The sequence below is a fragment of the Hemicordylus capensis genome, chromosome 2 (genome assembly GCF_027244095.1).
Source record: "Hemicordylus capensis ecotype Gifberg chromosome 2, rHemCap1.1.pri, whole genome shotgun sequence".
Classification (NCBI taxonomy): domain Eukaryota; kingdom Metazoa; phylum Chordata; class Lepidosauria; order Squamata; family Cordylidae; genus Hemicordylus; species Hemicordylus capensis.
Window position 1 is genome coordinate 286,053,590 of NC_069658.1, and position 72,089 is coordinate 286,125,678.

At 43.0% G+C, this 72,089-nt stretch overlaps 1 long non-coding RNA gene and 1 pseudogene across 1 annotated transcript; both read left to right on the forward strand.

Annotated features, from left to right (window-relative positions):
• The first annotated feature begins 7,548 nt into the window (after positions 1–7,548).
• Positions 7,549–17,811, forward strand: LOC128343177 (uncharacterized). The gene is made up of 3 exons (XR_008315364.1): positions 7,549–7,677; positions 16,905–17,106; positions 17,599–17,811. It is a non-coding gene; the product is annotated as an uncharacterized LOC128343177 (long non-coding RNA).
• Positions 17,812–62,197: 44,386 nt separating this feature from the next.
• Positions 62,198–64,236, forward strand: LOC128343982 (elongation factor 1-alpha 1-like; annotated as a pseudogene).
• The last annotated feature ends 7,853 nt before the right edge of the window (positions 64,237–72,089 follow it).

Sequence of the window (72,089 nt, forward strand, 5' to 3'; positions counted from 1 at the left end):
ATAATTAGAATTAAACAATGGCATGGATGCTAACATCAGCAGCTTGCCACCAACATAAATACAAGCTAAAATGTCTTTGCCAATGAGCTTTCTTTAAGCCTGAGCCCTTTAATCCCATAAGCCCAAACAATTCTTGTGATAAATAAAACCTTTCGACCATCATGACCTGATCCCATGACTTCTATTGCTCAAATACAAACAGAGGTAGATGTTCTCACAAGGTAAATGTCAAGGAGCCAGTTTCCCTAGCAACATGAAGGAACTTTCTCCTTTTAATCATGTGAAAGTTTTGTACAAACTCATGGCAAACTCCAGACGCGAGTCCTTCTTGCATTAGGCCTCTTGTATTAGACCTATTATGTAAGTTTGAGGAAGGTACTTTAACAATCAGATTGTGAGCCCTTTGGGGACAGGGTTCCATCTTAGTTGTTATTTCTCTGTGTAAACCGCCCTGAGCCATTTTTGGAAGGGCGGTATAGAAATTGAATAAATCATCATCATCATAGCCTACTGCATGCCGATTTGGTCAATAATAGTATTCATTGGCTGACATCCAGCCTAAATTACTCTTGAGCACTCCTATTGAAATTAAATAGTCCTTTAGTGTAACTTCTGAGTATTACTGTTGAGTAACTTACTCTTAGTCTGTGGTCAGAGGATGTACAATTTTACAGTAGCACAACACAGTTTGGGATATTGCCCTAAAACAAGAATTCCCTCAACAGATCAGAACATTGGGCGGCTTCCAGAATACTTTTGCTGTTGTGCTAGCATGAGGTTGTAATGCATGGTCACTGTGGGGGAAAAAGTAACATCTTGCAGACAGGGGCAGCTTACTAAGCATGTGACTACCTCAGTGGCACTCATGTCTTCGGGCAGTGAGTTGGGCGCCCTGCCCCACCCCCACTGCCTGAAGGAATTGCCTCACTTGCCTGCTGCTACCCATGCTTCCCACAGCCTCCTCAGTGCACTGCCTCTTCCTCCCTCCTCCTCCTCTTGCCACTTCTCGGTTTCTGGATGCATGGGTTAGGACTTCCAATCCCCACATGCCCAGAAGCCAGTGAGCACTGAGAGGAGAGAGAAGGGGGAGGTGGGGTGGAGTTTGCCCACCTGGCCCATCCCCTTGGTGCTGATGTCTGCAGCAGGGAACACGGCCAGTGTAAGGGGCTGAATGGTGGTGGTGTGATGTCACTTCAGGTGGCACCAGTACTTAAGCCAATACTGGTTCTAGGCTAATTCCTGCACTATTCCTGCTGAAGATTAGAGTAGCTAGTTGTGCAACAGGTTGCACTACTTCTTATACTGTTTCTGTGTGTGTGTGTGTGTGTGTGTGTGTGTGTGTGTGTGTGTGTGTGTGTACAGGTGGAGGTTCCATTCCTCACCTACTACAGTGAGTAATGAAACCTCGAGCAACAAAGCATTGTGCTGTTGTTCCCTGATGTCATCACTGTTCCCTGATGTCTGCTCAGTTCAATTTAGATCCCGCTCAGGTTGAATCAGGAAGGCCCCATTCTGAATGCAGGTGCACACACACTGCCTTGATACTGCTGCCCAGAACAAAACTCATTGCACACACAAAAAAATTAGAGAGACCACTGGTGCCTATGAAAAACAGGGGGTTAGGTTCCTGGATGGGGGGGGCATTAAAACATTTTACAATGGCAAAAATGGTGAAAAAAACCCTGAAGGGAGGATACTATAATGCTCCTTGTGCCCAGCAATGCCCCCCAAACCACAAAATGTCCCCCTAAACTGAGAAAAATCATGGGTAAATGTTTTTTAAAATGAAATGAGCCACAAAATGGCTCCTGCTGACAGAATGGTGGCCAGAAGTGACCTCTGTGGTCACTTTTGGCCCTCCAGGAAACACGGATACATGGATTTTAACCCTTTAGTATCCACAGATAGTAAAATCAGGTGTCAATTAGACACCCGCAAATATGTGGAACTGCGAATAGCGGTTCCGCGAGTAATGCAGCTTGCCTGTACTTCTTCTCATCATATATGTCCCTGATAAGTCTCCCCTTCCACTAGTGATAGTGCACACTACTACTGCAAGAAGTTATTTACAAACATTACTGTGTCTGCTATGCATTTTCTGGCTGGCAAAGGACAGTCATGTTTTAGAAAAAAGATTTTCTAAGCTCACGTGTACAGGAAAATTACCAGCAACATCCAGACCACATTACAGTACCATGTTTAACTGAATTCAATACCAGCCCCCATGGGTTCTTTGAAGAGGGTTATCTTCAATTCAGAGTCCTCTTCCTTTCATGTAAATAATACAGGTAAAACTTTTTTTAGAGTCATCTTCTATTCAGGTAAATACAGTACTGTTTTGATATGTTAAACAGAATTTCTACGCAGAGATTTAGAGGCTTAAACTACAGGTTTGCTATTATAATTCATTATATATTCCACCACTCGGTTTTTTACTGGTGCTTTTTAGTTGAGAAAAAAGGTGACGAAGGGGGGATATGGTAGAGGTATACAAAATTATAAAATTATGCATGATGTAGAGAGAGTGGATAGAGCAAAAATGTCCTCATCTCCCAGTGCTAGAACCAGGGGTCATCCCATGAAACTCATTGCCAGAAAGTTTAGGACTGACAAAAGGAAATACATTTTCACACAGTGCATATGGAATTGACATGGGATGTGGTGATGGCTACCAGCTATGATGGCTTTAAAAGAGGCTTATACTTCAAGGACAGGTCTATCAATGGTTACTAGTCAATTCAATTCAATTCAATTAATTCCTTTATTATAAGCACAGACCAGCACAAGGCAACTAGTCTTGATAGCTATAGGCTGTCTCCAGGCTCAGAGGCAGAATGCCTCTAAATGCTCGTTGTAGGGGAGCATCAGTAGGACAGAGGGTATGCCTTCACCATCTCCCGCTTGTGGGCTTCCTGGAGGCATCTGGTGGGCAACTGTGAAACAGGATGCTGGACTAGCTAGGCCTTGGGCCTGATCCAGCAAAGCAGTTCTTATAATGTAGTCATGATACTTCATCATCTAATGATATAGTCATTATAATTTACCGTTTTGCTGCCAAATATATCAAATATTGTTATATTATACTGATTAGTGAATGAATATTGATGGATATTGCTTTTGATTGTTTATGTTTTAAATAACAGAATAAAGGGGTTTTTTAAATATCCTGCATTCTGCCAAACATTTTAACTCCAAACACTATTTCACTATGACTAAACTGCCTGAGATTCTAAAACTGTGCACACTTACTTGTGTATATGTCACAATGAGAACCGTAGGAGATCTTAAAAAGTCAATGTGTGTATTTATTTATTTATTTATTAAACTTCTATACTGCCCAAACTTTCATCTCTAGGCGGGTAACATAAAACAATTAAAACACATATAAAAAGTTAAAACAATGCAAAACTTTAAGATCAGCCATGAAATTAAAAAGCTTTTAAAAGCTGGGAAAGTGTGAGTGAAAAAATGGGTTTTCAGATTTTTTTTAAAAAATTGCCAGAGATATGGCATATGATTTGGCTATAAGTCTCATTAGCATTCTGCCTCTCAATACACTGTTACTAGTTTCCAGGTTATTCTTACATGAATTCACAGACTCATCTCTGATGGGGAGAAACTTACTACAAGGTATGGGGACAAGCAGAAATATCTTCACTATGGGGAAATTCTTTACCAAGGGAAAATTAAAGTCATGTCCTCAATATTTGTATTCTGCTTTACAGCATCAATGCTTGAGTTATATAGCTGTATATTACAAAATATATTCCTTTTCCTATGAGCATTTTAGGGACCTCATTCATCTCTGCTTTTGACAGCTGATATCCTGAATGTTACTACTGGGATAGATGGACCAATGGTCTGACTCAGGCAGCTTCATATATCTTCATATATTTATACTTTAAACTAATATGTTATTTTGATAGGTTGGATATGAATGATTTTCATCTCGACAGATTTGGAATGTTTAACAGATTCCCTGAACCTCCCCCACCTTAATGCTAAGCCCCTCAGACTAGCAAGCAAGATTTGGTCCATGTAAGTACTCAGTATTCACTAAATTTGCAGAATTAATAGATTAGGAAGGGCAACAAGTTGTGTTGTCCAAGCAGATTTTCTATGAATATAGTAACTCATAATGCTCACCTCAGATATAAAGTGAGCATTACACTGCAATTGTCCTTTGGTTTTTATTTTAATGAAGTCAGAGAAGATTCTGATTCCTTTCCTAGACTGTTAATTTTCCTATTTTGTCTGTGGCCTTGAGGAAAACTACATTTCCCAGATGCATCAGATTACTACAAGGTGCAAGTACTATGCTGTGTAAAAGCAAGAGAGATGAGAGAGAGATTACCCTCTCCTCTTTACTTCCTCCAACTTACCTCCATCACCAGAGTATCAGCAAGTGCCAGTAAGTATTTAGGAATGAAGAGTTTGGAGGATCATTGTTGGGGTGCAGGGGGAATACCTTTGCATTTGTTTTTTTGTTTTTGTTTTTCAGCTTTCTCAGAAAAATCTCAGATAAAAATCTGACCCCTGCCCTCAAGATTCTCAAGAAACTTTAAGAAAAAAGCTTTTATCTGAACCAAGAATAATTTAATGCTTCTCACGTTAAGCTCACCCATCACCCCCTTCTATCAAAGTTTTCTTTTTGCAGTATTCATGCTAGGAGAGGCATTTTTAAGCTCAGAATTGCCTGATGAACAAGTGTGTCAGTTTTTTAATGAATCCACAGAAAAAATCTCTAAGTTATGAGGAACAGAGCTGAAAAACATACATTAAACCCCAGCACCATGATCAGGTATATTTACAATTGGATATTTGCTAACAAAAAGTGAAGACTACACTGACCCATTTTCTTCAGGAAAGGCCTCTTTCAGTTGTCTACCTTCTGTATGAGGTCCTAACATGAGTTTGTAGAAATAAAAATGTTCTGAATTTCTACAAATTAAGAAAATTGCTCTAATTAGGTTCTATGGTAATATCAAATTTGCATGTGCTCAGGTACAGCCATCCAAAAGTATTCTATAGCACTCCTGTTTGCTTCTTTGTTATACCTAGGTATGCTAAAACAGTATTTTCACTTTCCTAGCACTGAATACACTGAACACACTTTACTTGCACTGAACTCACTGGGGCTATTCTGACGACCGGCAAAAATTGGGCTAGGAGAGCCTAGCCCAATTTTTGCCGATCGTAAGAACCACCGGGCTCGCAGCTGAGCCCGGTGGTTCTTGAGCGTTTAACCCGCTCAAGTACCCCTCCCCTTAGCCCAGGTTTGCGGAGCGAGCTCTCCGCAAACCTGGGCTATCCAATCGTGAGTAGCCATGGCGTGGCTCCATGCAGCGGCTACTCACAAGGAGACCCCCAGAAGGGAGGTGAAAAGCTGCCTCCTGGCTCCGGGGGTCTCGCCAGCATGCCCTGCGTGCTCACGCAGGGCATGCTGGAGCTTGTGAGGGCCGATTGGCCCCCACTCCCCCCAGCCCCTGCCGGCTCCATGACGGAGCCAGCAATCATGTGGGCGGCTGATCTGGCTGCCCAGGACTCCCTCCCCAATCGTGAGTGGGGAGAGCGGGCTTAGCCCACTCTCCACGCTCACTCAAAGAAACTAGGTCTCACCGATCATGAGACCCGGCTCACTGTGTGAACACAGCACGGCCATGGGGCCCCATTTGGGAGCTAAACCACGCCCTGCATCTGACGTTAGAAGCAGGGCCGTGGTGAAATGCTTCCTGCATCTGACATCTGACACAGGGTCAGGGCTAGGGGGCCATGACAACAGCAGAACTGGGGCCACCACTGGCCTCCCTCCATGCTCACAGGGAACCAGCTAATTTATTTATGTATTTATTTTTCTATGTAAACCACTTTGAGAACTCTCGTTGAAGGGCGGTGTACAAATATCCCTCACAGTAGTAGTATTAGTAGTAGAAAGCAGCTTACAAAATGTTGTGGCTATTCTCACGATGGAGGAAAACCGGGCTAAAGGAACCAGGCCCAGTTTTCCTCCATTGTGAGAACCACTGGGCTCGCGGGCAAGCCCGGTGGTTCTCTGGCACCTAGCCTGACAAAGAAACCCTCCCCTTAAATGAGGTTAGCTGAGCAAGTGCTCTGTTAACCCCATTTCCTCAGGGCTCTGTGCCGTGACGACCCGTGAGGAGACCCTCACTGGGAGGCTAAAACAAGCCTCCCGGTGTTGGGGATCTCCCTAGGATGCCCCACACATTTTCATGGGGCATCCTGGGAATTGGGGGGGCAGGGTGGCCCCCAATCCCTGCAGCCCCTACCGGCTCCGTGACAGAGTCAGTAGTTGTGTGGGTGGCTGATCCGGATCCCCAGAAACGGGTGGCTGCTCATCTGCGGGGAGAGCGGGCTAAATCATTGTAAACCGCTTAGAGAGCTCTGGCTATAGAGCGGTATATAAATGTAAGTGCTATTGCTATTGCTATTGCTAAGTGTCTGATCTCATGAGCAACCAAGACCGGGCTAGGGCAGCTAAGACCAGACTTGTCTGCCTGTGGGAACCGCCAGAAGTTGCAAGGCTTCTGGCAGCACCTTGGCAGGCTTACCCTGGGCTAACTACTTGTGTGTCAGCACTGGCTGCTCCCAACCAGTGCTGGCACAGGAGCTGTTGCTCGGGGGGATCCCCACAATGCACCATGCACTGAGACAGTGGATTGTGGGATTTCCAGGGGCTGGGATGACACGTCCCTCGCCCCACACCTCCATGGCAGTCTTAGAATTGTCTGAGGGGAAGGCGGGCTTCTGCTGCCTTCGTTGCCGCCCTAGCCCGGTCTTGGTTGCTCATGAGAACAGCCTCACTTTGTGCCAAATAAAAAATAAAAATAAACATTTTATATCTGATATATCTCTTCATGTGCCTTGGAAATTTGGGGGCCAGCAAAAGCCATAGAACATGGTCCCTAGAATCGTGGATGATATCTTCTGTGCCCATTTCTAGCCATTCATTCAGGCCATCCATCCATCCCTTTCTCCTCCTTCCTCTTGATCTTTTTCCTGCTGGCTTTCCTTTTAGCACTAGGTGTGGTATTTGATATTTTATTCCTCTGAGGCTATGTTCACAATACTTCAGTTTACGTCTCTTGATTGACTGTATTATTTAGGTGTTTTCAGTGGAGGCGCTTCACTTAGGGCAAAGTGGGCGGCACTCTCCCAAAATTTCAATGCCACCATCATTTTAGATAACTCACTGCCTCCCTGTGTGTGGCTGCTCTCTACACTTCCCTGCCTGTAGCTTGCCTGCCCAGCAGTGTTTACATAGAGTGGGCACAGGTAGCAGGCTCCAACTGAAAAGGCAGAACAGTGTTCCCCCCTTTATTTAAATAGTAACAAGGCAGCAGCCAATGAAAAGTCCTGCCTTTGTTTTCATAAAGTGGGCAGAAACTGAAACAACCTTGAAATGACCTGATAGGAAGCATCATGTGGATTGACTACACTATCAGCTAATCAGAGTGGCCAGAGGGGAGGGCCATCTATTTTGAGAGAAGCAAGACAAAAATAGCAGGAATCGCCATTTTGTTTAGCACTGCAGTGTTTGTAGGAACAGTTCCTCCTGCATTATGTGAGGAATGGACTTGAAAATAAGATGTTCAGTTCAGCAAAGAAACAAACTCCATTGTTAATATAGGACTGGACAACATTTGAGTGGTGGTGGTGGTGAGTATATTTCTTGTACCCTTGAAATTTGTCTCCCTGTCTGCCCTGAATGAATGTGCTTCAACTTGTTTGTATTTGAGAGGCTTTTTTATGTTCAGAAACCAAGCTACCCCCTCAAGGCAGTTGCTGTGTTTGCAATATGTTCCTAAAGTAAATATCAATTGCATGAACCCTTTTCAAAATCTCCTTCTATCCTGATGAATAAATATGCCAGCTTTGCTCCCCCCCACTCAAAATGATTCATTTCCATTTGCTTAAAATGGTGAATGGCTAGCTTTGCTTTGTAGTTTTTATAACTGCAAATACAGTATTTAACATTAAGCAACTGTTGGTCTTGAGGATTCCTACTTTTCCTAATTAATTTGTAGTACATCTTTCAACCTGTTAGCCCAAATTTGATAGTTCCCTTCTGAAGACTAGAGGAAAGTTTCCCCCCTTTGAGTTGCATATTGTTCTCTTCTGCCTCCTTAACAGCTCTGTTCTGTTTATTCAGACATCATTAAGGTCTTCTGCACTTGCATTAAAAAAGGGATCACTCACCTATTTTGTCTACAGTCCCCAGTAGATATCAAATGAATGGAGGCTTGTTAAACAGAGATGGGGAGTAATTTGGCTCATTCCTCTTTTAATGTCTATCCAATCTGTTTCTTCTCCTCCAATCTTTATTTTTGTTTTTTGGTTCCAATATGCATCCTTAATAATGTTAATATATCTCTTATTTCAAGACCTATTCTATATTACATCTCTATTAGTTTATGTTTGACTCTATTAAATGCTTTTTCATATACAATGAAGCACAGAAAAATGGGTATATTCATCTCAAGGACATTTCCAGCAATTTTTGCTAGTGAAAAGATTGCCTCCGTGTGCCTACCCCTGATCTGTATCCAAAGGATATTAATAATAAAATAATAATCATCTCGTTTTTACAAAATCATATTGAACACTGCAAATGCTTGTGTTAAAAGGAATATACCATGTGGTGGTCTTGATGTCACTTCGCAGACTGGTATGTCATGTAATTCTTCTGATTGCAAAATGGAAAGTGTTAAAATAGTGTTGTCTTCATTTTCACCAATTAGTGGAAAGGAACTGGGTGGTAGGTGTAATCTTCAGTGGGATGATTGTCCAGAACATCGTCTTCGGGAACAATAAATATTTCTAGATTTGGCTGATTTGTGTTTTGAATATGACATTGACATGCAGAATCAGTTGAAGAGATGGGTATTGCATATGAGGAAGCCAGTGAAATCTATTTAGGTTTGGGCTATCTTCCATGGCAGTCATCAGGAAAAAGACAATTTCCTTGTGCCTGATGTTTCATATGATCTCTTTGAATGCTTAGAAAGTGAATAAGCTGTTCCATAAATGGATATTGGCTTTCGTTCCTGAATCAGATGTGGTATTATGAATTTTTATTTCTTTATAGCCCCTTTTAGGTTCTTTGGCATGATCTCAACATTGCTGCATATCGTGATTGTAACCCCTTTCTCACATTCTATCAGACAGCCATTGAAATTCTGCCTTATTCCTATAAGCTTATTTCAGTCTTTGTTGGACTTCAACTGAGCCCCACAAGTCTATGAAGTTCCCCATGGATAATAAGTCTTAGGAGGAACTGATGGAGCAATCAGAGGAAAATTCAGGAAAATTTGACCATCTTCCAAATTCAGACATAGTTATTTAATGTTGTCTTGTCTGTACTGTGTAAGGGTGTTGACATCAAATAACAAATCTGTAAGTTGAAAACAAAGAAAAACAAAAGCTTTGGTTCCTAATACCTATGATGTGTATAATTATATCAGAGAGGTTTCATACTTTCTAATTTCAAGGAACGTTAGATGGGAGGAGATCTGGTCTTGTGATAGGAAGCATGAATTGCCCCTTTGCTAAGTAGGGTCCACATTGGTTTATATTTGAATGGGAGACTATGTGTGTAAGCCCTGTAAGAGGGGATCGGGCCACAGGTTAATGGAAGAGCATCTTCATGCTTGTATGCAGAAGGTCCCAGGTTCAGTCCCTGCCAGCTCACTGGAACATAGGAAGCTGCCTTATACGAAATCAGATCAGTGCTCCAGATAGCTCAGTATTGTTTACACAGACTGGCAACGGCTTTCCCCAGGTTGCAGGCAGGAGTCTCTCCCAGCCCTATTTTGGAGATGCCAGAGAGGGAACTTGAAACCTTCTGCATGCAGGCATGCGGATGCTCTTCCCAAAGCGGCCCAATCCCCTAAGGGGAATATCTTGCATTGCTCACACATGTAGTCTCCAATTCAAAGGCAAACCAGGACAGACCCTGCTTAGCAAAGGGGACAATTCATGCTTGCTACCACAAAACCAGTAGGGGTGGGGAGAGACTTCTGCCTGAAACCTTGGAGAGTCACTGACAGTTAGTGTAGATAGCACTGAGCTAGATGGACCACTGGTCTGATTTGGTCTAAGGCCGCTTCATCCATATATATATATATATATATATATATATATATATATATATATATATATATATATATATGATAGATAGAGAGGGGGTGCCCTTGTAATGTGCAAGCATTCCTCCAGATATCAACCTCTTATCTCTCTTTCTGTGACTCTAGTCTTTTCCTATCTCTATGAGGTTTCATTCCCTATGCTTTCCAATGGGAGTGTTTTCCTGCACTTACTAGAAAAGTAACATTTCCCAGGGTTTGGGATTTCTGGGGGAGTCTGGACAATGTTTGGAACCAACCTGTGAAAACAGCATGTTTCATGTTTCTATCTTTTGTAGTTTGGTCTCAGACATTTATGTCAGTGAGGCCAAAGTAGCTTTAGATGACAGAGAAACGTGAGTAATATAGTGAGTTCCAAACTACTGGGGGGGGGGTAGAGAGTGATTGAAGGTCTCTGGAAAGTTGGGGAGAGAAGACAATGGACCAGGGGTGAACCCTATGCCATAAGGGACCTGCCTGATGGTCTGGCTTCCCCCCTCACAAATACACCTTGGGCTCTTTCCTCTAACAATGTCACCCACCATCTGACTAGGATCTTCCTGGGCAAAATGCTCTGTCATATCCTAGCAGGGAGAAATGAGTGTGTGTGTTTGTGGGGGTGGGGGTGTTACTGAAGAGGCTGTTAGTGGGGCACTGGAAGGTGGGGCAGAGAAGACCATGGAGCAGAGGTGACCCTCATGGCTTAAGGCTTTTCCTTGGTGGATAGAACTGCCACTTTTTCCTGTCATAGCAAAACAAAAACAACAAAAAAACGAACACACCCATTTATGTTTGAAACCCAAAACATTCACACACATAGAGGTCATTCACACAATCGAAAACTGTGTTCTACCCAGGTTTGGGAGCTGTGTGTACTCCCAATTTTTGATTGTGTGGAAGCAAGGTTAGAGGGAAACCTGGGTAGAAGTGCTTGTGTGGAAGCAAGGTAGGAGACAAAGCTACCCAGGTTTTCCTCTAACCTTGCTTGTCCCCAGACCCCAGCCCAAGAAGACACGTAGACTTAGTATGGTTGAAAAGGGCCACAACTTTATTAACTATTACACAAGGCATGGCGGACTGGAACACCAGGTGATTAATCACCCTTAGAGAACAGTGCGGGCCAATAGAAGCAGGTCAGAACTCTGAAGTCCTACCCAGCACCCTACTGGGTGACACACCCTGGCTCGGGAATGGGCAGGTATGCCCCACCGAATTCCTTCAAAGCCAACCCCCCCTTCTGTAAGAGAGGATCTGGATACTTCTAGGCATTCGCCCACCCCGGACCGCGCAGCCCAAAGGTTGGGGAAGTCCTGAAGCAGGTTTCATGGCAATCATTCTCCCCGTGCTGCACAGGCCACAAAGGAGCAATTGACCAATGACCCTTTAACATATCCAAGGGTGCTCACCGATGTTCTAACCCTCAAATTACCACCCCACCCGCACTGTTACTGCCATTGTGGCTGACCTAACTCTAACTACGCACCCGGAACACAGAACGGAGTAGGCGAAAAAACTCCCAACAGTGGCCAATGCGTTGGGAGCAAAAAATTCCTACTCGGCCCCCTCAGGCGACCAATCGCTAGACCCGCTCTGTACCGGGGAGGGAGGGAGGGGAGAGCTCCTTCTCCTGTGACTGCCTGGCCCCAGCTGAAAGAGAATGGGGTGGGGATCAGCTGATCCTGGCTGAAACCCCGCCCCTTGACCCAAAGGGCCAAACGGAACCCTTCTTGGGCTTTGTGCAGAGCAGGCTGGGACAAACTCCCTCCCCTCTGCACGAGGCCAAGGGGAGGGGGATTCTACACAATCACTTCTACCCAGGTTTTCCTCTAACCTTGCTTCCACACAATCAAAAATTGGGAATGCACACAGTTCCCAAACCTGGGTAGAACACAGTTTTCTATTGTGTGAATGACCTCACAGTTTTTCACATTTATTGATCCCAAAAATGGGTGAACCTTGTAAGCAGCACAGTTCCCACCTGAGTCAGTGTGTCAGAGATTAAAAGAGCTCTTCACAACTCTCCACTTCAGGCAGTGAGAAAAAAAGTGCCTCAAGTAAGTCCCACTACACAACTGGATGATCCAGTTCTGGGCTCTGTCCTGTTTACCATTCAAACTCTATGGTTGGGGGGCAGGGGTGGGACACCATATTAGATCATCATCTAATTACATGATAATGACTACCCCACAGTCTAAATCTTACATTACATCTAGTATTTATACTAGATGTGGTTTTCCATTAGGATGATAATTTGTACACAGGTAGAGGACTCTAATCACACATTGAAAGTATCATCGGAACTGGCCCTCAGTGTCACTAAAGTTTTGCCTGGGATAATTCATACATTATTAATGTGGCATGATTATTGCTACCCAGTGGTCCAGTCCCATATACCTTCATAACGTTTTGAAGCTTCTCTTATGTGAGAAGTTACTTTCCATGTAAGAATCCCCAGCCGTGATTGGTGGCCAGCAGTAGCACTGGTAAGATGGTCAGCAAAAGTTCAGAGTTTAGCAAATGACAGAAATAGACTAGCAGATTCTTCTGGTCCATTTTGAAATAATATATTTGGTTTTATGTTTGGTTCATGAATACATGAATTTAGCTATTCCAACTGAATAGTAAGCAGCTCAAAAATGTGAGCAACATTTCAGGAACTTTTACCAAAAAACAAAAACAAAAAATCTTAAATGGAAAACCTAAGCCAGGGTTCACAATACTTTGGACCACCTTTTAGGAATATGTGCTTCACCACACATCATTAATTATAATAAGGTGAGATGTGATGTAAGTTGCCATGACAGATGTGACATGACCAAGGGAAATGAGATATAGCCCTTCCTGAGGAACTTTTCCAGATGGATTTGTCTCAAATACCCACAGAACATGTCAAAATGTGAAGAGTGGGATTGTAATAATGACAAGTTACACTGCTGATATATGGATGGAGCCACAATCATGCTCACAGCTGACACCTTATTTTAATTTTAATTCAGTTTTATTCTATGTGGAGCACAACTGTAATGATGCACTCATGGAATATTATCTCCTTTCCCTAACAATCATGAAACTTCTCTAAGTTTTTGGAATAAACTCCCTTCTCCAGGTGCTTTGGAAAGCAGTATTGTATACAAAAAGGTACCCGATTGCCAATGGCCATTCAAACAGAACAGTTTCTGTAGAATGATTTGATCCCACAGTGATTTAAGAGGTGTCTGGCAAACTGAGAAAGAAAACACTCGAGTTTAAAGTTTGGCCAATGTAACAAATTAAATATGCTAGAGTTACATGAAATGCCAGAAGGCATTTAATGGTTAGTAATAATGGATAGAGAAAAGGCAGCCTTCCCTTATTGTATTTGGCAGATTTGGGCTTAATTGCTGCTTGCAGGAGACCTCTTTTTTGCACTTTTGCCAGCTGCGTATGCACTTCCTGACATGGCGATCTCTGAAACTGGAAAGAACACACAAGATGCCTGAGTAAATTTAACTGAGCCCACAGTTTTATTAGGAACAGCAATATGGGAAATGACCACCAATCGCCTGCCAGTAAGGAATAAGCTGCGGGGAGAAAGCAACCTTCTGGCTGCAACTGCTCTCATGTATCTTCCCAGTCCAAAAATAAGTAAGACTCCTTTAAGAGATGGCTAGAAGGGACAATTAGAAAGGTATTATTACATGAAGAGAGTGACCAAACTCAGCAGAGGAGATCCAGAGAACAAGCTAGCCGGTTCTTTGAGATGGAGCCATCATATTAAACCGTTATAATAATAAAGTGGTTAATATTAGCATACAATGTTAAAGCAACACAGGAGTGTCTCTTTAGTTGAGAAGGGGGAAATGTTCTGTCATTATAAGCCTCAAAATCATCAAATTATCAATGGCTGCTAGCAAGCTGTTTTATGGCTACTCCTCCTTCATAGGAGAGCTGCTCTTGTGGTAGCAAGTATGAATTGTCCCTTTGCTAAGCAGGGTCCACCTTGGTTTGCATTTGAATGGGAGATTACACGTGTGTGAGCACCATAAGATGCTCACACATCCTTAGGGGATGGGGTCCCTCTGGGAAGAGCATCTGAAGGTTCCAAGGTCTAACCCTGAGAACTTTGGAGAAGTTGCTTCCAGTCTGTGCAGACAATACTAAGCTATATGGACCAATGGTCTGACTCAATACAAGGTGGCTTCCTATGTTCCTACTAGAGAGCCAGCATAGCATAGTGGTTAGAGTGTTGGACTAGGGCCAGGAAGACCTGAGTTCAAATCCCCATTCAACCATGAAACTCACTGGGTGACTCTGGGTCAGTCATGCATCTCTCAGCCTAACCTACCTCACAGGGTTGTTGTGAGGATAAAAATAAGCATTCACACTGCTCTGAGCTTTTTGGAGGAAGAGCGGGATATAAATGTAATAAATAAATAATAAATAGTTTACACCAAGTCAATCAATGGCCATTAGTGTTGATGGCTATAGGTTACTTCCAGGTCCAGAGCACAAGCTGGAGAGGGGGCATGCCTTCTCGGAGGCAATTGGTGGGCCACTGAGGGAAACAGGCAGCTGGACTAGATGGGCCCTGGGCCTGACCCAGTAGGGCTTTTCTTATGCAAGGAAAAGACTGAGCCTGAAGACTTTTTGCTTTATGTTGACTGCTACAGAAAGTCTAAGTTTGCTCCTATAGAACAGCAAGCGAAAACTAGACAGTGCAAGAGCATGCATGTATCAGAACAATGTCAGGTTTCCAGGGGAAAAAATGTGAAACAAATGCCAAGTTTGATGGAGTTTTTTCAGACAACAGCACAATGGAAACAAAAGCCGATGATGTGTATGTATAACACATGAGTTCTTATGGGCCCAAACAGTAACTGAATTTGCAAGGACTTTAAGATGTAAAACAAGTATATTTATGTATTAGCAGAAATATTGCAACAACACTTAACTTAACATACTCTCACACATTTCTCCCCCCACCCCACCCATGTTGTCTTTGGAGAGCCCACTTTTAACTTATTCAAGCAGTTTTGGAACGATGAAACTATCCAAGACCCTTTCCCCCCGCCCTCAGAAAGGATGCATTCGACCACAAAACTCCTGCCTTCAACACTGCAGAGTTAATCCAACTCCTCTGTTCTTTTTGCAGCTTTTCAATAATGCCCACAAGAGAAACTCAAGTTTTGCAGTGTCTTGTGATTAAATAATACATACATATAATAAACAGCAAAACAAAATAAATCCCCAGGCTGCACTTATAATTAAATGCATAACTGTTCACCTAATCAAGATGTTAAGGCTTATTCCATTTTTGTCTCATCAAGACAGAGACGTCCTTCCATTCCTTACCTCTGGTCTCTTGCTCCACTCATAGCAGAGCATGGCTTTCCTTGACCACACCCACAGCCTGAACTAACTACCGCACTTTTATGGGGTAGAGAAGGGGGGTTACTGTGTTTTAGAAAGAAGGCAGCTCTCCCTCTCATGAAGAGACTTCTACAGTAATGATTTATAGCAATCATTGTCATCAAGGGATTGGAATAAGACAATAGAGTCCAGTGAATAATAATTGTGCACTGGAACACACATGGATGTTATCCCCAAAAGTGTGATAGGTGAGTTCAAAGAAAATGTAACTATAGTGACAAAATAAAAATTAGATAAATCTTGTATGGTAAAGTGGAATAATACTGGCTGTAGGTACCTATGAATTGGAAGTAAAATGGGAAGTAAAATTTGTCTTTTTTCTTTTCTTTTCTCTTTCTTTCTTTTTGCCATTGTGCCTGATGATGATGAGCCACCTATATTAGGGCTTAAAACATGTGGGGCATGTATGCTATTATGGAGCAAATCTGTGATAATGTAGGGAATCATTTCAGTTAGTTATCTGAGGAAATGGGTAAACTAAACATGAAATACAATTTAGAACTGATTGCACCAAACAGACAAATTATACATTCTCACAGAACTGTACCTTTGGCATTAAGCTGAAGAGCCTAATGAGCGGATTCACTCATGGTGGCTGTGGGGGAAAATGTTGGTTCTCTTTACCCATGTCTCGATTCCAAACACTTTGAGGCTCTTCACACAAGCAGTGTGAAGAGCCTAAAGGGGGTTTATAGGGGGTTTATAGGGAGTGCGGGTTTGACCCACTCGCACCACAGACGATCGCTAAGTCATCCCTGGGCAGCCGCATCAGCTGCCCAGATGATTACTGGCTCCGTCACGGAGCCGGTGTGAGTGGCGTGGTTTGGGGGCCTCCCAGTCCCCTGAAGTCCCCCGGGAGTGCACCAGTGCCTTTTTGGGTGTCTTCCAATGTGGGAGACTTGTTCTAGCCTCCCTGTAGGGGGGCAACTCATGAGTCAATGCAATGCGAAGGCACACCACATCGACACACAATCACTTAATCTGCTTTTCGGGAACCCTCGCACCTGAAACCCAGGTTAAGAGGCGGGCTACTCAAGAGGGTTTGCTGCTGAGCACTGCCGGAGCCACGTGGCTCCTGTTGGTTCTCACACATGGGTAAAATCGGGCTGGGCTTCCCTAGCCTGATTTTAGTCGTGCATGAGAATAGCCTCTTCAATGTATATGTAACCCCTGCTCTTTAAGGGTTACAACATTGGGTGATATAGGCTTGACCTGTAGGTGGCTGCATGTTGAATAGGGACTACCATATATGGTTAAAAAAGCACAATCCTCAGAATATCCAGAGACCTGCAGAAGAAAGTCCTTGCCTAGAGAGCTTCTGTTGTTTGCTAAGCCTATATTTATTACTTTCAGACTTCAAGAAGAGGGAACAGCAACAACAGACTGTATCTCAATCCCACAGCAAAGAAAGAACTCTCAAGCAAACAATGCAGCCTGCCTGGTCCATCCGGGACCCTCCTGTTTCGAGCAACAGCAAAGACAGCACGAACTGGACACCCTTTGATTGGAGTCTGTGTCCTCGTCCAACAGCAGCGAGCGTCCTGGAGGCTCAAAGGTGAAACTGCTGACTGAGTGGAAATCTGGACAGAGGGAGGACAGACAGGGACCTTCTTGGAATTTGATATAGAGCCTGTTCATACAACCCAAAACTGGTTAGGACAAGTGTCCTACCCAGGTTTGGAAACTTTGAGCACTCCCAATTTTCAGTTGTGTGGAAGCAAACAACTATGTAGGAGGAGGGAGAAGTGATTGTCTAGAAGACAGGAGCTGGGTAGGACAACGCCGTCCAACCAAGCTTTCATAACCAGCATCTGACCAACCGAAAATTGGGAGTGTGCACAGCTCCCAAACCTCAGTAGGGCACTTGTTCTAACCAGTTTTTGGTTGTGTGAACAGCCTCAAGGTGTTCCAAGTATATCCTACAAATACAAGCTATTACAAACATGCCTACACCCAAAGACAAAGCAGGGTTCAAATTATTCTGCAATGATGAATTTTGTGGGAAGATTTATTCCCAAACTAACTGAATTAATTTCACCCATTTAAGGTCACTGATGCTGGAAACTCTGCAATAGTATTCAACGGATGGAGTTTCAAAGCTAAAAGAGCCAATATAAATGGCTCCAACACTTCATTGTTTTGACAGCACATGAGAAAAACTTTCTACAGATGCATCTAGAGAGTGCATTGAGGCAACTGAAAGGCAAGAATATGAACCTTGTAGGCTTATAGCTTATGAATCTAGTGCCAGGGGTGGCAGAGGGGGTTAATTCACAAACACTGTGAAAATAATGAATGTCCTTGAATTTCCCTCAGACTATTGTTTTGAAATGAATTCCCTCAGATTATTGTTTTAAATATACCTTTGTGTCTAGAAGGAAAGAAAGCACGCATTCAAGCTGCATCTTTTCCTCAACATAAAAGGTTCACACAAAGCCGTAAGTGTGTGTGTGTGTGTGTGTGTGTGTGTGTGTGGTGTTTTGTTTTGTTTTTGCACAAACCATCTGCATCAGGATAAAAACTACTCATGTTTTTAAAAGAAAAATCCATTATGCATAAAACACAGAGATCTGAAGATACACATACATTTGGTTTCTATAAACAAAATGTGCTTTAGCTCCATTGGCATTTGCATCCACAAAAGAGCATTAATAAAACCATAATGATATATTTGGTGATTTCCTTTTTTTAAACAATCCCTTGTAGCAGGTGGTAGGATTTGTTTTCTTTGGTCATCTAGTTTCACCCCCCACCCCCATTAATCTCTGCTGGACAGACAACACTGGCAGGGTAGGCTTCCTTCCTTCCAGGAACACATAAAATGTAATGGTGGGGTGGCCAACTGGACAGGAAAATACAACCGGACTTTAACTAAATTTTAATATATAAAATCCACTGATGAATCTCTTCATGACATGGAACTAAACATCATTTCCTGCTGAAAATGAAGCTGCTATCACAGGGACAGACACAAGGCTAATGTTAAAGCTGTCTGAATGCTATTTTGTTGCATAGATATAACTCGGTGCTCATAAACTAATCTTGCTTTCTAAAGCAGTTAATCCCTCTATGCTTTGGATTTTATGGGGCTGGGTGAGATCCCTCAGTTTCTATCATTCATGACCCGGGTATATCTCCAGCAATATTAACAGTTTTAATATTAAATTTTTAATATTAAAATTTGATGGTTGTAACTAGACATTTACAGCCATAAGAGCAGCTCAGGAAGGTTTGGGAACCTGCAGTTGGATGCAGGGGGGAAGCTTATGCTCAGCCATCTAGCTGGAAAGTCATGAGAAGTGTAATTAAGTAGTTTTCTAATGGGACACACTTGATGCTGAGTCATGGAAGGACTTCGCAGAGATTATGTTGGTTAGACGAGGTTGTAAGAAATGTCAGGACCTTGGCTCTCTCTCAAACTTGATATCAAAGATATTTTGTAGTATTCATGATTGATCTGAGCCAGTATTCCAGAAGCTACAAATAGTTACAGGCTAGTCTATGGCAGAATTTCTGCTATCTCTGGGAGAAAGAGATATGTTGATGTATACACAGATAGAATCTATATAGTTCAGTCTATATTAGTTTGGTTTTCTTTCCTTAGCTTCCAGAGCTAATAGGTTATCAGAACATCTTCATGTGTAAAGGAGACCCAAAGAGTTAATGTCTATATTTTCATGTAGATTATGAGATTTTACCCCCTTAGGATAAAAATTGCTGAAGCCTTAAATGGAGCTAAACGGGAAAAGTGGGTTTGTATTATTCCAGAGTTACATAGGGACATAGGAAACTGCCATATACTGAGTCAGACCATTGGTCTATCGAGCTCAGTGTTGTCTTCACAGACTGGCAGCAGCTTCTCCAAGGTTGCAGGCAGGAATCTCTCTGAGCCCTATCTTGGAGAAGCCAGGGAGGAAACTTGAAACCTTCTGCTCTTCCCAGAGTGGCTTCATCCCCTGAGGGGAATATCTTGCAGTGCTCACACATCAAGTCTCCCATTCAGATGCAACCAGGGCAGACCCTGCTTAGCTATGGGGACAAGTCATGCTTGCTACCACAAGACAAGCTCTCCTCTCCTTGTTGTTATGGTCTTCCTCATTCCTTCATTCCACTTTCCTGTCATACAAATACAGCTGGAACTAAAATGTCAATCTGATTGAAAGCACCACATAGGAGACTAGACATCTCTCTGCAATGGTACAACTTGAAATCTGCTTATTCCATTATGTATATGCCCCAGCTGTTACCAGATCTCAGCTACACACACTTTATCCACCAAAATCTTCTACCAGGTTTGCTCTGAAGCAGGCGCAGTGCCACCATTGTGCAAATGGGTTCAAAGAACCCAGGCCACCAATGCAAAAGGCCGCTGAAGCCTGCAGGGGGATGTGGCTCGGGCTCCGGAAGAGCCCCGAGCGAGCTCTCCCCCACCCACGCCCAGACTCTGGAGAGCCTCGAGCGAGCTCTCCTACATCCATATAAGGCAGTGTTTGATGCCTGACAGCCTTTACTTCCCTTTCTTCCCCTCGAGAGAGGAAGAGAAAGAGAAATAAATGCTGTCAGGCAGCAAGCATAGCCTGAAATGGAAGGGGGAGAGCTTGCTCGGGCTATCCCAAGCCCCCTTTGCGCGAGAGGTCACATACATGGGGGCATGGCTCGGGCCCCCGAGATCCCAATTGAGCTCTTCCCTGTCCATTTCAAGCAGCGCTTGCTGCATGAAAGCATTTGTTTCTCTTTCTCTCCCTTGCTGGAGGGAAAGAAAGGGAAATGAAGGCTATCAGTTAGCAAATGCTGCCTGAAATGGACGGGGAAGTGCTCACTCGGGATCTCTGGAGCCCGAGCCATGCCCCCATGCACATGACATCACGTGCATAGGACGTCACTAGTGGGGCCACCCGGCTGGGCCAGACACAGGCTACCATTCAGCTGGCTCCATGCCTGCTCTGAAATCTGGTGGTTACCACCCTTCGTGACTACATTTTGGCTTAAATTGAATTTAACTTAGTTTAACACAAACCTGCATACAGCCAAAATGTACATTGGTGTACTGGGAAGCTGACCGTGGATAGGATACACTCGTGTTAGAAGAGTACAATAGAGTACCCAGATGTTCCTTGAAAGCAAGGTTAGGTTTTATTGAAGAGCAAAGATTTACAGTAAAGGCAATGGTTAGCACCACATTAAGATTGCTAGTAATGATCTTCCCTTAAGAGGTTAATGCTCTGAGAAGGGAACTGAATGGCCACCAAAGCACATTTACAGGTTAGAAGCCTTTCGTTACTGGGGGCTGAGTGGGAGAAACTCTGGGTCACAAGGCAAAGCAAGCTCTGGTCACCCAGCAGGGGTTTCAAAAGATCTCCCCCAGGGAAGGGAAACAAAAGAAAAAGCAAAAAAAATGCCGCAGTGCAAGAGATGAATCTCTATGTGTACTGGCAAAAAGGTGAGATGCCTTTAGGACAGTGGGAATAGCAAAGCAAGCAGAGTGCTGTTCACCAAAACCTTCAGTATTGTTTCCATCACCTCCACCATTGGCTCTATCATCACCTTATACATTGGTAAGCTGGCAATGCAATACACATATTTAAAAGGACTCCCAAGTTTTTCTTTAAGACTTTCAAATTTATTATGTAAAAACAGATGATAAAACCTTGTAAAAATGCTGTTAATGTTAAGAGCATAATAAAAACCAGATGTTTCATCGTCAAAACGCCAGTCTCGGTGTTATTCCTACTTCTTCTGTGGATCACCTGCTTATATGATTCACAGTTTTAATTACACATACAGTAATTCTATCATCATCTCCAACATGGGGTGGCAAGAAGGGGTCTTTTATAACTTCAAAATAGCTGGAGGTCATGATGCTTGCTGAGTTCTTTATTCTATGGATGGGGAGATACTTTGACCAAAATTGGTGAGGATGGCTGGACTGTTTGCTCTCTTACACATTTCTCTTAAAACAAAAGGCTGAATAGGCACTATCCTAAGATAGGCAATTGTACGGGAAGAGGGCGCTGATTTTCAGCATGACTCACTTGACTGAATCTAAAAAACCTGTATCTATAGGAAGGAGGATGTCCTTGATTCCATTTCTCATCCGAGTGTCCTTAAGAGAGGGAACCTGCAGTCCAATCTCAGTCCTCCAAAGCTTTGTCTATTCTGGGACTGTCTGTGCGTGCTCAGGGCAGTGGCTATCCTAGTAGTATTTTCACATTACTGCAATTCTACTAATGACCCGAGGCACTATGGAAAGCCTTGCCGAATGATCCATTTCTTTCCTTGAACCAAAGGAATGCTCTTATTTGGAGGCTTCCTCATCAGTAGGGTGATACAGCCAAGATTCAATCTGGGGTGCAATGGGAACAGACAGGTATGGCAACACAGCCTCATGGGAAGGGCAGCTTTGCCTTATCTGAGAGTCTGAGGGGCATGAGGCAGCTTCCATTAGATGACATGTTGGCTGGGGGTGGGGCTTATTAGCACATTACATGGTGCCTTCATGCTAGTGTCTCATTCATTGATAACATGGTTTCCTTTCCATCCATCCGAGGCTCAGAATGGGCTTCATCATCCTATTGGGAGTGAAGTGGAAAGTTTTTTGGTTTCTGGCAAACTGACCTGAGGCAGGTTTCCCCACCACCACCTACTTAATTCTATGCCTTCTTTAGAGTGGTTAGGTCACAATTAGGAAGGCTAAGGACAGGAATAGGGTGAATTCTTTGATGAGCACCCTTGGGTTGTTTTTATTAATGTGGGGAAGTGGGCAACTATGCCTTTGAGTCAAGATGCTTAAGACTGAGACTCCTACTATGTGGTTGATCTCATGAGCAGCCAAGACCAGGTAAGGGCAGCTAGAGCAAATGCAGCTAAGAAGCCAGGCCCCTATATTTACTATTTATTTATTTATGTATTTATTCAGTTTTTATACCACCCTTCCAAAATGGCTCAGGGCGGTTTACAATTAAAACAAAACTATTAAAATCAGTTAACAATTAAAACAGAAATTAACAATTAAAACATCATAAAACAGCAATGAAACAAACAGAACAATTTAAAAACCCTGAAAACCAGGTTACAACATTAAAACCAATCACAACTATTTAAAAACCCTGAAAGGCCAGGCCAGGAAGCGAGTTCTTACTTGACTATGTATCAGCGCTGGCTGCTTTCAGCTGGCACTGAAACACTGACAGGCACCCACCCATCTCTGGGGAGATCCCCACAATGCACCACACACTCAGTGCATTGTGGGATTTCCATGGGCCAGGACAATGTGTCCCAACTCATACACCTCTGTGGTGCCTAGGGCAGCAGCGGAACATCTGGGCACATGATCCGTGCTCCCAGACTGAGCAGCAGGATCATCTGAGGGAAAGGCAAATTTCTGCAGACTTCCATGCCCCCCTTGCAAGTGTGCTCATGCAGTCATGAGAAAGGGCTCTTGGTGTACTTCACTAGCCTCCAAGGCTGAACAGCTTGGGATGGCTGAAGTTCCAAAATGACCCTGACCCCTTGGAACCGGCTAGGAAGGGCAGAAAGCCACCTTTCTCTCTGTGCTCTGAGCCAGGGTGTGGTCAACCTCCAGGCTTGGGAGAAGGACAGACTTACAGTTTCTGACCTCCAGGCAAAGTCTAATAACAGTTATCTCTCCTCTCCTCAAGGTAGCAGGTATGATCTTTCCCCCCTTTCATTGGTTGTTCATAACAGTGAGACCCTGTACTAGCCAAATATTCATCTTCAACTTATTCAACTAAATTAACCCAATAAGTTTTAATCAACTCTGCATCAAAGAAAAATTGATTTTGCAAAAATTGTAATAGTGTAGTTGCTCTAGTAGTAGTAGTGTTTTTGTTATAATTAAAATTAACCTCAGTGCTGGTTGGGTAAATTATTTCTCTGTTTTTTTTATCATAAAACCACACCTGCAACCCACTTCATATCATGTTTCCTTCTTCCTATTATGATGTAGTGAATAAATAATGTACAATATCAAAGCAAATTGCTTCTTCGATGTGGTAAGTTTAATGACTCATCAAGTTGAGACACTCTTATGATTAATTTACTCAAACAAGCATGCTTGACAGTGAAGGTCAAAGAGTCATCATTTTCAGAATTTCTGCATACACTGCCATTTAAAAGACAGGACTGGTATTGAAAATATATTTTTATTTGGAAGTTTCTTAATGTATAGCAGCTGGGATTGTGTAAAATAGTAGGATTATTTGAAAAAGCTCAATGTAGATCTATTTTCTAGACCAATCTTCCAATAAGAAGAGAGAGAACAAAGTATGAAAAGAAGTCATCGTGTTTGTTTCTTTATGGCATTTCTATTATTCTATTTCAGATACATATTCTACACATATGAAGGCCAGCTGCTCTGAAAATTAAATTGGCATCTCTTGGGAAATTTTATAATTTCATAATCAGATTCCATTTGGAAGCAAAACAAAGAATCAATATCAACTTGTTTAAAAAAGGTCTGAAAAACAAACAAATTCACAATACTGCATTTCTGAAAAGATCAATGTTAGAAGTAAATGTTCCTGTGTATAAGTATTTAACCCTGTATGGAGTTGATCTGCTGTCCCCCACCCATCCAGCCAACAAACTTGGTGGATGATTGCCACTATGCCCACAGGATGGATTGATATGATATCAACTGAGCAATTCTTTTTCTCTCCCCCTTCTTCTTTGGCCCTCAGTGCATGCACAGCACTATGCCCATTGTAGTATGCAGCACACTGTGTAGCTGGGAGGCATGGGCATCTGCAACAGTTTTTCTGGAAGGCAAAATATATACATACAAATAAAATATGTCAACTGCTCCATATTGATCTAGCCATAAATCTAGGGGCAACTACAGATGTGCATGCTAAGAGGCCACCACCTGTATATTCATAGACCTACCACTCTGTGCCCTGGGGTCCTAACTCTAAATGACTGATGCTCAGCCACAGCCAGAGAAGTAAGCAAGAGTATCTCTCATGACATGGGGATAGAATGTGTCCAGGTATGTCAAGCCACCTAATGGCGCAGCGGGAAATGACTTGCCTAGCAAGCATAAGGTTGCTGGTTCGCATCCCCGCTGGTATGTTCCCCAAACTATGGGAAACATCTACATTGGGCAGCAGCAATATAGGAAGATGCTTAAAGGCATCATCTCATACTACATGGGAGATGGCCATGGTAAACCCCTCCTGTATTCTACCAAAGAGAAAACACAGGGCTCTGTGGTCTCCAGGAGTCGACACCGACTCGACGGCACACTTTATCTTTTGTGTCATATTAGAACAAGTGGTGTAACGATGTTGTGGTAGCCTGTGTTCCAAATGTAGCCACAACCACACCACCAGCCCCCTTTCTTCCACACTAATCCAGACCCTATAGCTGCCTCCTTATAGTGCCAGCAGCCAAGCCAAGCTTAGGAGCCATTGCTGCTGCTTTTCAAGCATTAGGAGTCGCCGCCACTATCACAGTGTCACCTAACGCAATTAACTGCTCCTAAGCTTTGCCGGGCCACTGCATGCTAGAAAAGTGTCATTGCTAGGTGAAAGGCCGATCATGTATATGATGCAGGAGGCTAGCAGGCTCTGCTCCCTCCCATACATGCAGCATGTTGCCACACCTGCACAGTTTGTATGCATATACGCACCAGTCCACATGAATAGGCACTCTGACTTTGATATGTGTGAATGCATGTTTCAGCCCTGCTGATAGAGGGGCATAGGGCAGGCTTGACACCTGCTGTTACAACAACAGCCCTGGCCCCCATCCTATTTATTGAATGTGGGGAAGCGGCTACATTTCTGAAAAGTGCTTACACTTACACACTGAGGCTATTCACATGAGCATGCAAAACCGGGCTGGGCTCCCTTAGCCTGATTAACCGCCGGAATCATGCATGATCCCAGTGGCTACATGGCAGCAAACCCGCCTAACTAGCCACCCTCTACAATGAGGTTATGGGAGCACTCGCTCCCTTAACCGCATTTTTATAATTGTGTGTGGCCGACACACTCGAGGGAGATCCCAGTAATGCACTGTGCACTCATGTGGTGCACTATCGGGGCTCAGGGGGGCAAGGCAATGAGCTACGGTGTGTCCCAGCACCCCGACCCCTGGAGCTGCCGAGAGCACAGCCAGTTGTCTGGGCAAGTAATCTGCCCGCCCAGAGAAGAGAGCTGGGACGTCTGTAGGGAGGATAAGTCAAACCTGCTCTCCCCGCAGACTGCCCTGGAGCTCTTCTCACTGATCATGAGAAGAGCTCCACTGTCTTAATAGTAATTTGTTGCTAACCTGATAACTAGACATCTCAAGCAAAAGATGCCCTGGGTTATTTCAAATTTCTATGAAGTTATTCTCCAGAGAGGACTCTTAATCAGGCTCCTGATTAAGTGAAGTTTCCTCTTTCACTCTTTTCTCTTTCTCTGTGTTTTTCTTGTCCACACAGTCTTCTTCCTTGGAGATTCTCTTTCCTGCATTCCTCTCAAGCATGCCCTCTCCAGATTGTCCTACCCCCTCTCCTAAATTGTCCTGATTCTCTTAGTCTCCTGGTTCTTCTAGGCTGTCTTTCCTAGGCTCTTACAAATTACATATGTGTATGCTCTGTTCACAGATTTTGGACCTTGCCTTTCATCTATAAATGTGTGGAGGTCTGGACTGGGAGCAGAAGCTGCGATCCTGCAACCCCTTTATGTTTTCATCCCACACAATTTATGACTGGGAGGCAGTTCCCACGATCAGTTCCTTTTCTATAAGGAACTGATCGTGGGAAGATTCCTTTTAAGATTCCTATAAGATTCCTTTTCTATAAGGAAGCCTGCTAACCCTGCAGGGTTGACTTGACTAACCCTGCCGAGGCAATTCCCACAATCAATGGGAACTGCCTCGGCAGGGTTAGCCAAGTTAACCCTGCAGGGTTAGCAGGCTTCCTTATAGAAAAGGAATACCAAGGAGCCATATTAAAAATAATGCGGAGCTGGAAAAGGTGGCAGAGTGTGGAATAGTCATTGTGTACATTTTAAATGATAGGTTGTGGTACCTTTGGCACATAGAATGAACCAGAATGTATTGTGGGAACTAAGAGTTAATAATATGAATGTGTCTAATGTCTAGCAGCACTGCATGTAAAGCTGAAAAGTACTTAACGATTTGTCTGAGGAAGGAACTTAACCTGTCCTGTTAACCTTCATTCTACCCTTCTTACAACATCAGGAAGGTAAGTAAAGAGATAATTCTGCATCTAAGATGGCTTTCTATCCCTAACATAAAGAAATTATTGAAGGTATCATAAATAAGACTATGCATCGGTCACACATTTTAAGTATTTTTCAGCTCTAAGCACTATTAAGTAGTGCTGGGTGGCAGATGCTTCCTAATGATCATTTTATATACTCTTGATTTCTGCTTCACAATTCTGGCTACAAATTGAATCCACATGTATCAAAGGTTCCTGGATGATATCTTCAAACGGGGGACCATGATATTGTATTGTAATGAGCCTATCACTCATGCAACATGCTGAGATTGGTCCAGAAATCGGGGACTGCTAGGCCTTTCCCCTTTCTCCAGCCATCCAGAACCTTACCATATACCTAGAGCGCAAAACAAAAAGTGTTTTGAGGGTCAAACTACTGCTTAATGCTAATGGCAGTGTTTTTATAAAACTAAATAGCAGTCAGAGTCTGTGCCAGCTAGTTGTTAATTTAGATCGGGTTGGGAAACACATTACATATCGAGGAGTGCTCCATAGTTATCTCTCATGAAAGGGAGGGTTTCCTCCCTGATTAGATCACCTTTTGAAATGGTGTCTGCTTGCCAGCTATTACCTTCTCTTGTGAAAGAGAAAAGGGTGTCGGCTTCCCATTCGGTCTTAGCTATTCTGACCTTGCGGCATGTCTCCCCATGCTTTGCTTATGCTGAGTGACCCGCTGTGGGCCTTGTAAACCCAATGCAGACTGGGTCGATTTTGGCTACAAACAAGGCTGCACAGCCCCATTTGGGACTGAAATAACACCCCCGCATCTGACATCAGACACGGGGGGCATCTGGGGCCGTACTCGTGGCCCCTGATTGGTGGCGGCCTGGGTTCTTTGAACCCATTGGCCCAATGGTGGCTCTGCCCCTGTGCCTTAAACTGTCCATTCTATGTGCCAAAGGTTTATGAATATTCTATCTATCTACCTACAGACATACCCTGCATTTCAGAGCAGAGCCTAACAAGGCAGATAGTAACAAAAATCAACTAAAATAAAACAATATTTTAAAATAACAATGAAAGAGCATTCACAGTGCAACAGAGCTAACATATTTCTGTTACTTTAAGAATATGATATGTACCTGATAAAAACTAATTCTGTAATCAATGCAGAAATTAAATCTGAAAACACTTTCCATCCATTCAATAGGAAAATGTTCAGTATTCTTCCAGAAAGAACAAGAAAAGGGGTCACCCTCCCCACTCCAAGTACCTTCAATAACCATGTTTTATTTAGAATTGTAGGAACTGTATATCTCAGGTGACAAGAAGAGACCTTGCTAGTCTTTGTATAATTTCACATTCATCATAAATGCATTCCAAGCCAATAATGCCATAAACATTAGCCATCCCTTCAGTACATTCTCTTTTGTATTTTTGTTTTATGCCCTTAAATATGCAGTTAGATCAATAATTCTGCCACAATTTTTCAATGACTTGGCATGTAAGGGTGTGTGTGTGTGTGTGTGTGTGTTTGTGTGTGTGTGTGTGTGTGTGTGTTGCATATGGAACACCTTCTCAGAGCTTCTTGCTTCACTACAGCATTCTTTTCTCCCAGCACTTGCATAAGATATTGGAGTTGGGGGGACACCCTCTTGGCTAAAATTCATATCTCCAACAACTATTTAGAATCTGTATTCTGGAACAAAGTTAGTTGCAATACATTCAGTTTCTCCTAACAGTAGCTCTTGCATGCAATCTGCAAGGAGAAGGACAGTAAAAAGCAGTCACTGAGAGAAAGAAGAAGAAAGGGAGTCACTGTGACAGGTTTTTGAGGACATAAATACCAAGCTCAATTAGATATATAAGGAGTGAAGGGGAAGAAATGAAGCCCCACACTTGTGAAGCACAATCCCATATGATAGAGGGCTATAAAATCACGCATGGAGTGGAGAAAGTGGGTAGAGAGAAATTCTTCTCCTTCTCCCATAACACTAGAACAAGATGTCATCCCATGAAATTGATTGCCAGGAAATTTAAGACCAAAAAATGGAAGTACTTTTTCACACAGCGTACTTTTTCCACAACACTTGTGGAATTCTCTGCCACAGGATGTGGTGATGGCCAACAACCTGGAGGGCTTTAAGAGGGGTTTGGATAACCTCATGGAGGAGTGGTCTATCATTGGCTACTAGTCGGAGGGCTATAGGCCACCTCCAGCCTCAAAGGCAGGATGCCTCTGAGTACCAGTTGCGGGGGAGTAACAGCAGGAGAGAGGGCATGCCCTCATCTCCTGCCTGTAGGCTTCCAGCAGCATCTGGTGGGCCACTGTGCGAAACAGGATGCTGGACTAGATGGGTCTTAGATCCATGGATCCAGCAGGGCTGTTCTTATGTTCTTATCTACAATGGGCAAGGGCAGGGAATTCAGTGGGCTACTTATTAAATATATGTAACCAGAACTAAGGTTTATTCAACAAAGAGAGGAGGAGAAAGAGGAAACAAGCAATAGGAATGTCTCAAACAGGTATATTATTTCACAATCAATCCCTAACCCAAACAGGAAAAGGCCATTAGTGTCCAGTGGTCTCCCAGACTTGTCCCTTTCTCCCCTTGTCCCTTTCTCCCCTTGGGGCTCATACTGTGTCCTAGGTGGCTTGGCTTGGTGAAGGCAAAAGGCAGCTGCTGTGCACTCCTTCTCTCCCTCCACTCTTCTCCTGGACAAATCCTTTCTGCTTGTCCTGTCTCTTTGATCCTCTCTAATTCTCCCTCCAGAATTTCAATCTTCTTATTTCTCACTTCTCTTCCCTCAGACAATCTCAACGGCAGCTTCCCAGGAAGTTTCCCTTTTGCATTCCACCAAAGGGGCTCCACTTACAGGGTTGCATGAGGAAAAGAGAGGACTTGCTTTGAGGGGAAATGGATGGCACCATGTGGCACAGAGAAGGGCTCAAAGATGATGTTCCCTGTGTGGCTGTCTGTAGTGAGTGTTCGCTTTCTCTCTCACCTGCACTTCCTCTTCCACCTCCTCATTTTCTTCATGGCAGCAGTGACACCTTGACGTTGTGCCTGTGTGTATGCCTTCTCCCATTTCCTCCTAGCACTGCGACTACTCATGATCAGGCAGCCCGGGTTTGCGGAATGCTCACTCCCCAAACCCGGGCTAAGGGCAGGGGTAGTTTAGCAGTTTACCCGCTCTAGAACCACCAGGCTCGCAGCTGAGCCCGGTGGTTCTCACGATTAGCAAAAATCGGGCTAGGCTCTCCTAGCCCGATTTTTGCTAATCGTGAGAATAGCCCCACTGACTTGGCCATAAAAAGGGGAAGGGGTCACTCCAGTGAAGGAGGGATAGAATTATGTCACTAAATTTGACAGAAATGTATGGTAATAGTTAACTAAACCAATGTACAAGTGAACCAGTGAAATACACTGTAGACAAGATGCTTGCACAATGCTTTTATTTTATCACAATACTTCACAAATATAACCCTTTGGCATCTATGTATGTGGCACTGGGCAGCCCATAATAGCACATAAATAGCACCATAGGCAAGAAGTGCCTTCAGCAGCCACCTCTCCTCATGGTTGTTTATCAGTGTTGCAAAGGTGTGCAGCTTGTGCAAACTTAACTCAGTGGCCCCTTCAGATAGGAGCAGTGCCCTGGTGACCACCCAGCCCTGATAATATAACATTATGTGCCTCAAATTTATAATGATTTACTCATAATCCATATTCTTCCAGACTTTGAGGACTTATGCCAGATTCCTTAGATATTCATCGCTGGATGCTGTTATCTAGACAGCACCTACAGTTGGCTATTAATTGTATTATTTGATCCATGGTGTCCTGGCACACTACAAGTTCTGAAGCCACTCCAAATACCAGTCAATTATACTGGAACCAGGGAGTTGAACTGACCTTAAACCCAAACCCCAAAACCACTCCAAAGAGGCGTCTCCCCCACCCCACCCCACGAACCAGAACTAAACCTGAAGCTAAAATCTTGATCCTGAACTAGAACTGATCCTGAGCTGGAACTGGAACCATAAACAAACTAACAAAGCAGTAACTGCTTTTGAATAAGTGGTTCAATAATCAGCTACTCAGATATGCTTTTTCAAGGAGTAGTGAAAGCTCCTCTCTGCTCCAGCAATAATTATAATTATAAATTATATTTCCTAATGAGGCTTCTGAAAGGAAGAGGAGGGGAAGCAGTACAGAATGATAGGCAGGGCCTAGGACAGGTAGTCTAGTGCTCAAGTAGAAGCTTCCCATACACAGATGGCTGCCCAGCAGTAACAAGGCCTCATTAGAGACTCTCAGTCTACAAGCTTCTTGTATTATTTCCTTGCCATTTATCCTGAGCAGCTTAAGTGAGAAGTCTATATGAGCAAAGAAACGGCATCAGGCAAGCCTCACTAGGAAGGGTATTCCATAAACAGGGTGCCACCACCAAAAGGTCCCTATCCTTAGTAGCCACATGTTTCATCTCTTTTGGCAGGGGCACTTGGTATAGGGACTCGAAAGAAGATCTTAAGGTCCTAGTTGGTACATATTGGACAAGGCACTCTCTCAGCTAACTTGGTCCCAAGCCATTTAGAACTTTAAAGTTTAATATCAGCCCTTTGAATTGGGCCTGGAAATGGACTGGGAGCTGGTGCAGCTGACAAAGCACTGGTGTGATATGATCTAAATACCCAGACCCAGTTAATAACCTTGCAGCTGTATTTTGTAGCAACTGCAGTTTCCACAGAGGCCACTTGAGCCTCTAGTGACAAGTGCTGGATCGATGAGTTGTCCCAGACTTAAACCTGGTCCTTCAAGGGGAGTGCAACCCCATCTAGAACAGTCTGAATATCATTCTCTCGGGTAGAGGAACCACTGACCAACAGTACTTCTGTCTTGCCTGGATTGAGCCTCACCCTCTTCCAGTCCATTCCTGTATCCAAGCATTGATTCCATTCAGTCTCTGCCTCACCTGAGTCTTATGAAAAACAGAGATACATCAGAGTGTCATCCACAAACTGATAACACCTTAGTTATCCACAAACTGATAACACGCCAAATCTCCAGAGGACCTCTCTTAGCAGTTTCATGTAGTTGTGAAATACTGGAACCCTGCAAAACCCCAGGGCACAACTGAATAATAAAAAACCTGTTTAATAATCACTTTATAATTTGAAGCATTCCCTAGGTGGGCCTTTGTTGTGGGCCAGCTGGGCCTATTGCTTTTTCTCCCTTACCCACTAAGACCTAAGACTAGGATTCTTTCTTCTCAGAAATACAGAAAAAGCATTGCATATTGCTGCCTTGATTGTTTAAATTTAGGTTTGCTGACAAAATGATGTTAATAATACTGTTTGCAGATTTACTGAAGGCAGAAATTATTCTGATGAGTGTTTAGCTTAAAAGACTGACAATTCTGTATTCTCCTAGATTCTTTTAAAAGATACATTATAATCTCCTTGCTGGCCACCCACACTGTGTTCTTTTCCCTTTTTGATCAATTTAAATGCACTCCTTGGTAACTAACATTAACATAGTAATTCTTTATTAATTATATTATGTTGGTCTTGATTAAAGGTATGTGAAAACTAAAATAATACAGGAAATTGCTTCTTTGTAAAATGCTTTTTAAAAAAAGCTGAGTATGTGAAATACAAAGGATGTAAAGGTACACACGTCCTCTGTGTACCTTTTTTTTAATCAACAACCTTACCAAAAAAAGGCAGCAGAGACAAAATCCTTTTGTAATGACTGATTGGCTATCATAGTCCCAGGAGAGGCCAAAAAACTACCAGGCAAAACAAAGGTGTGTGTGTGTGTGTGTGTGTGTGTGTGTGTGTGTGTGTGTGTGTGTACACAGTCAAGATGCACAAGATGCAGAGCAACTCTATACAGTGATGAATAGGCTTCACAATGTTGATTCCTTTCCCCCCTTATTTTTACTTGATAACCTTGGAACATTGATCTTTAGTAACTTCCTACTCAAAAACACATACTATTCTAAGGCTCCTATTTGGGGGGGAAAACCAACAAAATTAAATTTGGATTTCACCTCCGGCTACAAACAATGTCAAATTACTCCTGATATTTTCCTTCTTGTACAAAATAGCCTATTTGGATCAACAATGCAACATGGCACATAGGAACTTATGGATCTTAGCCACAGCAGTCTCTGTGGATTACAAAACTTTCAAATGGGTGTTCAAGATCTTGGCCACAGCTAAGACATGTCTAGAACAAACCAAACTTTTGTCAGTTTGTCAAAATCTGCATGGAGAAACATTAGGCAAACAGCTAAGCCAGGAGGTCCCAACCTGTGGTACTCCAGAGTTTGTTGAACTAGAACTCTCATCATCCCCAGCCACAAAAAGATTGTAGCTGGGGATGATGTGAGTTGTAGTTCAGCAGCCTCTGGAGTACTACAGGTTGGGAATCCCTGAGCTAAGCAAATCACATGCACAAATGTAAGAGTTTCTCCTTTTTTGTCCAAGTCATGTACATACTTCAGACTGAGATTTGCAAAAGCCTCCAAAGAATTATTTTTTTAAAGTGCAGTTAGAATTGGGGATATGGACAGGGAATTTCTTAAAATGAGTCTGATGTTGTTACTATGTTTGCTCACACCCATCTATTCTACAAATGTGTGCACCTTTCTTTTGAGTCCAAACTGGGGAAATTACTCAGAACCAAATTTGCAAGCGTGAATAACAAATGCATATCAGTCCAGAAAGCGGCTTACGTACTGCTCAACATCCCATTGGTGGTTTCTGCACTGCCCGTAATGTTGTGGGCATTTAAAACAAAATTGATGTAGTTGCACAAGAGCACAATTGCACCAATACTGAAATTTGTGCAAATGCAGTTATGTGACACCATGGCCATTATTTCCAGTGGCGGTAGTGTTGCACAATTGCTTGCACAATTCTTGGTATTTGGTAGCCATCAGTGTTCTAATTTTTTTCCATCTGTGAGCAAAATGAGTTTTGTTCTGGGCAGCAGTACCAGGGCAGTGTGTAAGCACGTGCATTCAGAGTGGGACTTTCCTGATTCAACCCAAGCGGGATCTAAAATTAATGGAGTGGACATCAAAAAACATGTGAGTGGCTGCATGCCTTAGAGGAAACACTGGTGGCCAGTTTGGGTTTTGGGATTCATATGTAGGTGTTTGAGCCCAGAGGCTATCAAGATAGTGGCAGACAGAGTTAAGCTCAGAAGCCTGGTGTAGTGAATACACCAGCTCTAATAGTTAACAGGAAGTGAACCCTTGTCCTTGAGTGACAGACAGGCGACCCTAGCTCCTAACCAATCAGTCAAGCAAGGGGTGGGACTTGAGGGCTCCTGGGCCTCCTGGAAGAGGGAGAGGAAGTAGAAGTGCTGAGGGAGAGGAATATGCAGGATGACCATGATCTCTCTCTAGGTGAGTCAGCAGATTCTTGAGAGACAGAACTGCAGGGGTTCGGATCTCGCCAGGGCTTTGGAGGGTGTGGCTTTTGGTAGTTTGTGCAGGAGAAAGTATGTTTAGTAAGATTTTGCATTAGCAGTTATTTTATTTTCTGTGTGATGCTTTGCAATTCCTAAATATCTGTTTCTTGTAACAGAATAATTAAGATTAATTACATGCCAGCTACAAAAAAATCTGGGCATTTTGAATCGTCTTGTAACCAAGCTAAGTGTTTCCAATAGCAACCAATAAGTGGAAATCTAATCCCCGCTAGTTTGTAGCAACTTAATAAAAGGTTTTTCTCTGTTTTTACAAGCCTCCCAGAGTTGTCTATTAACTCTCAGTAGAGGGGAAGAAAGGGTGGGGACTGGGAGCCTCTAGTGAAAAATGTCTTCAACATGGCTGCTCAGCCCAGCTATCGTTACCTCTCTCCATGTGCAGGCATACACGTGGGAAAGCAGTTGCTTTTATATTTTTGCTTGTTAGTAAGGGGAAGCAAAGTTTTAGAACAGGGATTTTTACTTACTCCAATTCCTGTTAGAAAAAGCATCTTAAGAGTGAGTTGGTGGCAGCAGGTTTGCTGCCACCAGTCTGGTAGAAAACACTACCAGAGTTTTCCTTTTTCTTTCTTTAACTTCTTGCCTTAAAAGTTAAAGATTAAAACCCCAGTCAGCTTCATAGCTCAGTGAGAGGAGTGACTCAGCAAAAACCTCTCTCATGGCTGGGACCTCATCTTTAAATAGGTTTCTAACAGACGATTGATTTAGATATCTTTAGTTTTCTTTCAGGAATTCTCTCCTGGGACCTCTTCATCCATTCCTCCCCTCTCCCCTCCCCTGTCTGATTATCAAAACATTTCCTTCCTTAACCATTTTGTTCTTTAGTTTCATTGGTTTGGTCTGATTCTTTTCACCTCCTGGTGCACCCACCAGATTTAGCTCAACTTCCATCTGGATTGTAGGACATGAGCACATCACAACATTGCAAGGACTCTCAGTTTCTGGCCAGAAGCGCACATCTTCTGGATCTGCCACACTGGGGTGCAGTTGGCGGAACTTCTGCCAGGTCCAAAAACTTTGGTATCCTGGCAGATTCCACCTGGGCTGTTATATTGGGCTGCACCTAAGGAGATTGTGAGGAGGGGAGAGAATCTTGCCTTCAACAACAGTCTGGAGTTCTTGTCCTGCCTTGCTAGCAACTCGAACAAGATCCTGACTTTTTGCCCCAAGACTTGCATTGCTTCCATTGAACTCTTGCCCATTGTAGTGGATGAGGATGCATGTTATGAAGGCTCTTAATGAATAAGATAAATGCAGGCATGCAAGATATTATCTCCTGCTGGGGAGGTGTTTTTATCAGACCACCTGTCTTTTGCTCTGTTCAGTGGGAATATTTTGGGCTAATGGCATTGTGCTGTTGGTAGTTGGCAGCAAAGCCTGTGCTGGAGGCTTAAAGAAGGGCATTGTGGATGCTAATTTTGGGCATCTGAGTAGCGATTCAGGCACATTCTGAAATGCACCTGACTGTGGCAGTTGAAACTGGGGAGCAGATGGGGATTAGAGGCCAAATCATTGAACAGATTATTGGGAACTACTTTTTTTCAATTAGTGAATGCCACATTTAGTTTTATGGCTTGGAGCAATCATCTGACATTCATGACCCAAACTAAAGTGGGGGAGGAATGGGGACAGTCTATAAAGGCTTTGCTGGCCTTCATAACAAGGCCTTACTCTGGGTCCTCTCCTAACTTTTCCTGGCAGTGCATTCAGTCTCAATGCTGGGTAGGAGTGACAACCGCAATGTTTAATGGGATCTTCAAATACTCTATCAGTGGAGAGACAAGGCCCATAATAGGCCATACCTGCTATGAACATGTATTTATCCAGCCAAAAAAAAAAAAGTAGCAATATACTTATACTGGCTGACATCCTAACTAATGAAGCATCACTGCTCTTTGAGAGGCATTGGTGTGGATCGCCTAACTCAGCACTGACAATCATGTGCTGGTTGGCTGGGAATTCAATGACCTCTCCTTTCCCAGAAGCTTTTCAGTCACCTGAAAATATGTCACTTAAGTTAATACAACCCTCAGGTGACAGAGGACTTCCGGTGGAAGGGGAGGTAGCTCCCCATATGCATGTACATTCACACATTGTCAGGTAAAAGAGACCACCATGTCTACACAATACATCACCATTTGAACAACAAATGATGCTTGAAAAGAACAATTCAGATGGTCAAGGATAAGTAAAGCTCCACTTTTAATGAGAGCAAAGTGTGAAGAAAAACATGAAGCAAATTCTAATCCGCTTAGAGTTGTTCAGATATCTCAAGACAAATTTAGCAATAATTCACCTGCATAAATGCTCATTTTAGTAAACCAAACTGCTATCCAGAATGAGATGCTTCTGAATATTTGGACAATAGCCCTGAAAAACATAGGAGAGTCTATAGCTCTATTAACACATTAAAGTCATTCACACGACCTTCTACTGGGCTGGGAATAGTGGGCAGGATGAAGGCAGGAGAGCACCTACCTTTTCCCCAGACAATCTAGAGGCAATCGTAGCTGCCAAAAGCTACACAGTATCCCGGCCTCCAGATTTCCCACAATGCACTGTGTGAGGAGTGTGGTGCATTGGCGTATTCACCCATGAGTCGGGTGCTCTAGGTGCCTGGCTCTGTTTATGCTCAGGCTGCATGCAGCCCCAGCATTCACACGACTGAGGACCTGGGTAAAAGGACACACTCATACCCTTTATCCCAGGTAAAAGCCCAGGGTAAATTCCTGGATGACCTGGCAACGCAGCACCGGGATTGGCCTCAATCCCGGAACTTCAATCAAGGAGTCCTACCCAGGTAGGACTGTCCAAGTGCAGCAGTACACTTATCTGTAACCTGTATTTCCATGAGCCTGAACTCAGGTTCATTTTGAAAAGGTGTGCACATACAAATATCCACACAACCTCTACATGTGTCTGAATTATGGCCTAATGTCTGAATTAGGCAGTCTTATTACTGTGAATGGAACATCAATGGGCAACTGATAAGTGGTCAGTGAAATGTGGGAGGACACTGTATCAAGCTAAGTCTATAGATCAAGGAGTGTGTTGCCTTATGTAGAGTAATGAGATTTTAATGGACTTGACCAAGAATGTAGAAGTTAAATATGGAGACATTCTTACACATAAAACATAATAAAGTGTTCCTTGGATCATAATTCAATACAGCAAAACTATATCTGATTGATTTGGAATCAGGCTGTCTTAATTACTTGAATGGGCCTATGAATAGTTGGGAACAAGACCAAAGAATGCTTTATTATTTTCCTGCGCACTATGCAGAACTGCATCCTAGAATATTTTTCCTCATGAGTTTACACACAGACCATGAGGGCTATTCACACGATTAGCAAAAATCAGGTTAGGAGAGCCTAGCCCAATTTTTGCTAAGCGTAAGAACCACCAGGTTCAATTGCGAGCCCGGTGGTTCTTGAGCGGCTAACCCGCTCAAGTAGCCCGCCCCTTAGCCCAGGTTTGTGGACTGAGGACTCCTTGCCAGGTAATAATAATAATAATAATAATAATAATTCGATTTCTATACCACCCTTCCAAAAATGGCCCAGGGCGGTTTACAAAGAGAAATAACAAACAAATAAGATGGAACCTGGGCTAAGAGGCAGGCTACTTGGGCTATTGGATCGTGAGTAGGCACGGCTCTGCACCGTGGCTACTCATGAGGAGACCCTCGGAGGGGAGGCGAAAAGCCGCCTCCCAGCTCCAGGGGTCTCACCAGCATGCCCTGTGCACCTGCGCAGGGCATGCTAGAGCTTGCGGGGGCCAATTGGCTCCCGCTCCCCCCAGCCCCCTCCAGCTCCGTCATGGAGCTGGAAATCATGTGGGTGGCCGATCCGGCTGCCCAAGGCTCCCTCCCCACTCATGAGCAGGGAGAGCGTGCTTAGCACGCTCTTCCCGCTCACTGCCACAAACTGGGTCTCACTGATCGTGAGACCCAGTCCAATCTCTGCTTTCTGTGCAATCTGCCTCCACTAACAACAATAGGAGGTGGATAGTATTTAGTAGTAGTATAGTAGTAGTTTACAGTTTCAAATTTAATTTTGTAATAATGAGATCTAGAAAATTGTTCCATGCACTCAATATTGTATTCTGAATCAGATGTAATATTCTATGGCCCATTTACAATGATAGTCATTTGAATTCTCACAGACAAATATTTTGCCATGACAGAGTCATGAAAGCAGCCATTTGGAGATGACTGTTTTATCCACTTACTTACAGTCATAGCAAGGTGATAGTTTTTCACTAGGGCTACAACTTATGCAGAAAGCCAGAGTTATCTCTTCTATCTTGGAAAATGATTTGCAATGTTGAAAGCCCTTTGAGCATGTTAAAATACAAAATTCTCCAGTTTAGTACTGCAGTACTTATTTGCAACTCTGATTTGAGACCATGCTGTCATGGAAGGAACTGCTCTTAAAAAGTGTAGGCTTCAGCTTTTCTTTTCTTTTTCTTTTTCTTTTTTGGTCCATGCAATTTTTATAAACATGGACAATGATAAGCTTGTGATCTTTATCTTACATATATAGCATTTTAGAAAATTTTAAGATTACTATTGCAGTTTAAAATATCAAAGTGCAAAATGACTTTTTTTCTTCATTTACTATGGACAAGATCCAGACTGCCATGTTCATACTATCTATGCATGTATAGGAGAACCCTGTTATTCTCAGGGGTTCCGTTCCATGGCGGAGGCCATGAATAGTGAATCTGTGAATGCTGGGTCATGAGGGCTATGGGAATCCAGGGGTTAGATTACCCCCAAATGCTGAAAATATGCCTAAAATAGGTGCCCCCCATAACACCCCCAAAATGCCCTACCATGCTCCCAAGTAGTCCACCATTCTAAATATTGGGATGTTTTTGACTTTAAAAAAAAAATGGCTCCAGAAAACAAAATGGTGGCCAGAAATGACATCAGAGGTCATTTATGACCACTCCAACCCACCAAAATATGGACTTAACCCTTCCTCCCCCTTTTTTCGTGTATACCAAGTTTGAATGCTAATATACACACAACCATGAGTACTGGACCCACAAATAGCAAGGTTCTCCTGTACCTGAATTTGTCAGAGAGCATGTGCAGACCCTCTCCCACAAAACCTTTGGAGGAGCTGTATGTGCCCTCTGACAAATTCAGATGCATACATAAATTCAACTCAAAATGCTTGAGTCCAAAAAGCAATCTGTGATTTGAACATGAGACCTTTCTAAAGGAAAACGTCTGCCAGTGTTTTTCCGGATTCATTTTCAAATGTTTTGCACCAGATTGATGTGAATATCATGGGAATATTTGAATATCTGATTTCTTAATTTCATAAACTAGTATGTTTTGCTGGTTGAAATTAAAACTTACTCAACAAGTATATTCCACTGGAATATAACGGGCAATATTCTCCTCAGTCTAATCCTCAGTATGCCTGATTAAAATAAATTAATTTGTGAATTAATTAAATGATTTATGAAATTATTTAAATTAATATAAAAATCAAAACCATGTTACATTCCCAACAGTATCATTTAAAGAAGGACAAGGTCTGGAGCTTGCTCCAATCATATCTCTTGCCAAGCCCTTTCACTTTCTACTTTATCCCATTGCATCAGGAAGGATTTCTGAGACATCTATCACTCTCTGTACTGCTGTAAGCATGCAGGGAAACCACAATCCATGAAATGGTTCCCATAGTTTCCTATTATGCTGAAGCATATTTGTCCAGCATGAATTATGGAAAATGTACTTCAAATTGTTCTTGATGTTCTAGCAAATATTTATTTATTTTATTTTATTTAACGCATGTATATACCACCCCAAACCAAGGTCTCAGAGTGGTTCACAACAAAGCAATAAACAAAACATTAAAATCAATTAAAATTCTAAAAACAGTTTCAAACAAATCAATAAACAGTCTAAAATTTAAAAAGTTTAAAAGCCTGGGGGAAAAGATGAGTCTTCAGACAATTTTTAAAAGCCGCTAGAGACAGGGAGACTCTTATTCCCACAGGAAGCGTGTTCCAAGTCTCGGGGTGACAACAGAGAAGGCCTGTCCCTGTGTGGCCACCAGATGACATGAAGGTAGCTACAGACAAGCCTTCCCGATGTACACAGTGGACGATGGGGATCATGCAGAAGAAGACGCTCTCTTAGGTACCGTGGGCCTAAGCTGTTTAGGGCTTTATAGGTTATAATCAGCACTTTGTATTTTGCCCAGAAACTTATTGGCAGCCAGTGCAACTCCTGTAATATAGGAGTAATATGGTCTCTTTGAGATGACCCGGAGAACAACCTGGCTGCCGCATTTTGTACTAATTGTAGTTTCCGGACTATGTACAAAAGCAGCACCACATAGAGCGCATTGCAGTAATCAAGTCTGGAGGTTACCAGCAAGTGTACTACTGTTCTGAGATCATGAACCACAAGAAAAAGACGAACCTGGCATATCAACCAAAGCTGATAGAAAGCTCTTCGGGCCACTGCCTCAGCCTGGGGAACCAAGGAAAGGTGTGGATCCAGAAGCACTCCCAGACTGCATACCTGTTCCTTCTGAGGAAGTGTGACACCATCTAGAACAGGTAGATCAACATCACTTCCTGAGTGACAACCCCACACAATAAGTATCTCCGTTTTGTCTGGATTCAGTCTCAGTTTGTTATCCCTCATCCAGCCCATTACTGCTTCCAAGCAGGCATTCAGGGAGGATATGCCTTCTCCTGATGATGTTGACATGGAGAAATAGATTTGGGTGTCATCAGCGTACTGATAGCACCCAGCACCAAATCTCCGGATGATCTTTCCCAACAGTTTCATGTAGATATTAAAAAGCATTGGAAACAGTATGGAGCCCTGAGGGACCCCATATAAAAGCTCAGATTTTGAAGAGCAACAGTCTCCAAGCAACACCATCTAGAATCTGCTAGAAAGGTAAGAGTGGAACCACCGCAAAGTAGTGGTTCCCAACTCCCTCAGACGTTCCAGAAGGATAAAATGGTTAATAGTATCAAAAGCCGCTGAGAGATCCAAAAGGACCAACAGAGTCACACTTCCTCTATCAATTCCTAATTGGAGATCATCCATCAGGCGACCAAGGCAGTCTCCACCCCACAGCCCATCAAAAAACCCGTTTGAAATGGGTCTAGATAATCGGATTCCTCCAAGACCCCCTGGAGCTGGGAGGACACCACCTTCTCAATCACCTTGCCCAACCATGGGAGGTTGGAGACAGGCCTGTAGCTATTAAACTCTGAGGGGTCCAAGGCAGGCTTCTTAAGAATAGGTCTAATAATTACCTCCTTTAAACAAGGAGGCATCCTTCCCTCCCTCAGAGAGGTATTTATAATTGCCACCTGGCTCTCCACAATAAACCCCTTGCCACTAAGTATAAGCCATGTTGGGCAGGCAACAAGCAGACAGGTGGAAGGACGCACTGTTCCGAGCAGCTTGTCCACATCCTCAGGAGTCACTGAGGAGTCAGTGATTGATCCAGTCTAACCACACAAGAGGAGTTGCTGGGTACCTCTGCATCTGACACTGCGATAACTGTGGAGTCTAAATCTAAATCGACCCGAATACAAGAGATTTTGTCCACAAAAAAACTCATTAAAAGCGTCACAGCGGGCAACTGATGGTTACAATTTCTGATTCAAGGGAGTAGGGGGATATGTCAGAAAGCATAGGAATTAGAGTCCTAATCAGATTGTAATTTGTATGTTTATGTACGCATTTTTATGTGAGTCATATTTTGAAAGTTAAACCTGTTACAGTCAACTAAAATGCAGAGTGTAGTTAGGAGTGAACCCGCACCATCCTTGGGGACATATTTTCTTGTTGTGGAGAAAAGGCTATTTCTTCCAAATTGGTTTCAGGTTTCCTCTGCTCCCTGACATGCCCTTTTATTAAGTCTGATTGCCTTGCCATTTCAATGGCTCTATGAAGAGTTAGGTTTTCTGTGAATTGCATTTGCTCTGATAGCCTTCTATCTAGAAGCCAAAGGACAAGCCTGTATCTGAGATGCTCTTCCTTCCGTCTGTAAAATCACAGTGCTCAGCGAGTTCATACAGCCCTCTAACAAATGTCTCAGCATTTTCTCCAGATTACTGTGTCGTTTGATAGGAGCAAGCCCCCTCACAGAGCACATTCCATTTTGGAATGAAATTGGCATCACATTTAACCCAAACAGTCTCATAATTCTTATGACCCGCTTCTGCAAAGATAAAGTATTTATAAATGTTCACTTCCTTTCTCATGGCATAAAGAAGGAAACTTATTTGTTAAATACCTTCATCTTTTTGGAGCTTTGGAGCTAATCTGAAGCATGCAAATCTTTCCATTCTGGCCAGGTAGCAGGATTGTCAAAGCTGAAGGCTTCTGGTTCAGGAAAGCCATTTCTTAGGTTTGTGGGTTCAAAACTCCAACATCATGTCATGGAGTTCAGAGGAAGGCAACCATTAGAGGATAAGTCTTCTTGTATTGTGTAACAGGAGGAAGAGACAAGTCCAACAAGAAGTATAGGCAGAACAGGAAAGGACTCTGCCTCTAATTAGGATCACTATTAGCAAATGCTAGTGTCAACTACTGGTTGGACATATTACAATAACATTTCCACACAGGTGAATATTGCAAACATAAAGTTGAGGGAAAGGATGATGACTGGGAAAATAGTGCACTAAGAAATATTAGATACACTTCCCTAACCCCAGTTGTCAAATTGACCTTGACCAGCAACTATATTTCAGGATTTTTAACAAAAAGATATGATGGAAGATGCAGTTGCAGATCTTCAGAGTAATGTGTAGTTTTGGCTCCCACTTGAAACAAGTATGGTTTTTGTGATGTAATTTTTGCATTTCTGTGAATAAAGCCAAATATTATATATTAAAACTACAAAATCACCCACTGTTCACACATTGGTTTTATTATCCATCATGACATTATAGACCTAATATATATCACTAGGGGGAGCTAATTCCTTTCAAGTACCAAAAAGCAATTGCACTGGGAAAACTCATCACAGGATTAGTAAACCAACTATTCGCTTTTTCTTCTTTTTTATGCCCACCCAAATTATTCTGAAATTCAGGTTTATTGTAGAGCTTTAACTCATATTTCATTATGATTCCCATTTTGTACAGTATGTCACAATCCAACTTATAGTCACACATAAACTATTGGCCCTGGATGTGATGCACATCACACATGTCAAATGATGCAGCCTTTTCAGTTCAACCAAGATGACTCCAAAATGTGGAGGTGGGGCAAATTTTAAATGGCTATGCATCAGCTAGAAATATGAAAAGATAATAGCATGTTCTTTCCTGCTGAGATCAGAGGCAATAATCCAGCCAATGTTGGTAATCATATGAAGGAAGGCACTGCCAAAATGTATATGCAAGATTGTTTCCACAGAACTGACTATGTTTAAGCCTATAGTTTTCATATATATCTTTGTTTTCTCTTTCTCTATTAGTTATTCTCAAAAAAGACAGCACACTAGGACAGCACAAAAACTGGCATATTAGCTTCTGATAACAGTATTATGGGGCAAATCACTCCAAATTTTTCCCTGCAAACTTTTTTAGTTATCAGCTAAGTGATAATACAGCCTAGGATCTGTCATCCAGATGGCTCACTACATCATCCTTTGTTTCCTATAAAAAGAAAATATGTAAACAGAGTATTAACATTGATAGCATACATAAATATATTACATGAATAATTGAGACACACCTAATGCGATAATGCCTTAAAATTATAGTCCCGTCATTTCTCAAGCATATTAGACTGCATATTCCTACTTTACAAATAAATGGGTCCTCATAATTAATATTATTAGTGTGTGAGGAGTTATATAATACCTGATTATGTGTCTGACTAGTACATTCCGACAGTGGATTATTTATTTTCCCATATAAAAGAAAAAGCAAGTGACTATATGTAGTGACTGCCTGAAAATAAATTACTTATTTGAACTTGATATAATTTAAATTATTTATTAGGACTAATGAAAGCCATAATGAATTTTAAGCCTTGCTCGGTTAAGGGGTTGGTTTGGATTTTGTCTGCTTGTCTCTTACTCTATTGTGAAGACTGATTCATTCTGCCAAGAGATTTGATTAATGGCTGTTTTACTTGGCTTTTATGAGTATGTGTCAATTTTAATTAGGACACGTTCCATTATGAACTTAGTGCTACCACAGAGTCTTAGAAGTTGAAGGAAGAAACGGAAAAATGTCTGCCGGTTACATTTGTGCAATGCCTTATTTTATAGGTAATGTTAATATGATATTCTTGAGCACGCAGTGTTCATGTTAATGTGGAACATGGGCACAGATATCCTCTCATAAATTTTCCAGGATGCAATTTAGCCAGATCAAGAACTAATAACCAAGATTATGTAAACTACATTTACATAGAAAAATGATTTAACTAACAGCTCCGTCCTGAAATCTTAAACTTTCATGACAAACTATTTATCCCCCTCTCACCCCAGCAGTGGTTCGCTCCCTCCAGTTAGTATCTTTGCTCATTCATTCATTCATTCATTCATTTGATTTCTGTACCGCCCTTCCAAAAATGGCTCAGGGTGGGTTCACACAGAGAAATAACAAATAAATAAATTCATGACCTCACATTTTAAAAAGAGAACAAAAGAGTTAGCAGACTACATCCAATAGAAATTCACTTTGTCCTACTACTTGTCTGCCACCCACCTGGCCAAACAACATTACAACATGTTCCTGATCCGCTCCAACTCTGTATAAGATACAGAAGTTCTGAACCAGATGAGAGTACCAACAGCCAAGGTCTCCTCCAACTCCTTTAATGCTGCTAATGCTCCTGTCCTTTTCTTCCCTCTAATAATTTGATCCAACAAGGAACATAGGAAGCTGCCATATACTGAGTCAGACCATTGGTCCATCTAGCTCAGTATTGTCTACACAGACTGGCAGAGGCTTCTCCAAGGTGGCAGGCAGGAATCTCTCTCAGCCCTATCTTGAAGATGCAGGGGCAGGAACTTGGAACCTCAGATGCTCTTCCCAGAATGGCTCCATACCCTAAGGGGAATATATTACAGTGCTCACACATCAAGTCTCCCATTCAAATGCAACCAGGGCTGACCCTGCTTAGCTAAGGGGACAAGTCATGCTTGCTACCATAAGACCAGCTCACCTCCCTGGGGATGGAGGATGGAGGTAGCTCAACACCCCCACCCCACCTTCCCTACTTACCATTTTAGGCATTGTGTGGGCTCTGCAGTAGCTGCTCAACACTCACTTCCGACATCCTGCTTTTATTATCCACCTGCAGAGATTGGTCATAAGGGTTCTGGCAGGCAGCTGCCAGATCATGGACTGGGCATGCATGGGTTGTCTACAGTGTCTAATGCATGGGTTGTCTACAGTGTCCGACACATTCACCTTTGATCATGTCCACATCAGTGATTGGCTCTGGCTGCCTTTTTAGTTTTGCTAGCCCTGTCAATTTATGGCCAGGGTCTTGAGGGCACAAAGGACAGCAAGATCATTGTAGGTGGCATCACATGGAGACTTGCCTTACAATACATGTCTGTGTCTCCTGTTAAGCTCCATATCATGAGGTATCTGTGGACAGTTATAACACTTGGTATTTCTGTGTTCATTTATCACTTGCCTTTTCTGTTATTTTCCAAATATATTAGTTCTTTTAAAATAAAAAAAATTAAAAGCTCTGAAACCCACTATACCATTCCTATGATATTTCACTTCAACAAACCTATAGAGACTCATTAATGAAACTGCCCCAGGGTGATTGGTGAACACCCCTAAATCTATGTTCAGGCTTACATGGGGAAATTAGCTCAGAAAGGACAGTTTCATGTTAGATTTAATTTGCACAAAGTTGTAGACTCAGGAAATGACTGAACTGAGACAAGATTTAATTTTCAAAATCAAAAGAGAGTATTCATTGTAGAGAGGGGTACAGCTGAAATAAATGTGGTTAAAGCAATATTACTGTAAAAATACATTTAACTGCAATGAGGTATTTTAGCTTAAAATCCTAATTGTATAAGTTCTCAGGCGGGCAAGAGAAAGAGGCTTTTTAGAAGAGGCTGTTGGATTTTAAAATTGGGCCCAGAGAGGGGCAAACATATCAACTGATCTGGACAAAGGGATCTCAAGGCTCCTGGAACCACCAAGGGACTTTGTTTCTCTGGGACAGCTCGGGCAAAGGCAGGTGCAAGAAGGTTAGAGGGGCTAATTGAAAGAGATGAATCTACGAGGGTGCTTCCTCCATGGAACCAGCTTCCTATGTTAGAAAGAAAGACTGGGCAGATCTGGCTGGGTAAGAAATTCTATTCGGGGAATGGCACAAAGTACTGAACACAGCCTGGTGTGGCATGTGTACAGTAAATCTTCCAAGCAGCAGCTGGTGACTCCAAGGTGAATGACACACAAAGAGTACACTGGATCATGAAATTGGGACTTTTTATACACAAAAACATATCCTGGAGGCACAATCCAATTGACCTTTCTTGCTGGATAGGTGTGTTGGGTGGAACCACCAAGGATTCCATTGTTGCTGATCTTTCTTCCTGCATGTAACAATGTGGGAATTGCTGAGATATGCCAAGACTTTTGTTATGAAAACAGAGCGTATAGATGTGAGAAGAAGAAATCTGCATGGACAGAAGGCCCAATAATCCAAACAGTACATTTTAGGGGTGCATCTCTTAGGTCTTTATTGCTGACTCAATCTCTTTTGTGAGGGAGGGGAGATTTATCTCCTCAAGCCTTATCTGTGTTCTGCTAAGTTAATTGTTGCATTAGCTGACTGCTATCCTTTGAGAAAGGAGAGAATGGGGAGGCGGTTCACTCTGAGGGCAGAGTGGCCTTAGCAGAGAGTAAATCTGCTTTTAGTTAACTTCTGGGGTCTGCTTAGGGTATCCCAGCATAGGGAGAGCATGCATCTGCTCCACTTTCCAATTTGCTTGTTAGGAGCCAAATCTAGGGGCAGCTAGTCCACTGTCGCTGTGACCTTTCCTCATGTGCCATAAAAGGAGGGCTCATGATGCTGTGAGGCTCCTGAGCATGTCAAGAGTGAGATCTCCTAGCTCGGAGACTCAAACACAAATGAGGGGGCACCTGGGAGCCAGTGGGAAAGCATTATTAGCAACAGACTAGATCAACTGCTTTCTCCTCACTAGAGAATCAGTCCTGCCTGAGCAAAGTGGCCCATAGGATAGGGGCTCTATAAATACTGCTATATCTGTATAATCTTTTCACATTCCATTGAACTCCACCCACCAATGTATCAGTGCTCATATTAGGAGGGGAAGAGTAGAGAAGGCCCAGTCCCTATCTCTTGTGATGCCCCCCAATTGATTTTTGAAAGCTTAAAGAAGCCTTGATTTCACTAAAATTGGGAAGATTAAGGGAGCTGGGTTCATGAATCTCATCAAGAGCTTCTCTACCTCCCCCCACCAACAACTCAAGAACTGCCTTACATGGTATGCAGATTGAAAATATGCAATGTTCTGTAAATCAGATCAGATTTGAGCAGACTTCTGAGAAAGTATTTCATTTAAACCAATATCAGTTGACCTAATATCCTCAACCATCAATGTGAAATCTTACTAATGTAATTGGTTTGGACTGGGATCAGAGAGAACTTAGTAATTATTCTCCCCCTCCCTTTTATACACACACACATACACACCCACCCACACACACCTGTATCCTTTCTGATTGGGGTTTCCTGCATCATCAAATGTTCATCCACACATTATAGTTGGCAAGGTCAGATGATGATGGTGGTGGTGGTGGTGGTGGTGGTGGAGGAGGAGGAGGAGGAGGAGGAGGAGGAGGAGGAGGAGATTTATATGCTACTTTCCCACCAAAAAGCATCCAGCCCATATGACTAGGAAAACAACTCACGAGGAGCATGTGTACTAGAACATCCTCTACCACAGATGTCCCAATGCCCTCAAGCTGCCTCTCGGGGGGGGGGGGCTGTTCATCTGAATGACCCCTATACATACACTCCAAGTTCTTGATTAAACAAGTACTTGGAGCATATGTATAGGGGCCATCCCCCCTGCTAACTGGGCAAAGAGGCACCTTTTAACGTGGTGATTCTCTTTATTTAGCAGGGGGAGAGTAACTGGCCCTATCCACCCCCAGCACAGTACTTCCAGTGACTGTTGCTGGTGTGTGTCTTATGTTTCTTTTTAGAATGTGAGCCCTTTGGGGACAGGGAGCCATCTTATTTGTTATTTCTCTTTGTACACCGCCCTGAGCCATTTTTGGAAGGGTGGTATAGAAATTGAATAATAATAATAATAATTATTATTATTATTATTATTATTATTATTATTATTATTATTATTTGGATAAACAGTCTCCTCATGTTATAAAGGGAGAATGCCCATGGTGGAGTCCTAAGAGGCATACTCTTGGCACACCCCCTTCTTAATTGCACATCTATTATTTAATTAGGGGACTGTATTGTCTAAACCAGCTTAATGTTAACTGATAAATCACCCAATATAGTCTATAGAAACTTCAGCAAAGTTGAAGTGCCAACCTTTGCTAAAAGCTAACCAAAAGTAAATGAGCCAGTAGCGTTATAAATACAAACATATATTCTCAGGAACACATTATATTAAGGGTTATTTTAGAGTTGAAACACATTTTTTGCGCGGAGGGATGTTAATGGAACATTTCAGATACAGATCTTAAAGCTGGAGTTTGAGTCCATGATTGAAAACTGTTCTATCAGAATCAAAATATCACCTCAAAAATTCAAATGTTTCTTTTTAGGTTTTTTTCATCTATGTAAGACAGGGTTGGGGAACCTTGGCCCTCCAGCTGGCTGGGGATGCTGGGAGTTGTAGTTCAAAAACAGCTGGAGGGCAAAGGTTCCCCACCCCTGATGTAAGGGAATATCAGCTATCAAATACACCTAGATTTCAAACACTGCTACAAGTCAGATGAGGACAAATATTTTGCAAAAAGTTAACTGTTAAATATGACAAATCCCTCTCAGGCAGATTCCAGATGGTGTTGATTATCCAATCAACTGTTGTTCTTCAAAACGTGAACTTTTATATGGTGTCTCCAATGCTGCTCCATGAAACTGCTGTGAGAGATCATCAAAAGATTTGATGCAAGGTGTTATCAGTATGCTGATGACACCCAAATCTATGTCACCATGTCTATATCATCAGGTGAAGGCATAATCTCTATAAATGCCTGCCTGGAGGCAGTGATGGGCTGGATGAGGGATAACAAATGGAGATTGAATCCAAATAAGCTAAAGGTACTTATTGTGCAGGGTCAGAACTCAAGAGACAATTTTGATCTGCCACTTCTGGATGGGATCACACTTCCCCAGAAGGAACAGGTGTCCCTGGTATCCCAGGTTGAGGCAGTAGCCAGAGGTGCTTTCTATCAGCTTTGGCTGATACACCAGCTGCATCTGTTTCTTGAGATAAATGCCCTCAGAACTGGACAAATACAAGGTGCTGGTTATAACCTTTAAAGCCCTAAACAGCTGACCATTTAATTTAAGAAAACTTCACTATGCACCCCATCACCCATTGGGATCATCTGGAGAGGTTCTTCTGCAGTTGCCACCAGCTCGTCTGGTGGCTACACAGGGATGGGCCTTCTCTGTTACCGCCCCAGGACTCTGGAATGTGTTCCCATCCCTGCTGAAAAAAGAGCCTCTCAATCGCCGGCAACTTTTTAAAAGTCTTTAAAAACACAGTTATTCAAGACACATTGATTTACCCATGCTTAACTAGACTTGTGGTTTTAGATTGTTTAAAAGTTTTAATTTCTCTTTTAGTTTGTTTTATTTTGCTGTAAACTGCCCAAAGACAGAAGTGGTGTTATTGAGCAAAATGTGCATTCACTATTTTTCAAGTGTTTGGATTCTTTGGTATCTAATAACTTTTCCTCATAATGAATCCCTATGAGGATTCATTGCACACCTTCATTTCTTCTGTTCATTTTGACTTATTTTTCACAGGGGTGATTTGTTCTGTCTCCAAATTGCCCAAATCAGATTTGGATAGATTTGTTTCTTGCACATCCCTACTTCCTTTGCCCTTGAGAGGAAAATCTCTTTAGGTCTAACTGAAGAGGCTAAAGAAACAGAGAAGAAATGTCCATCCTTACATGTTCCCTGAAGAAACAACAATCTATATATGGGATAACAGCAAAGCCCAAACTTGAATTGCTGGTGTTGTTTGGTGGACTCACAAATTCTTCTGCTGTATATTGTTTATTTTCTCGCTCCTTTTAGTTAAATATATTTCATTCTTTCAGCCCTATATTGTTTACATGAGAGGCTCAAATTTAAAGTTTCTAGATACAGGTTCTAGACTGACTTAGGATCAAATTACAAATAATACCAAAACATCTATGATTGATCTTACAGTGGTTATTCTGTGGCGAGGGTCATTCATTTCCCCCTGAGACTGAGAAACACTGTGGGAGAAGAATTTCATCTATCTATCTATCTATCTATCTATCTATCTATCTATCTATCTATCTATCTATCTATTTTATTTAACACATTTGTATACCGCCCAAATTGCAAGTCTCTGGGTGGTTTACAACAAAATGGTTTACAACAAAATCAGAGGACAGATAGCGGGGCGATTCTCACGATCAACAAAAATCAGGCTAGCAGAGGCAAAATTGAACCAGTTCAGACAATTCTATTGAACCAGCTTCCTAACCTCATTATAGGTCCATTCACATGTTATGTTCAACACTTGTACAATCAGTTTACAGTACACTGGGTAAATATACACAGGTACAGATGTACAGTTATGTAAATGTAAACATACACAGGTATAGTTATTCATATATTATGCTGAATGCAGGTACAGAAGTACCATTTCTATAAGAACATAAGAACAGCCCTGCTGGATCAGCCCCAAGGCCATGTAGTCCAGCATCCTGTTTCACACAGTGGCCCACCAGATGCCACTGGAAGCCTACAGGCAGGAGTTGAGGGCATGCCCTATCTGTACCATGCATTTGAAAGACCTGTATCCAGGTTCACTTTAAAAATGAACACAGGTACAGTGATTCACACAAACATATGTACAAGTGAATACTGCTATGTGAGTGAATACTCATACAGCATAATGTCTGCATCGGTCATACATGGGGTGTGTGTGTGTGTGTGTGTGTGCATGTTGCTCTTCCTCACAGTGTGCTGATGTACCTCCTCATAATTACATGGGGACATAACAGCCCCTGAACACACCAATTTATTTGTGTATTAGAGGGATAATATGGATAAACCACCCCTCATGTGATTATGGTGAGGCATGCTGGAGTCCTAGGCAGGAGCAGGATGTATGCAGCGTGTGTGCATATGCCTTTCAAAACTAGATTAGAGGGCTGATCAGGTGGTTTAATCTGAGCAAGCCCAGGATTTCTGGGTACTTAAGGATTATGACCCATAACTCCTGCTAGAATGTAAGAGAATGCTGCTGCTTGAATCTTGTGGTCACTTGCTGAGTACCATCCAATTGGGTGCTGTCACATTAATGTCAAGAATACATATATAGCTAGACTTGCATTGGTATTTGCTGTTTTTGTTTACTGCATGCTTTTCTGTGGTACGTATGTCTATTTTTCATTGCTAATGGCCTCTGCTATACTAGAAAGATGGTCCTATGTGAAAACAGGATAAATTGTACTTTATTGTATTCTATGATGCTATATTTTATTTCCAAGTAAATTTAGCAACTTGCAACTGTATATTTTGAAAGGATAATATCAGTATTTATCTTAAAAGTTGATACATTGTTTCTATTGACAATTCTGTGGAAAACGCTGCATGGTTTTCTGTTATATCTGTAGTCTTCACCTGTCGGATAAGGCACCCAGGAGATTACATTGATTTTTTTTTTTACAGAAGACAAAAATAAGATATTCTTACTTCCTTGTAAGTTTTGTATCCTACTATGTTGTTTCATACTGACATATAATGCAACAGCCTATACAAGTAAAACCAACTGACTCATAATTCTTTTACCTGTGGCTTCTGGAATAGATTTTGTTGTCAGAATTTTTGTGAGTATAAAAGTTACTATTTGGCAAACATAGTTTAATTTCCCTTTCTGCTCAAATAAATTCCAGAAGAATGGCCATGTTAGTTAATTGGCTGAGTGGGGAGAGGGGTCAGTAAAGAATATCATGTGGCACCATTCAAACTAACACGTTTATTGATGAAGCAGAACTGCCGAAAAACCTTTCTATGGTCCACATTACACTCTGCCTGCAGGGTTGACTAGAACCACTAGTTTGGGGAAGCAAAGAACATCACTAGAGAACTAGGGTTTTACTACACATTAAATACCTATAGAGGAAAGGTAATCAGTGTTATTAGTTTATCTCTCTTATTAATGAAGCTTGCTTGACATTTTCAAAAATTCAAAAAATTGGCCAGATTCTTCTTAGTAAATGCTATCTTTTTTTATTAGGCCAAGCCTTCAAATCTGCTTTCCACATTAGTTTCCCATTTCTGCCCAGGATCAAATAGCAGGAAAGAAAGACTGGAATGAGGAGAGAGGTCAGTATCAAGTCAGTTGAAATCTGTAGTGGGATGACCCTGAACCCAACTGCATGCATGGTCTCACCCAGCCCAGTTCATGGACAGGAATGAAGCTAAGGAATTGCTCTGGCTCCTGGGAGCAGGCATGGAGGGAGGCCAGCAGCGGCCCTGGCTCAGCCCACCACCACAGCCCCCTAGCCCTGCCCCCTGCATCAATGTCTGACATCAGACACATGGAACAGTTAGCCATGCCCTCTGCATCTGATGTCAGACATGGTGGGTGTGGTTTAGCTCCCAAATGGGGCTACATGGCCCCGTTTGGGAGCTAAATCCAGCCAACGCTGCATTTGCAGCATGGCCAGGAGTGGCTCTCCCTGCCTTTAAAAGGCAGCAAAAGCCACTCTGGCCGTGCAGCAAACACAGTGCTGGCTGGTTTAGCTCCCAAACAGGGCTACGGGGCCCCATTTGGGGGCTAAGCCGTGCCCCCCCACATCTGATGTCAGACACCTGGTGTGTGTTTGGGGTGCAAAGCCTGGCCCCTGATGGGTGGCAGCCTGGATTTTTTGAACCTGTTCACTCAGTGGTGGCTCCTCCTACCTATCTGGCTTCACTGGCTGCTTCTGCTTGTTGTAGGGTAGAGGAGCAAGTGAATTAGGCTTTTTTTTAACAACAGAGGTCTTCTGAAATACTTCAAGCTATAGGATCATTACATACTATTAATATATTATCTGACACCAACACTTTGCTGTAAAATTCCAGTCTGGTGGATGGGGAAAACATTTGGGGCTGAGGGTGTGTGTGCCTGCTACTCACTGGATTAATTCCTGTCTGCATATTTTCCAGTTTTAGTTGGAAAAATAGGTACTCATAGTTTGCCACATATTCATTTCACACCTTTCTTACATATTACTGATGCACTCCTGCAACCATGTGCCTTGTTAAATCAGTGTGGAACTTGGTGTGATCACATGACAACATCAATTCCTTTGTTTCTGAAATTTCACCACTATGCATATGAAATAGGGATGTGCACAGAACTGGTTTTCCCAGCTTGGTTCGAATCTGAACCAAGATTTGAATCAAGCTGGACTGGTTTGGTTTCACCCCCCTCTGGACTGGGCCCCGGTTCAGTTAGAATTTGGATCTGGTTTGGAGCCCCTCCAATAAAGGAGAATTCAGCAAGTATTCCCCTTTACTGGTAAAGGGCCAGTGGGAGTAGGGATCTTGTATAAGTGTAAAATAAAATACTCACATGTAAAGTGAATTATACACTGCTGGCAGCACCAGTGGGGGCAGAGTCCTTGGAGGCTATGGGAGCAGCGGTGGTGGCTCCGCTAACCCCCACCAGCCTGCCCCCAAGAGTCCAAGGCCAGCTCAAGCCCAGTTTGGGCCTTTGTTGGTCCGTTTTGGGCCTGTGCACGTGCGTGGAGTCCATTTCTTTGACCTCAATGCATGCACGTGGGCCATATGTGTGTGCTTTTGGTTTGGGTATAATGTTTTGATAGACTTAAGTTCTCTTTGCAAATGAAGAGAGAACTCTATAGTCAATGTCTTATCAACATACCTCTAACCTTTTTTGAATTTCTTACAGGTTTCACAGAATTCCTGCAGGAGTTTCTCCTATGGAGAAACTTGCAAATTTATCACAGCTTATGATGCTTTGAATCTGTAGCAATCTGATGCTTTGAATTAGTAACAATGCCAATTTCAATAGAATTCAATAAAGAAAACACTACTTTAGTAGCCCTATTATGACAAAAATAATGATGATTTGGATTAGTAAAAAAGCAGGTGGAATTAAAAATTAGATAAAATCACAACTTCCCTGCAGATGATCACAGATGCTCCAGAGATGCATGGATCTCTGGAGGCCAGGAAGATGACGCCCAGCCTCCAGATATCCCTTAATGCACCACGCAAGGAGCCTGGTGCATTGAGAAATTTCTACTCAAGCTGGGCGCTCTAGGCACCCAGCTCTGTATCTTTTGGGCTACCTGCAGCCTAAGCAGACACACAACCCTGGACCTAGGTAAAAGCCTGAGTAAAAAATTCAGGCTACTTGCAGACCCAGTGCCAGGATTGATCCCAATCCTGGCACTTCACATGAGCAGCCCTACCCAGGTAGGGCTGCTCGTGTGAACAACCTCACTGAGTTTCTGACATTTATCATAATATAGTTACAGTGTACACGTTCTACAATGTGGCAGCTTCCCTGAAAATGTGTGCTCAATAAGAGAGCTATGAATGCAACATGAACAATGTCAGTATTCATGAAGGTGTTACTGTTTTGACCACATGAAAGTGCTTTCTGTTCTAAGATGCATATAGCATTTTAAACAGCCCTGAGAGCCTTTGGAAATGAATATGAAGCATATCACTCAACATGATGATAACAGTATGGTGTTTTTAGTCTTGACTAGTACTTTAGACTCCATTTTGCTTTCTAAAGTATCCTCCTTGTGGCCTGGTTAGGTATGGTGTGGTGTGCCAGTTCCTAGTGATCATAGAAGTAACTAACTGGTGTGATGGAGCATAAAACATTACACCTGCAAAGTTTGTTAGGCATGGAAATTTACAGTTGTTTTACTCAGAGCTGTACATTTCACATTACAGTGTGCCATATTACATTATTAAACTATAAATTTTCATGACTAACAAACGTTGCAGGTGTGATGTTAAATGCTCAATTGCACTAGTTAATTATTTGTATGATATTTTTAACAGCCTTGTAAGAGACTGTGAAAATGATGTGGAGCCAATAAAAGTACTTCATTTTTTTGTGGTGGGGGTTGGGTGGAGGTAGGAGAAAAAAAAGGTTGAACCAGGAAAACTTTAGATTTGTGGAAGATTTGTGTTTTCCTATTGAGACCTGGTTCTTTGAGGATATACAGAAATCCTTCCCTCATTACACCTATTGTTGTGCTTGTGTTTTGCCCTTGTTCATGTATATTACATAGGCCTCTGTTTTCATATGAACGCATACAAGTTGATGATGTCTCATCTCCCTGTCCTGCCAGTGAGGAAACTGATAGTTGAACTGATTCCATGGAGTCATTGAACAATAAAAAGGATAGCAAACTGAAGTTGAATCTAGATAAAATGGAGCTACTGATTTGCGAGGTGGGGTGGTCAAGACAGAGAGAGTGTTTAGATCTGCCTGTTCTGGATAGGGTTACGCTAAAAGATCAGGTATGTAGTTTGGAAGTGCTCCTGAATCAAAAACTCTCTCTGGTTTCTCAGGTTGAGGTAGTGGCCAGGAGTGCTTTTTATCAGCTTTGGCTGACATGTCAGTGACTTCCATTTCAGGAGGTAAATGACCTTAAAACAGCAGTACATATGCTGCTGTAACCTCCAGGCTGGACTACTGTAATGCACTCTACATTGGGCTGCCTTTATACATAGTTTGTAAGCTACAACTGGTAAAGGAAAAGGCAGCTAGGTTGGTCTCTGGGACAACTTGAAGGGACCATATAACACTGATTTTTAAAGAATTGCACTGGCTGCTGATATGTTTCTGAGTGAAATACAAAGTGCTGATTATTACCTACAAACTCTGAATGGCTTAGGTCCAGGGTTCTTAAGAGAGTGTCTCTTTGTCATGAACCCTTCCACCTATTAAAATCATTTGGGGAGGTTCAGTTACAGTTCCCGCTGGATCATCTGGTGACGACTTAGGGCTTGGCTAATACACCAGTTAGTCAGGCCAGTAACTTTGGAGCCATTCCATAGCACAATGAAATTACTATGAAATGAAGACTTCATAGCAGACAGGGGGAATTCCTCTCAATAGTGCTAAGAATCCTTGAGTTGCTTCAAGGGTCAGTTCATTGCATGCAAATTACTTGATTACTGTACACCTGACTCATAGCTGAATGTATGGAATGACTCCACTGAAAAGCATCTCTTCTGAGCAGATGTGGGGGGAAATGCAAGTACTGTCTGGGGTGATGTGTTCACGCATGCAAGTCATCACTTTTTGATGCACTCATCAATTGAACATGTAAGACCAAACTCAAGACATTAAATAACAAAGAGCTCTGATATCAGGACAGTGGAACAATGTGGTATTTCTACCAAGATTTAGTTGAAGACAATATATGCCCTATGTTTCCAGCCAGGGGACTCAAACCAAGAATTCTGGCAGGCTGGCCCAGAGAGCCATTCACCTTTCTTCCTATACTATTAGGAAGCTCTCAGAAAAGGAGGAGGAGTTGAAATCATCTCATTTACCTCATAGGAACATAGGAAGCTGCCATATACTGAGTCAGACCATAGGTCCATCTAGCTCAGGGTTGTCTACACAGACTGGCAGTCGCTTCTCCAAGGTCACAGGCAGGAATCTCTCTCAGCCCTATCTTGGAAATGCCAGGGAGGGAACTTGGAACCATCTGCTCTTCCTACATCAAAGTTCCATAAACTGGTTCTGTTATTTTCTTTTTTAAACAACATAGAATCCATTCAGAAGTGCTGAGTTGCACATTCTTTACATGCAGAAGGTCCCAGGTTAAATACCCTGGAATCTCTAGGTAAAGGTTGGAAATGACCCTGTCTGAAACCCTAATGAACAGTTTCCAATCAGTGCAGACAATACTGAGTTAGGTGGATCAATGATCTGATTCAGTATAAGGCTGCTTCATATGTTCAGGGCATGTACACAAAGTTAATATGTGTACATGAAAAATGTATGATTGATACAGGTACACATGACAAGAAATCTATAACTTGCCACAATTTTCCATCACAACTAAACAGCCTGACAAGTATATCTTTGCCCCCACATGATGTGCAGAATGGGTCTTACTTCCCTGCCCCACCAGGGTGGTAAAAATAAATCAGTAAACGATTCCAGTGTTTAGATAATACAAATCATAAAGTTATTTTAAGTAATCCCATGATCTATTCACCAAGGTGCATTACAGATAACATTTTGCAGAAGTCTAAAAAACCGTTATCTAAGACTCACTGGAAATAACTGCCTTAATAGAAAAGTGTAAATGGTCATTTGAAATCTACTCAACATAAAATGCTTAATGTTTGCATGCTCATTTTGGATTCATGACACATTACTTAGTTGTACATTAGGCTAATGTAGAACAATATTAATGAGGAACCCAAGGTGTAATGTTCTTGAAAGAATGCTGACAGAAATAAGGCTGAGTTTTAAACGGGGATTGCTTGCTTTAGCATTATCTCTATTGCAGTTAAACATGCTCTACATTTTCTGGGCAAATATCACTTGGAATTAATTGAATGGAAAGTGGGATGTTCAGAAATGCATCTTCAGAGTTGGTGAGGTATGACTTTTTAATCAAACTGAGTCACTGTAAACATAAATTAGCTCTTGTACTTCCTGCTGACTTGAAAACAAAGAAACATATGAACTCCTTTAGGTTCTGGGCTTTTCTTCATGAGCCAGCAATTTCAGGAATTATAGATGATGACACATCAGATGGAATGGTCCTGCATAGACACTTAAATAAAAGGCCAGTCCTTCCATTGTCTATGTAATGATCTTTCATTTCTGGCATTTTCTGCTGTGTTTTTATAAAGCAAAATCTTATGGTGACAACATACGCCTGAAGCTTCTATTGAAATCAGTGCAACATTTTTGAATCAACTGTTCAGAATTTAACTTCCCATGCTGAAATTTGTCTTTGCATGCTGGTGAACATGTTTTAAAAGCCTTCCTAATTTAAAACAACAACAACTAGCATAGTGGCGGGGGGGGGGGGGGTAAAAATCGAACTTGCAATGAGGAATGTTTTTTGCATGGGGCGCATAAAAAATATCTCCGCATCTACAGCCTAAAGTGATATCACCCACTTTACAACCAGTTACTTCTACCACTTTATTCCATGGCACATGTAGACAAGGTCCAAATTTTCTCACTTAGAATGCTAGAGAATGAGGTCATTCACACAATCAACAACTGTGTTCTACCCGGATTTGGGAGCTGTGTGTGCTCCTAATTTTTGGTTGTGTGAATTTAAGTAAGGTAGGAGGACAACCTGGGTAGAAGTGATTGTGTGGAAGCAAGGTAGGAGGAAAAGCTACCTAGGATTTCCTCCTACCTTGCTTCCACACAATCACTTCTACCCAGGTTGTCCTCCTATCTTGCTTCCACCCAACTGAAAATTGGGAGCACACACAGCTCCCAAACCCAGGTAGAACACAGTTGCTGATTGTGTGAATGACCTCAATTGTATTGATAAAGCAGTTTGAATATTTAATACAGGAAATAATATGGCTAAAGGCTGACTTGGTGGCAGTGGCTGACATGATCCACAGCCCTTCTGTGCCAAAAAGAAGCCTGCAGAGGGCTGTGGAGTTACAAGTAGCCTTCAGTGTCCCTGTGCTGAAGGCTGTGCAGCACACACAGTGTGGGGGGAGGGGGGCAATTTCTTCATCTCTCCCCTCCCTCCCATGGCCCTTTCTACTTTTATACAAAACATCTGTTTCTGAGGGTCAGGCAGCCCTTGGGAACAGATTTATACAAGTAGAACAGGCTTGGGGAGGAAGTGGAGAGATGTGTACATTGTTTCTCCCCCCACCCCACACTCCTTGCCAGGTCTGCTGGGCAAGTAGTCTTTGGTGCAGGGACACTTTCATGGCAGGAGGGTTGCAGTTCACATTGGCCACTAATGGAAGAGGGCCAGCAAAGAAGAGTGGTTTAAGAGCCTGGGTGGTTCAGGCACATTTTGGGAGTGGGGCACAGGAGCTTTAAGAAAGAGGAGACCAGGTCCTTACTTGCTCTCAGCTACCCCATGGAGCTTCCTGCTGGGGTGGGGCATGTCCCAAGAATCCCTGTGCGGCATCAGCCCACACGTGACATCCATGCATGCACGGGCACCATTTGTGTAGTCAGCAACACCATGCTACATTGCTTCGGAGTGATGTAGTTTTCAGTTTAAACAACCAGCATTCACTGTGTTCTGATGTGGTGCTAATATAATTTAATTAGAGAGATATTTAAGCATATGTATGTGTATATAATACAACCAACCCTTGACATAAATAGCATTCCTGAAGAACACTCTGGTTCTCACACTACAACAGAGTTAAGAAAAGAGGTATTCTGATTATAACTCAGTTGAGGTAAACAAACACCACTCACTTTGCTTGCACATAGAAGTTAAAAGCTGCTTGGGAGGTGTAATCAACAATAACAACAAAAAACCCACACATGGCAATAACTGAAGTAAATGTGTCCCTCACTCTGCTTGTTACTCTCAGCTTAATTTCCCCACTGCCACTTTCTGCCCTTTCCACCTGCTTGTTCAAATTTCCTGTGGAATGAAAAGGCAATTTTTTAAAAGAGTTGAGGTTTATATTGAGCTTTCTTCCAGCCCACGCTGAATGTATTATTGCAATATTGAGCACTTGCTGTAGAAATAGGACCTTGGAGAGTATAATTATAAATGAACCCAGATTGCCACCAGAGGTCTTCATTGCCCCACATAGGTAGATCTACAGTTGCCTTCCCTTAATAGTGGAGTGTTTGAATCCAAGAGATGATAGTTTCTGCTAATGAAACTGAATATGTTGGCCTTAAGCCTCCCCACTGCTTCATAAAAAAACAACCAAAAAAAAAAAAAGGCAGAAAGAAAGTTTGAAATAATTTGCAACATGCTAGCAGTGGTATTTCTAGCTGAGAGCAAAAATGCATCATAAATTTAAAAAAAAACCATCCACTGGGAAGACTTATGCTCTCCATTGTGCAACTGGAACTATAACATTGAAGGTAGTGCACACTAAAAAGTACAAAAAGAACCAAAAGGGCCTCAGTATACCACATAACTAATCATTTGTACTAAAAGATGGTGTGAAAGTGTTGTTACATATGTATATAACCTTTGTTGGAAAGGTTTATGGAAGGGGACTTCAGAACCCTTTATTGTCTGCTCATTCATGTGCACTTATGAAACTACCTTATAGAGAGTCACACAATTGGTCCACCTACCCAGTACTTTTTACTGTGACTGACAACAGCTCTCCAGATGTTTGGGTAGGGCTCTTTTCTAGCCAGCTGCCCGAGATTATTTAGCTGGAGATGTCAAGGAGTGAGCACCCTTAGGGTTTTCTGAATGCAAAGCATGGTTAACCACTATTCCATTGCTGGACTAAGTTTTTCCTTGTTTAATCTAGCTTTTCCTCTGTAGTTTAAACCATTTGGGCATAATCCACCATGAAGTTCTCTGAGAAAACCATACTAGCTGACATCTGGACTAACAAAGAATATGTACATGTGTACACACGTACAAAGAATGTACAAATAATGTGTACATGTGCAAACATGTACAAAGAATGTACAAAGAATGTGTACATGTGCACACATGTACATGTTTACATAAGGTAGAGATGTGCATGAAATGGATTTTGCATTTTGTTTTAAGCTTGAAACAAAACACAAATGGCTGAAACCATTTTGTCAAAAACAGCGGTCGACCGCTGAACCACCAGCGGCCACAAGGAACAATGGGGAAAACTCAAAACACCTCATTGTTCCACATGGGTAGCTCCGAGGGACATCAACGTGGGTTGTGTGGTAGGGCAAGATTGGTGCTATCTACCACCCAACCCACAAAATAAATGGACAAGCAGGTGATTAAAAAATTTTTTAACCTTTCACACAAACCCCCATAGGATCCTATGAGAGTCAGTGTACCTCTTGTATTATTCTAAATTCCTAAAAGTTAATTTTAAATTGAATATTGCCATTGAGAATAGCATTGGAGATCTTAATTCAAGATATTCCATAGTATATTACAACCTTTTACTCTTCTCATATATAGAGGGGGGGATGGGGAGGGAGGTCTTTTCAAACTAAGTGATTTAAATGGTTATTTTTGTTTCCATTGTTTCCATGTTTTTATTTTATTCCAAAGTCTAATAATTACCTGCCACATTTCAAGCAGCTCATTATGCATGATGCTCATTAGCCTTTTTTCACCCATGTTAATATTTTTATACTAAAGCCATCAGCACAGGAAAAAATACATTAACTGCATCAATATACTTGCAGTGCCTTCTTCAGATTTACCAATTACCTACCATATTTTTTTCACAATGGATGCCAGTGTTGTCCTGTTGTGGAACTAAGAGATCTGGGATAAAACATAGACAAACACTTGGTTAAGAAATTACTGAACTCTGTGTGTGTGTGTGTGTGGCGGGGGGGGACCTACACTTTTGCAATATGTGCCAGGGACTGGGGGAAGAGAGTTCTGCTGGGCGGGGTCCTGACTTTGTTTGTCTGTCTCTGCTCCACTCCCTCCAGGTGATTGGCTGCTATATAAGAACAGGCTGCACCAGGGGCGCAAGCCACTTGGTGAGAACACATGGGCTTTCAAACTTTCAACTCCCAGTTGTGAGGCAAATGGCTTTGGGAGCTTTTGAACTTGGACAAGTGGGCATCTCCAAGAATGGGCAGACTCGCGAACATGCCCTGCTGGCCTACACCCTGAGGGTGAAGCAGCTCATTATTGGGGTGAACAGGATGGACTCCACAGAGCCCCCCTACAGCAGCAAGTGCTATGAGGAAGTGAGCATCTACATCAAGAAGATTGGCTACAGCCCAGGCAAACCTCTCCACCTGCTTCTACTGTAGGGTGACTACAAAATTGGTGGCATTGGCACTGTCCCAGAGGGCAGAGTAGAAATGGGGTTCACAAAGGCTGGCATGGTGGTCACCTTTACTCCCAGCAAAGTCACCACAGAAGTGAAGTCAGTGGAAATGCACCACAAGGCTCTGGCAGAAGCATTGCCTGGTGACAATGTTGGCTTCAATGTGAAAAACGATGTGAAGAACTTGTCAAGAGTGTATCTAGGCTAGTGGAGGCAGGGCACGTGCCCCGGGCGCCACTTGAAGGGGGGGCGCCATTTTTTAAAATGAAATTTTTTTTAATGGCCACCGAAACCAAAATGGCCACCATGCATGCTCAAATGGCCTCTGTGGGGCCCTAGGCCATGCCAGACCTCACAGAGGCCATTTGAGCATGTGTGGTGGCCACTTTGTTTTTGGCAGCCATATATATATATATATAGCCACCGCACATGCTCAAATGGTTCCTGTGAGGTCCTAGGCCTTGCCAGGCCTCACTGAGGCCATTTGATCATGCATGGCAGCCTCCAAAATGGCCACCACGCTGATCTTTGCGGGCGCAAACAGGCCCTAAAATCAGCCTGGGACGGGCTGTGGCGGTGAATTAAGAGGCCAGCGGGGGGAGGGGGAACCTTTGCAGACCCCCCCTAGCCTTTAGGAAGCACCCCAAAGGGGCTACAGGTAAAAAAAAATTAATTTAATATAATATAAGTCACTGTACACATATTCAGTTTGGCACTATGCACAGAGAATCAGGGCTTGTGAATACTGAGCTGAAGCTTATGAGCTAGGATTGTATTCATTTGCTCTTACTTTGCTTCTTGTGATAAGTGAGTAAAATGTGATGTCTTAATAATATGGCTATTAATGGTGAGTTTGTCTTTGAATCAGTGTGAGTATTAGTATTAAGTATTAAGGCTACTGGAAGTTTCTTGCGCTCTTTCTCTCATTTTAACTGTCTTTCTGAAATACTAGAATATATTCCAAGCAGTGACACAGTTCACTCTGCATATCCTTTAATTATTTTCAGAGTATCTGGGAAAAGTCAAATTCTCGATTTATTTTTAAAACTTATGTAATAGTGATGCTACAATGCATAGTAGAAAATTAGACAGGCACTTCTGTTTAGTTTTTCATGTACACCTCCACATAGTATTTGGGTATTTCATGAGCCCCAGCATACTGAAATTTGTATTTTTCCAGCATTTTTTGGTCTGGCTATGTCCACTGCTAAATAGTTTTTGAAATATTAAAAAATTAATGAGCTTGACTTGTACAGTATTTTTGAGCTGATACTATGGTAACGTTATCTGGAAGATGCGTGTCAGATGCTTGGACAGGGGGAGCAATTTCAGTGCTTGCCCTAGGTGCTATTTTCCCTAGATACGCCTCTGGAACTTGTCCATGAAAGACATCCACTGGGGACAGCAAGAATGACCATCCAATATAAGCCAGCACCTTCACTGCCAAGGTTATTGTCCTAAACCATCCTGGGAAAATCCAAGCTGGCTATGCCCCAGTGCTGGACTGGCACACAGCCCACATCTCTTGCAAGTTTGCTGAGCTGAGGGATAACATTGACCATTGGTCTGGCAAGGAAGCTGGAAAACAATTCCAAAGAACTGAGGTCTGGAGATGCTGCCATTTTCCAGATGATCCATGTGTGTGGAGAGCTTCTTGGCCTATCTTCCACTTGGTCACTTTGCTGTCTGTGTCATGAAGCAGATGGTGGCTGTGGGAGTGATCAAGGCCATTGACAAGAAAGTGTGGCTGCCACAGTGACCAAGTCAGCTGTGAAAGCCAGAAAGAAGTAAAAGCTACCAGCTTTTAAAGGCAACCAACATGAAACGCTGCAGAACAGCTTTCAGGATCCAATGTGAAAGTAGCAACTTCAGAATCCTCCAGATAAGCAAGCTGGGGGAGAGGATTGACCTACGTTCAATTTTTTTAAAAAACAAAACAAAACAGTATATGAATAGTAGTAGTAGTAGTAGTAGTAGTAGTAGTAGTAGTAGTAGACTGGGGCCTCAGAAGCAGAGAGAAACAAATGGAGCATCCCTTGCTTTTGTCAAGGAGTCAGCGACATAGAGCTGTATGACTGATGAACTTGTGGGCCTGGTATTATTGAAACAGAGGATCTGGGGGAGGTTGGGGTGGGGAGATGTGTCTGGAAGAGCAGAAGAGTGGGGATTGTCTGGGGGAGATTATTCCATGGGTAGCGTGTAGAGGGAGATATGGTGGTGGGAGGTGGGCAGGCCATTACGAGCGAAACAGGCAACTGAGGCCTGTTCCTTTTCCCAGCTCTTCTTCCAGCTCTGCAGCCCCAGGGAGTAGGAGTGTGCATGGTTTTGGTCCGGCATGATAGACCAGACTGGTCCGGAGGTCCGGAGGTCTGGCTGGGCGGGGGACTGTGACTTTAAGCGGGGGGGTGGTAGTACTTCCCTCCCCGCCGCACTTCCCCCTCCGGCGCTGTTCCTTTTTAAAATCTTCTTGGGGCGGCAGAGCAACCCTCTGCCGCCCCTGCCCCCGCCGTCGTTTGAAAAGCTTTAACAGAGACGAGCGCTAGCGGCACGTATGTGCCCTGCGCGGCGTGCGCGCTTGTCTCTAACGCTGCAGCGTGCGCGCCGATGTATGCGGCGTGCACGCTGCAGCGTCAGAGACGAGCACGCGCGCCGTGCAGGGCGCATACGTACCACTAGCGCTCGTCTCTGTTAAAGCTTTTCAAATGACAGCGGGGGCAGGGGCAGCAGAGAGGAGCTCTGCCGCCCCAAGAAGATTTTTTAAAGGAACAGCACCGGAGGGGGAAGCACGCCGGACGGGGGTAAGTATTACCACCACCACCACCACCACCACCCCCCGCTTAAAGTCACAGTCCCCCCCTGCCGGACCGGGGGGGACTCCGAGCCACGCACAGCCCTACCAGGGAGCTCAGGGGAAACTCCCTGTAGGATTAGGGAGCAGCTGCTGTATGCTAAGTCAGTAAATGCTAAAACATCTCTCATCTATGAATTGATTGTGGATGAGCATGCTGACCTGGTTGGATGAGTGGGAAGGGGTCTCTTTCAGCTTTGTCTTCCAGGTTTTCTGATCTTGTAGCAGCCCCACCTTGAGGGTTGTGGAGGGGGTGTTGTGGTCATCTATTGTGACATCTTTCCCCTTTCCAGGTGCCTGATTAGGCAATCCCAGAATTTTGAGTATTTGTCCTTGAGGGTGGCCCTCCAAGATGGGCTGTGGATTCTGTTCGTGTACCGACCACACCACTTCACTTCACTTGAGCTGGTGGGGGTGACCTCTGAGGTGTCTTTTAATTCTCCCAAGCTTATTGTCATGGGGGACTTTAGTGTAGAAACGGCTTGTAGGAACAGCTCAGGATTTCATGGCCTCCATGGCAACCATTGGCCTATTGCAGTTAGTATCAGGCCCTACCCACATAGCAGGACATACTCTCTATTGGGTTTCTGCTGACCAGGGAATAAATGGTCTGGAGGTAGGGAGTTTGAGATAACTCCCTTTGTTATGGTCAGATCATCATCTGGTGGGGTTTATTTTGACGCTCCATCTACCCTCTGAAGGGGTGCTGGGCTCATTAGAATGGTCTTCTCCAGGAGGCTTATGGATCCGTGTGGTTTCCAGATGGCCCACAGGGAGTTTCCAGTGACCAAAGCTTTTTCGGTGGGAGGTGAGCAGGGTTAAATGGGGAGGCTGGACAGGGATGTGGACTTGCTTTCATGCAGAAAATTGGGGGTGTCGGGGGGGGTGTCTCTGGGTTTTTTTTGTTGCTTTCTCAAAACTGCTGCTTACAAGCAAAGGCTAAACGTGGCAGCCTGAAGCGCTCCAGTTTGCAGACCAGTAACCTTACAAAAAGATCGAGAAAGGGATAGGCAGGCAGGAGCTGCTAAGAGTGTACTGAAGAGATGGGTGTGTTCTTAGAGGTTCTTCTCTGTTGTGTTCCTTGGGACACCCTGTCATTCTGGAAAGAAATCCCTCAGAGCATTCAAAAACATACCGTGTAGTAGCAGGACATAGGGTGCAGACCTGCCTGCATTTATGTGTGAGTCCCTCACAGGCAGGGCCTTGCAGCAGGGCGTTGGGGTGCTGGTTAAGTTTGACACAGTCATCTGGCCTCTTCCCCCATGAGACACCCAGCCTGCTCTTCCCACCAGACCAGGAAATCCACCTATTGGATCAAGGCAGGGCAGCCAGCCTCTTTGCATGCTGGAACAGTGGTGCATGCATGGTCTCCCACTTGCTTGCTGTTCTCAGCTTTTCAAGAGAAAGTTTCACAGTGGTTTTCAAAGAAAAATAAATAATAAGATAAACATAAGAACATAAGAACAGCCCAGCTCGATCAGGTGCAAGGCCCATCTAGTCCAGCATCCTGTTTCACACAGTGGCCCACCAGATGCCGCTGGAAGTCTACAGGCAGGAGTTGAGGGCCAGTATTGGAACTGGTACTCAGAGGCATCCTGCCGTTGAAGCTAGAGGTGGCCTATAGCCAGTGGCGGCCCATGGACACACCTCCGGGGGGGGGGGCAGGAGGCAGCTTTAAGAGTAAAGTAATTTGGGACTCACTTCCACCTCCACAGCACCTGAAAGCTATTCGGAGTCACAACGTGCCACCCAGCAGCCCCTACAGCGGGGAAGCACCTCCACCACTCACCTGGCTGCTGGTGGGGGCTCAGCTCCGTGGAAGCCAGGTGAGTGGCAGAAGTGTTTCCCCACTGTAGGGGCTGCTGGACAACACACTGTGGCTCCGAATAGCATTCAGGTGCTACCGCAGCAGAGGTTTGTCCCAAGTTACTTTACTCTTAAAGCTGCCTCCCACCGCCCTTCCAAGGCACGTTCACGGGCTGCCACTGCCTATAGCGCTCCGACAAGTAGCCATTGATAGACCTCTCCTCCATGAAGTTATCCAAACCCCTCTTAAAGCCATCCAGGTTGTTGGAGGATGTCACCACATCTTGTGGCAGAGAATTCCACAAGTTGATGATGCATTGTGTGAAAAAGTACTTCCGTTTTTTGGTCCTAAATTTCCTGGCAATCAATTTCATGGGATGACCCCTTGTTCTAGTGTTATGTGAGGGGGAGAAGAATTTTTATTCACTTTCTCCATACCATGCATGATTTTATAGACCTCTATCATGTCTCCCTGCAGTGGTCTTTTTTCTAAACTAAATAGTCCCAGGTGTTGTAGCCTTGCCTCATAAGAAAGGTGCACTAGGCCCCTGATCATCTTGGTTGCCCTCTTCTGCACCTTTTCCAGTTCTACAATGTCCTTTTTTAAAGATGTGGTGATCAGAATGGTATGCAGTACTCCAGGTGTGGCCGCACCATAGTTTTGTATAAGAGCATTATAATATTAGCAGTTTTATTTCCAACCCCTTTCCTAATGATCCCTAGCACGGAATTAGCCTTTTTCACAGCTGTCGCACATTGAGTCGACATTTTCAATGACCATGACCACAAGATCCCTCTCCTGGTCAGTCACTAACAGCTCAGATCCCATTAGCATATACTTGAAGTTAGGGGTTTTCGTCTCAATGTGCATCACTTTAAACTTGCCAGCACTGAACTATGTATGAATAAATTAAAAAGCACCGTTCCCAGTACAGATCCCTGCGGGACCCCACTTCTTACTTCCCTCCATTGTGAAAACTCTCAATTTATACCTACTCTCTGTTTCCTTTCCTTCAACCAGCTGGCAATCCACACATGTACTTCTCCCCTTATCCCATGAAGGCTACGATGTTCCCCTGTCCTCAAACGGATCACAATCTAAAAAGAAATGCAAGGTAACACTAGCATCAGCCTTTGAAGAAATGTTGTGCTGGGGTTGGAATGGGCTAATTGTTCTCTCCATGATAAAAGAAGAAGAAGAAGAAGGGATTCACCACTTTAAAAGCTGCCTTTCTACTCAGTTAGTAGGAGTAGCTGCTAATTTAGTAAAATTAGTTAGCTAACTGCTAATTGAGTAAAGTTAGCTAACTGCTAACTTCTCACTGCCTCCTCCACCACCACTACATTTATTTATTTATTTGATTGATCGATTGATATACTGCCCTTCCAAAAATGGCTCAGGGCGGTTTACATCAAAAACAAAAAGAATTAAAATCAATTTACAAAATTAAATTAAACAATTAACATCATTTAAACATTAAAATCATTAACATTAAAATCATTCAGAACCAACATTAAAATCTTAAAACCATAAGTCTAATTAAAAGCCTGGGTGAATAAAAGTATCTTCAGTGCCTTTTAAAAAGTTGCCAGAGATGGGGAGGCTCTTATTTCAACAGGGAGAGGATTCCAGAGTCCAGGGGCAGCAGCGGAAAAGGCCAGTCCAGAAGGCCACCTGCCAAACTCATTGGAGGCAACTGGAGACTAAACTCTCCAGATGATCTTAACAAGTGGTGGGGCTCATGGTGAAGATAATAATAATAATAAACAGCACCTTGTATTTTGCCCAGAACTGGATCAGCAGAGAGTATAGTTCTTTCAACACAGGCGTAATATGGTCTCTCCTAGATGACCCAGGGACCAACCTGACTGCCACATTCTGAACCAACTGCAGTTTCCAGACTACATGCAAAGGCAGCCCCACATTGCACTAAACTAGCCTAGTGGTTACCAGCATATGTGTTGGGAATTCTCTCTGGTAAGAAATACCCTTCTATTACAGCAGAGTGCACAGAGGCACAACACAGTGGAGTCTGCCTAGGCATGCGTGTATGCTGAGAGTGAAAGAAAAATGGAGCCGGTTCATAGTTTCAAATCAATATAAGGAGTCTTTATTAGTGAACTCTATTCTAGATGTAAAGTGGAGAGATAAGATCTCTAATCTAGCTAGCTAGCTGGATGGATGCACATGGTGCAGGGAGAGAGGAGCATATGTGTTGCAAGGGAGAAGAAAGGGAAAAGAAGAGGGAGGAAGTGGCAAGGCAGGCAAGAAGGAAGGAAATCCTTGAGAGTAGCAATCAATCAAAGAGATAATGTCAGAGCAGTAGAGACCAATGTCTTGACCCTTCTAGCCCTCTGACTCACTAGTCTGTCCCACTCTGTCATTGAGACATGAGACAGTGCAGAGTCCTTCACTTCCAACAATATGTACCACCATTTTGAGGTCCTTCATCTCAAGAAGCGGATGCAGCTGGCGTATCAGCCAAAACTGATAAAAAGCATCTCTGGCTACCACCTGAACCTGGGACATCAGAGAGAGGTTTGGATCCAGAAGAACCCCCAGACTGTGTACCTGTTCCTTCAGGGGGAGCGTGACCCCATCCAGAACCGGCAGCTCAACATCGTCTCCCAAGTTCCTGTTGGGAATTCTCTCTGGTAGGATAAACCCTTTTTCATTATAGCAGAGTGCACAGAGACACAACACTGCGGAATTTAGTTAGGCTTTGTGTGCATTCTGTTTTGTATGTATGTAGCAGTCATGATGCCTTCTCCCCAGAGTTTCTGTGGGAGGTGTGCATCAGCAAGCATGCATCTTACCATGTCCAGGAGGCTTCTATTTTCTGACATTTCATTCTGCGATGGGTTGGAAGCTACCTTGGTTTGATGCACGATTCCATGTTCTCTCAGGAACTGCTGTGTGGCGCTGGGCATATATCTTCCTCCATTGTCTGTGCGTAGGATCTTTGGCTTCCACCCAAATTTGTTGCTTGCCATGGCCACGTAGTCCTGGAGTTTCTCGAGCATCTGTGATTTCTCCTTTAGCAGGTGTGTATCATGAGAAATGGTCTACAAATGTGAGAAAAAATGTGAAATTACCTATGGTTGCTGGTAGTGGTCCAGATATATCGCTGTGGATTAGCTCCAGGGGTCTTCTGGTCTTCCTTTCACTGTGCTTAGGAAATGGCTTGTTAACTGCTTTGGACTCAAGACAACAAACACAGTTAGTTACAATGTCACATGGTACAAAATCAATGCCATTAGCTAATCCCTTTTCCTTCATGTTCTGGATTGACTGATAGCTCCTGTGTCCTAGGCATCTATGCCACAGTTGCAAGCCGTTTTCATGCGGGCATGACTTAGCAAAGTTCACTTCATTAGGCTGGTATGCCTCAGGTTTGGACCAGGCTGATCTCTCTCTGTCTGTCTTTGATACAGGTTGCTCCTGCACACTGTATAGGCCTTTGCATTTAGAACCTACAAGGCAAACGTCTCCATTCTGGGTAACAACACATTGTCCATTTTTAATATACAGTTCACAGCCTTGTTTCTCTAGATTGGATATTGAAAGCAAGGAGCTTGAGAAGTCAGGGATATACAAAACATCTCTCACAAAAAATGGTTTAACTGATCCATCCAATAACTTGCAATACAAAATTCCTTCACCTTTCTTCTTTGCTTTAATTGTAGTATTATTGCCCAAATGAACAGTCTCTTCAGGAATATCAAACAGTTCAGTATAGAAATCCAAATTATTTGAGATATGGACCGAAGAACCACTATCTAAAATGAACTTTTCATCGCTTTGCAACAGGCAAACATTGAAATTCTTATTTGAATACCTTTCTGTAAAGTCAGCTTTCTTCGTCTGATTCTTGGGACAGTTCACCACCTTGTGGCCAAATTGGTTACACAGAAAACATCTAAAGGCATTAGTCCCAGTTGGCCTCATTCCAGGAGCAGTCGCCCTGCTGGCAGTCATGTGACCTCTCTCTCTGGACTGAGTTTCCTTGGCAACGAAGCCAGACCTTTTGGTATGCAAATGTGAGGGGCCCATGCAGTTTCCTCTTGCAGCATTTCCTCCCCACCTTGGGTTTCCTCTTAAAGCAACCAGTTGTTGCTTTAAGAGCAAAGTTATTTGCCAATTCATCTTCACATCAAGAATTCAAAACTTTTCTTCTGTTTGCTTCAGAAGATAACATTTCCACTGCTCTCTCAAAGCTTAGAGCAGTGTGGGTTTCCAATTGGCTGATTATACTGCTATAGCTGGGGGGCATGCTGAGGAACAGAGCTTCCAGCTTCTGACTCTCTGTAAATTCCTCCCCAGCAGCTTTAAATTGAAAAAAGAAATCTTCCAGCAGTGCTACATGCGTGGCAATACAGTCCCCCTCTTTATACTGGAGATCCTGCATTTTCTTTCTCAAGTTATAGGTGTATGTCCACCCCTTTTTCATATGCAAGGAATCTAGCTTGCTTGGCATTTTCTTTGAGGTCTCAAGATCACATATAGCAGTAGGATAGTTTTTACTCACAGAAGCAGCGATAGGGCTTCAGCTTGAGCATCTTTGAGCACTCATGTTTCTTTAGCAGTCTTCTCAGCAGCTGTAGTTCTATCTGCGGGGGCGGGGTGTCTTCCTCAGTTACTTTCTGGTGTCCTTCTACTCTCAGTGCAAGCCTCAGTCAGGTTTTCCATTCCAAATAACTGTCTGCGTTCAGGATAGTCAGCCCGAGTTTTCCCTCTAGGTAAGTAGCCATCCTCACTGAGCTCCTAGAAAAGGCAGTTGCTGTAGATTAGCAATTCAAAGTATCCATGCTAGATCTCACTGGATTTCCTGGAACAAACCTAACTCTCTAGTGGCAGTACACACAGCTCAAAATACTGGGCTCACATAACCTGTTGGGAATTCTCTCTGGTAGGAGAAACCCTTTGTCATTATAGCAGAGTGCACAGAGGCACAACACAGCGGATTTTAGTTAGGCATGCGTGTATGCT